The following is a 72,089-nucleotide window of genomic DNA, read 5'->3' on the forward strand; positions in this document are numbered from 1 at the left end:
CTGATACTAATGAGTCATTAGTGTTCTTAAAGCAAACCCAGTAATTGTCTAATAGTGACTTCTTCTCCGAAGGCCTGTGATCAGAGCTCATGCCTCCTCCTGACGCCCTATCTAAAGTCGTTTTCTGTAATTAGTGGGCTAAGTGTGACAAACAAGGAGCTTAACATTTGTGTGTTTTTACTTGCTGAGGATGCATTAAATTAATTGGGCACTGGGGTGGCGGCGAATACGACACACAGAAGTTACTTTTGTACAGTACAATTTTGGTTTAAATTCTGCTGAAGTTATTCATAAGGCAAGATTCTTGAGAAAAGAGTGGAAGTTTTCAACATCAAACAAAGATTTATGAGTATAATATTATGCAGCCGATGCTGTACATCTTGGAGTCTGGTTCTGACATGATTTCTCTCCACTGTGAACTGCTGGGTTTCTCCTCTCCCTCTATAATATTATAAAAGTCTCTGGAAAAGTGCCTGGAGATGTGGTGATTACAAATTTAATTTGATTTGATTTGATAAAATGGTTTTATCCTTAACAAAGTGTGTTCTCTTACCATATCTAATTTGGAATTGTGTTTGTTCAAAGTTTGGTTGCATGAAAAGACGCATTTATGAGGAATATTTGGCTAAAAAATGAATCGTCGAACAAGGGAAGAGATTAATTATGGTGGAACAGTGAAAGGATTTGTTTGTTTATACACAACATCATTAAACACCGCTCCCCAGCGTTGGCCGTCACGACTGGGACCTCATTTGAGGAACTCTCTCGGGTCGTTGTGTTCTCAGAGCACTGGAACTCCTCGAGGGGAGGCTGAAGGTCAAACGCAGTCACGGCCTTAACTCAAATTACATACATTTACTATATGACACAGTGAAAATATCAATGTTCATGGGGATAAAATGATGATGTGATGGCATTTATACGTCCAAGAAAGGTCAGACACAAGACATAATTCATGTCTATGTCTCTGTATTGCATGATGGTGGAGTAACAGTTTTATCCTGAATCTAAAACTTTTCTGTGTTAGTTTTATAGAGAGAACATTTGAAGACGCCTCTGCTAACATTGTCAATGATTCATGGTTGAGGGGGAAACTCCCCGAGCTACATTTCTCACATCCTGACATTGATTTATGATTATTTTCACTCCAAGGGCATCAGAAGTTAAACCACTAGAGTCTACAGTGAGCTGGTGACAAATGAAGATGTGGAACTTTACCTAGAGTCGCACAGAGTTCCTCAAATAAAGCAGCACTTGCTTTGGTAGCTTTGTGGTGATTGTAATGTGGTGCTGCTCAGAGGGAGACGATTATCATAGCATCAGCAAAAGACACAACAACAACAACAACACGGTTGGATAAAAACTGGGGCAAGTGATTCGATTGTGATGAAATCGAGCTTGACGTGCCCCAGGACACTCTGTTAGAGCAGTTGTTTGTAGAGACTTAGCCACAGGAGGACGGTAGTTTATGCAAAAATGTGCAAATTATGCACATTAACATCCCTTGTTGTGCATTAGTGCTGGATCCATGTGCAGAAAGTCAACTTGGCTCTGGATTGTACTCTGACAGCTTGTCAGAACAGATGTTTTTTCTCTCTGAGGTCTGATGTGATGACTGCTCAGACGATCGGCGGCTTGAAGGGCAGCATGAAATATTAAAAGTGCAGAGTCAGCAGTTTTGAATGAAAAACGCTGGCCCTCACAAACAAACATGCTCAGACTTCAAGACTTCACTGGCAGGTAATTAGCAGCCAGTGAAGTCTTGACGTTGGCGACGTGATTAATGTGATTTACAGTTAATGAGCACTTAGCAGTTGTAATTTAGATGAGTAATTGTTATTGGCCGTTTAAATGTTTCAGTAATAAAAAGGGAAAAAACGGTGAATTAAACTACATTTTTGGAGTTAAAGTCTAATTAAGTGAAGTCACGGTGGTGCCCTGTTCACTTAGGATGAGTCAGTTTTGTTTAGAGAAACGAGTTATATGAATATTGTGTTTTTATTGACTTTGTATAGTGACATGTAGATTATTATTATTATTCACATCATACACATTCTGCACGCCATAAATGCTTACAGCACCAATACAACTCCTGATTAATTTAATGATTCTTTCAGTTATTGATGGAGGGATTTGCACTTATACTGTACTTGTCCTTGATGGGGCATTTTAGCCAATAAAAACATAATTAAAAAAAACAAAAAAACTCCCAGCACTGAGTATCGAGTATCATGGGAAACATAATAATAAAACTTGAAGGTATAGCAATACTAATAAAGTCAGCAGCAAGTTTGCCTGAGTAGAGACAAAGGCAGCAGCTCCATCTTTAGGACGTACAAATGTACAAATGTGCCGACAGGAGGGGGGAAATAATTATGCAATACAACATAGATTTTTCTTGAAATCTAATAAAAGTGGATGGATGATGAGGGAAGACTACAACTGTCGACTTGAATCACAGCTTTGATTTAAGGGCACCCATCCAAGAAGTCTGTGAGGCAATATTTCACCTCTGATTGTTAGATTCTGATAACTGGTACGATACATATGCCTTTTTTATTTATTCTGCTGGATGTTACAAGGTCAGAGATGTGTTAGAATGTCAGAATAAGGGCTGACTCTTTCTTCTTAGAGCAGGTTGGTGGACTTCATTATAATTAATGAAGTATAGATCAGATAGAGCTGAGCAGCTCCTGATCAAATCCCCATGGCCTTTTTTGAGAAGAGGCCACACTTTTCAACTTAAGTGCTTTGGTTCCCATGATTTGTGATGCAGATAGACATATTGACTATGGCAGTGCAGGTCGAAGCATTCAATTGACCTCCTGTAAAGAAGTGAGATTCCTACTTTGCTGCGGTCAGGAGCTGTTTGGAGACTGAAGGAGCAGCAGTTTTCTGACCGTAACTATAGAGTGTGATAGTATTTTTGTTAATAGACTGGTGAACATGATGGAAGATGGTTTATTTTTGCTTTGTGGAATAAACGTTGGCTGCCAATTTTACGTCAGTCTCATCTTTTCCTTGTATATAATGAGTTAAGTGAAGTGAAGGAAAATTGTAGGTACTGTAAGGATGCATCAAATGATTCGGTATATGTGTGTTGTCTCCTCCGCTGACCCTTTTCCATCACATAAAGAGCTGCTGTCTCCTTCTATCCAAAACAATTTCAGTTTATGATGACTCAGACCTGCAATAAATGTCTAACCGCTGTGGCAGCATGGCCAAGATCTGTGTTTCAAAGGGAAGAATTTGAGAAAGAATTCACTCCATTCCACGTAGTTCTCTTCATATTGAGACGTAATCTTTGAACCTTCGACATACGTCGTTCTTCCCATCTCGACACTAAAGACAGATTTGGCGTTTAACTTCCTCTCGCCCCGAGAAACACCTGCCCTTTTCCTCTCCGCCAGACACTCTCTGTTTTCTTTAGACAGTTGGAGGGACACATCCAGAGATCGATAACCAGAAATCAGCAGACTGCAAACTCATCTCTACAAGTTACATCCTGAAAACGCAGCATCCCAGGACTCCAGGATTCCATCAACATTTATTTACATAAAGACATTTGTGACCACACCTGTGGTGACTTCATTGCAACACCAAGGTAACCGTCACTATTCAATCAGAGGTCGATGGACTGTGTGACATTATCTGCCAAGACGGCACATCACGGCGAGCGTGTCCTTGTGGAGGTGAAGATGGAAACCTTTTAAAAAGTGATTTTTAAAGCACAAATGGTCAAATATGATTGAATTCTTCACGAGCTGCAGCTGTTAAACATTAGACGTAATATTTTCCCATTGGTTTGATGGAATCCTTCTGGGATTTGGTTTCCCAGACGTTCATATATAGAGCAGGAGGATGAGTCATCGTTTTGAGTGAGGCAAGGACAGCGGGTGCCTGAACTAAAGAACTCTAATGAATCTTTTCTCTACTCCCCTTTTACTTTATCTTTCTCTTCTTTTTTGTGTGCCATCCTTCCATTTTGCCAGGCTCAGCTTAAACCCACTCCCTGATTCTTTACAAAGTCACTCAGCTGAATAAAGTCATTTACCTGGATGAAGAAGAGGGAGAGAGGCCAATTGAAAAAGGCAGAGAGGAAGTCTTTGACAAAAAAAGTGAAAACTAGGGAAAGCCTGAGTGCTTTGAAAGTCAAATTCACTCTTTTTGACCAACAACAGAACAGTGTCTTCTTTGTCACTTATTCACTTATTTATTTATTTGCATCCCAAAGTCAGTAGTTGAAGAGACACAGATGAGACGTCAAAGACAGGCTTGAGTGATATGGAACAACATTTACAACAAGTACAATTTTATCTGACCCAGGTCGAGCATCTTGCAAGTCGAATCTACCAAACAGAGAAAAATGTTGACATATTAGTGATATTTTCCGTCTTCATTTATATCGTAAAACTCCCTCCCTGTCATGCTCCGCCCTCCTCTCCTGTGCTCATCTCTGCATGCAATCAATTCACCTGCTGCCAGTCTAATCATCAAGCACCATCAAGCACCTACTTATTTCCCAGGTCTCCAGTCACTCTTCATCAGACTGTCACAGACCTCTGCGTGGTAAACGTAGCAGCTGTGAAGATATTGTAATTCTTAAGTGTTTAGTCACAAATTTGCAGCCCCTGTAAAGGCCCTTACCCAATGTTTAAAAGGTTCATTCTAAAACAAATTATCTTTATTTTAATGTGATTATACACTACTTCTTATAATCTCCGGCAGGCTGCACACAAAGAGGTGTAATGCTGCCCTCATTCCAAGTTTGAGGTTCTTAATCTGTAGTTCTGCAGCACAGTGACAGTCCTCAGTATCTAAATATCTTCTTACTTCTTCTAACTCTCTGGCAGTGAGGCAGTTGGTTCCCTCTCCTTCTAAGAATACTAACTTCGGGCAGGCTGCACACTGATAAGTGTACCGTTTAAGACATGATGTATTATTTGACATTCAAACTGTGCTCGTGATAAAGAGGGATATTTCACCCGTGATGTTTTTGTGGCTCTGCTGGAGTCTGTGTGCGTACACCTTTTAAGGCTAATAATTTACAGCGGAACAGCATAGTTTTGTTAATTCTTCACTGTGTACAATGTGTACATTTATCATACGTAAATATCAGTTTTCATTCAGTGACACATGATTAGGTTTTACTGATACACACACGATACATAAAGGGTTATGTATCTCCTATAAATCAATGTGTATATATCCCTGATGCATGTTATGTACAGAAGTTTAACCTTGTGTACATCAAGTCTACTACAGTATACTTTACAGTATTGTCTCACTGATTCTTGATAATGGCTTGTTGGTTGAATGGAAGCAAATCACAGATTAAGGTTAAAACCTGCTTCCACCACTGCTGGAAAGAAGACAGGCAAACAATGATTTTACTCTCTATTCTTTACCTTTCTTTTGAAGATATCACACACACACTTCCCACATTTGCCCTTTTCAGTTTCCATGTTTGACGTTGGATCCAGACATGTCTTGTGATCATAACTCAGATCACTTAGTTACTGTAACGCGATCAATGAGCTCTGGGCCAAAGAGAGACACTGTACTCGTGGGTCGATAATCAATCCCCAGGGTTTATTATCGTAATTATGGGCCTGATGAGATTTATACCGCTGGTCTCTGCTGCTCTTTTCCGGAGAGAGATTTATTTATTTATTTATTTACTGAGAATGCGATGATGTGACATCCTGGCGAAAACGCAGACACTAACAAATCCAACATGGAACCATTTCCTCTGGCACAGCACCGTTGTATGAAGTTAACATTCCCTGACAGTGAAGATGAAATGCACTTGTAAGTGAAGAACACTGCTAACTCAACACTTTTTTTTTATTCGTCATGACCTTTTATTAATGTTTTGATCGATGTCATGTCTACAACAATCACACGCATGGTCAGAGTTTGTCTCGTCCTCTTTTGTCCGCCTTTAGTGACAAAAAAAACTGTCTCTTTTCCAGGGATGAAAATCTGTGCTTTAAGACAATGTTGTTATTGTGACTGGAGGCTGATGATGTAATACATCGGTTTCCTCCTCACTTTGCCGTACCCACAAGATTATCGATAGAAAAAAAAACGTATTTTCCCTGAATGAAGCCTATTGTACTGTTTATATGGGCTGCAGTTTGTAATAATAATAATACCACTGATTTATTCCATTTTTTCTTTTCGAATACATATATACATGGACTTTATATTTGTCTCTTAATAAAGAAGATAAATAATACTAAGTTAAGCTGCTGCTGAGTTAACATGATGCATAGGATACTTAAATACATCTATGTACAATAAAATTAAAAAGAAGAAGAAACAGTAACACACAAATTAACTAAGTTTGGACAAAGGTGTAATATTTGACATAACTTTCGTTATAGAATGAACTTAATTGACTTGTGTGTTCCTGAAGTTCATCCAAACATTCAACAAGGACATACTGCTTAAAGGTTAATGTGTCCATTTGTACAAGATGAACACTTTATGGGCTCTTAACTGTCTTTGGCTCTTGTCCCAGAGAGAAAAAAAGAAAGAAAGAGAGATATGACACTTGCAGTTCATGGACCAGCTGCTCAAAATGAACTGGCTTTAAAAAAAACACTTAAAGACATCTTTGTCCACTGTGCAGTAACCCTAACCGGTTACTGCACATCAAACAGCCACATTGGCCAGTCTGGGGTCTGAGTCCTGCTCATAGCGGTAATGATACACCTCCATCTGGTCCCTGCACGCCTCTCTGATGTTGTTGAGCCACCGCTTGATGCCTCCCCGGTTGAGATAGAGCACCATCAGGAACACCACCCCGATCAGAGCCAGCACAATGCCGAGGAACACGTAAGACACCGCCTCCAGGTTCTCAGTGCCACACTCCACGTCCTCTCCTTGGAGCATCTCCACTGGAGTCCCCCTCTTGGCCTCAGGCTCGCTGCACAGGAGATGCATTGCATCTGGGCACTGGGTTGAGTTCTTCAACCAGTAGTACAGCGCGTCCAGTCCACAGCTGCACCGAAATGGGTTGAAGGACAAGTAGACCCTCAGGCGCTTCTGCTGGTACATATTTGTTATATTTTCCCTCCCTATGGTCTCTATGGAGTTATTTACCAGCACTAAGGCGTGGAGGTTATAGATATCTAACGCCATGAGGGGGATAGACATCAGTCTGTTTCCTGCCAACTCCAGTCTGTGCAGGTTGCTCAAACTTTGTATGCTGAGGGCTGCAGACAGCTGAGCTGTGGCCACAGGCAACACTGAGTCGTTGAGGTAAAGAGAGCGCAGCTCAGGTAATCCGTGGAAAGCTCTGGCTGAGATAGACTCCAGCTGATTGTGGCTCAGATCCAGCAAATGCAACCGGGGCAGCCCCAGGAACGCGTAAGGCTCAATGACCTGTATCCCGTTATAGGACAGCAAGAGTGTCGTTATTTCCAACTCCGTGCTGTTGTTCATGAACGCGCCGCGCTGTAAAGTTGAGATGTTTCTCCCCGTGATTACCATCGCGGTCGTCCACTCCGGTATGTCCCCCGGTACCTCGGTATCCTCCCCCTCGCGGCAGGTCACCGTCCCCGAGTCTCTGGCACAGATGCAGGACGACATGCAGACATCGTCCGTCCTAACAGGCGACAGCAGCAGACACGCCACTGCGGCGCAGTAACACAAACACCACCGGCTCCAAGTGACGAAGAACGCGCGCTCTGAATAGTTATTGGCACTGTGAAATATCCACATCTTCCTCCTCATTTTAGTCTCAGAGCATGTGCGCCCCGGAATCCCCTGACCACGCGTCTCTCGGGTTTGCAAAGTCAAAATCAAACCGGCATCGGTTACTTGGAACCATCAGAACGCACGGACGCACCGCGCGCTGTCATCACGGCGCTCTGCGTCTCCGTTTGGACACAAAAGGCGAGTTTCCCTTTTGGGGACGTTTACGCATCCGGACGGTTAGACAACAGCCGAGTGTGGCTGCGTGAAGAGCTGCTGACCCGCGCTCCAGGACCGTGGGTGGTATTTCTGACGCCTGTCTCTCTCTCCCTCTCTCTCCCCCTCTCTCTCGCTCACACACACACGCACAGAGAGAAAAAGAGAGAGCTGCAGCTCACGTAGCCAACTTTCAATTCACCCTAAATAATGAACATTTTATTATATGTTTTTTCACATATTTTCAAAGAAGAATGCATGTATAGTTCAGAGGTGTTGAGATAATGGTTCATCCATTTCCCCCCTATAGTTTGAACACAAATAACATAATTCATCTGACTAGAGTATGGGATAATTTAACTCCTGGAGAGCTGGGTGTTTCCATAATCGCAGCTTTAATTTGCAGCCTGAGATGTTTGCTGTAAATCATTCCTTGTAATTGCATGTGGGCATTGGAGTCTGTTAATGGGCGGCTTTGTTCAGCTCTTTCCAATTGATCCATTTCCCAGAGCACGAGTGTTTGCTTCATGTCCACACAGTTGGCCTCTTCCAACTCAAAGGTTTACACTGTGTTGTGGAGCAGGACTGCCACCATTTTGCCTCTTCTTAGCTTCAATAGTAAGCCAAAGAGGGCGAAGTGAATTAATTGTGCTGTCACGTTTTACAGCAGCAACCATCCAGAACATTTAGAAAATACAACAGAAATGGAGAAGTATGCGATCCTTTCTAGTACACAAAGGCCATTGCATAGTTCACTGATACAATTGGGAAAGGGAAGAAAGGGAAGTCCTCCCTTTATCATTAAATGTCACAGACATTTCTTATATCACTATTATCACGTCCCACAAATTGAAAAATTAAAAAGAAAGAAAGACTAGATTAAAATCTCTTTTACAAGTGAGACCTGGTCATCTGCGTGTCTTTATCTAACATCTAACACCATGAGGAACAGAAATATCTAAAGATGGGGATCAAGAAAGTCAGTTTGCAGGAGGTTCAGAACCGTGGACAGCTCCCAAATGAAACAGCAGCTCAAAGAGAGGATATTCGGCACCATGGAGAGCGCATACAAGAGTAAATGACCACAAACAACAGAGAAAGAAAGGAAAGGATCGCAGTGGCCATTCAATGAAACAATCTAAATCAAATTATTTTATTTATTTGAAGCAGCTACAGAAGAACTAGTAAGAGCAGCCACAACAATAAAATCTGTTAGATGTGCGAATGAAACCACAACAGCACTGGAGAGGCTGAGAAAAGGACTGGGAAATTTCTCTCAATTCATCCAATTAAAACCAGGATTATTTAATCTATTCATAACACCAAAGAAAATGTGTTGCAACATTCCATTATTGGAACTAAACCATGGCCAAGGACAAACAAAATGATGTATACTTTCAGCACAAGTGTGAATCATGCCTTTCTTTAATCGGATGATCTGAGAATCGATCTGTCTCTAGACAGCAAATAAGTATGTTTCCCCCAAAGGACAAACATTCCTTTTCAAGGACAATTGGAACTGTTTGAGATATTTAGGCCTATGGTGTTTTCGAAGAATCCGTCTTGGGCAGATGGACACAAAATGGCCCTGGTGGGAACATAAATATAGATATTGGGTGAGGGAGAGAATGAGAAAACTGAGACACGGGCGAAAACGAGGCAGAATGAGATAGAGAATGATGGAGAACAGCCTCACTTCTGGTGCTCCTGATAAGCAGCAAAGGGCCATAATAATGTCAAGCTGTTTCTCCTGCGACGGCATATGGGATAGTATTTCTTTTCCCCCCAAACAAACAAACAAGGACATCGACACAATCCTCCTCTCAGCAACTCTGCACCTCCTCCGCGGGCGTCTGCCCCGATCAAACGTGCACACGTCTGATTTAGTGGTGGAGGCTGCTCACAGGCCGTGGCAGGGATGATGTTATGGTGCCCTCCTCACGGCCTTCAACTTAACACTGAACCTCGTAATTGATTTACTTGAGGCTGCCCATCCCTATCTCCCGACTACAGGGTGTATTGTGTGTCTGTCTAAACCTGTGAGCGTGTGACCACACAATTTGCTAATAACCTTGATCGTAGGCTCTGTCGTTTATTTCTCACAGCTCTGGTGCACATGTTAAATTAGCAACGGCGTGCACTGTGCAGTGTGCGCTGTATGCGGTGTTGTATGTCCACTGCAATCTGCTCTTTCACATTTTTTTCTTTTTTCCCTGCTTCATCCTCGCTGCACCATCCATCACACATTAACCTTGTTTTTTTGTCATGTTTTCACCGTGGCTTAAGTCTCGTGAGACCAACTATTAACGGAAAACATGTGGTCCTTTATTAGTTTAGCAGCTCTCACAGCAACACAGCCTGCTCCATGCATCCCATAAGGCCCCTGTATACATAAGACTTCCTGTCATTGACTGACAACATAATGTCAAACATTATGAATATAGCCAATCTGGGATTTTACTTTATCGTTGGCCCAGCTGGCGCTCACGCTTGAATTAAGATATACGATGATTCAATGTGACTCATGTAAAGGACACATGCAGCACAAACGTCATACAAAGACTCCAGAAACAGAAACTTCAAGACATTAAAGTATCACATAGATCTCCCAGCAGCTCGGTGTTCCCTCTAACACAAAGATAATGTTAAAAATTAAACATGAACTGGTGTGTTCCAACCACAGGGTTGTGAGATGGGTTGCAGGTGTGCATGTTTGAGTGAAAGACGCGCGTGTGTGTGTGGATCCTGGAAGCTGATTGGTCCTGCACAGGAGGCTCCAGTACAAGAGGCCTGATCGTCCCACACTGAACCACTCACAGCGAGAACTGCCAGCAGACATTTTGAACTTGTTTTGAAATAAAACCTTTAATATTTTACTTGTTGCTGGTGGTTTCTTTTCGGAGTCTCCTTTTGTATTGTTGCGATCAGGCCTGGTTGTAACATAGTGTAACCAGGCAGTGCAATAGCAAAGCCCTTGCATTAAGTACATAGAAAGGGTTAACTTAAAGGACTATGGAAAAACATTTTATTTTATTTTAAAGCAATCTTACATTTAAAGATGCATACTTTTATGTAGTATATTAAATTTCTGTCATGTCACATTTTGAGTTATTATTGTTATCGGTAATTCCTTTTTCTCATATTCTTTCAAATTCATGTGGCATTCAGATTAAGTTGTGAGATTAGCAGTTGTTAAGGTTCAGGATCGACTTTAATAAAAGTGGAAATTTCTTTCTTCCTCCCGGACAGAGAGCAATAATTTATAAACATGAGCTGTGTTCACTGCTGCATGTACTATACTGTAGGAGTCATACACACACTTTTCTGTGGGATTGGTGTTTGGTGAATGTAAATCCACCCAAAACTCTTCCATAATCTGCCTCCTTGCACTGTGTTTGATCGTGGCCTTCACTTATGAAATGTTACTGAGGCGAGAAGATGAAGGACTCCACAAACTCTCTCACACACATACTGCGTCTAACACAATCGATCTAACTCAGAGAGCGTGCGGTGAGGCTCGCTGTGCTCGTACTCCGCTAGGAAATCAATCCATCCATCTTCTCTGCACACAAACTACTGCAAAAAGGCCATTGAAGAGAGCAACATGTCAAGTGCCATCACTCTTTCTATTTTGCCCTTCGTCTCATCCCAGATGCAGCTCGCACCTCCAGTTGTCTGCTGCAACTGTCTGTCTCTCCGCAGACCTGCTTCTTAAGCAGTACTCTGCCACTGGATGAATAAGAGATGAGGGAGGGTGAGGGGAGGAGAGGAGCGGAGGTGGAACGAGAAGTGAAGAGGTGCAGCTGCGTCCAGGCGGAGCCTTGTGGGGATCAGGGTGTAAATGGAGCTCGAGGAGCTGGTGTCACCTGTCCAGGGACCATTAATTAGTCATTTAGACTTGTAATGGAGTGAGCCACAGCCAGACAGACACAAAGCCAAGTCACTCAGTCACACGAGTTAGCTGTGGCTGCTGATCACTTTGTGTGCCCCGAGTGGGGGAAACTATAGAGTGAAGAGGGGAACCACTCAGTCCGTGTCACAACACAACTTCTATTCAGCAATTTTCTATTCAGCGACAGAGATGAAGGCTCTTGCAGAACAGTGTCAAATGAAGCTAATAGGACATGAAATGTTGTTTAAATCAACACTGAGTATCCTTATTATTCAACATATGTCAGCCATTTGTAAAGATCAACACCAGCCATAGAAAAAAACTCTTATTTTGTAGCATTTTCTTCAGTGAATGGAAAAATAAAACTCAAAAAGTAAGTTAAAGTCCACAGAAACAAACTAAATAGCCCAACCCAGGCTCCATAAGTTCACGTCTTTGACTTTGTCAGTTCGCCTAATACAGAAATGACTTATTTAAACAATATAATAGCTATGATATAATATTCTATTAACTATAGCCCTCCAACTACCCTTCATGTACTAAAAAGTTAATATTCCCTGTCAGGGTCACAGGTGAAGAATGTTTTCAAATCTTTGACGGCATTCATCCATCTCTTTTTTCACTCTGCTGCAGTCTTGACATGTACTCTTCTTCTTCTTCTTCTTCTGAGATATCAAATTCTCCTATGGGTAAACTATAGTCCTCGAAAGTCTTAGGTTTTGCAATCTCAGTGTAATATGATCAGGAAATCAATAGTTTTAGGCGACTGGTGGCGATCATATTCGCAGACTTTCCTCTCTAAATTGATATGAGGCGCACCGAATTTCATTGCATATTTATGCGATTCAGCTTCGGCCTCCACTTATTTGATTGGGCTTCAAAAGTTTGAAAGTTTTAAGTGTTTTACTGGGGTAAAACGAAGAAATCCATTTCACAGTCTGTGGATGTGGAAACTTAATCAGCCGAGTTAAAAAGTTCAGGATTTTTATGACATAAGATGTTGTTCCCCTAATACCCAAGATTTCTGTGTGGATGTGTTGTTTATGTGGTGACAGTTTAGTATCTGAGGACTTAAAGCTGATCATGGAAATCATTAGTGATAAACAGATATTAATTTTAAAGGCCAAGACGTACTTACACAGTTAGCATCGACTTCTCCATTAGCTACTTGGATTGGTCTCTTCTGGGACCATAAAATATGTTTCTAACGATCACGTAACATACAGACGATATGGATACTTGGCCTTCGAAGTCTCGATTTAGATAGAATTACGAAATGGTTGATATCTGATGTTCGGGGCGAATGCTGTCCGTCCTTCTGGCGGTCACTGCCTGTGATGATACCAAAGCCCCAGTGACAGTTAAGACGCTCCTGCTGGTGCAGAGAGTGAGTGACACCCTGGAAAGTGAACCAACTCCCTGAGTCAGGGCGAGACACCAGTACTGGTCCATTTTCTATAGAATGACACTATAGAAGCCACATTGCTTATATATTTTACTCACATTTCATTCATTTACATGTGCCCAATAATAAGCGACCAGGTAGATTTTAATTTTAAAGCTGCAGTGCACAGCTTTTGATGATTTCTGTTGTTGATGATGTCATTAGTTGGCCTTTTTCTTTGTAAACTTGCGAGAGTAAGAAGCATTTATTGTGTCAAACTGCTGTATGAGAATATTGCAATGTCGCTCTTGCCTCCATCTGTTTTGACATGAATCGAATCGCTTCCTGTGTGCAGCAACACATTCTAAACAGCTATGCTGACAAATACACAGAGAGAGAGACGTGTGGAGCTCATTTGACAGTGGTTTAAATGTAATGAACTTTAGTTTATATTACCAAATGTAGGCACTACAGAGTTAAGTTAAAGACTGAGGTCAGGATTAACATAGATCAGGGTCAGGATTGGCATTAGGTTCCAGAGTTTGCAGAGGTCATCAGATAATCAAGTGACAACGTTGTTGACATGTTGGCTACTTAATTGTTAAATACCTACCCTGATGTTTGCAACTAGAGTCAATTACAGTGAATAAAATGGGCAAGAACAGCTTTTATTTATTTATTTTTAAGATTAACTTCCTGACTCTGCTCTCTGTGGTAAAATGAAGCAGTGGCAGTGTTGTTCTGAAAGGCCCACAGTGGGAGACGGTATTGGTGTTTGGCAGGGTTAAGTGATCAGAGAGGCAGAACTCCCCTCCTCTCCATCCATCACCATCGATGACTGCTCGTCACCTCCACCCACAGCAGGGCCAAACTGCTGTTGATATGCTCTGCACACAGGACACAGTGACCAGAGCGAGTGCGGCGCTCTCACCTCTCATCTATTCAATAATGAATGCGGCTGCAGCAGCTGCTGTGAGACATGTGAGGCGAGATCTCCAGGACCGTGAGCGCTGAAAGATGATGATGAAGATGCCACGGGACACGTGTCGGAGATTAACTGAGTACATTTACCTAAGTACTGTACATACATATATTCTGGTGTATTCTGTGCTTCACTGGAGAATTTCCTTTGGCCTCTACTTTCCTCTACTCTACGATATGCTTTTACCCATATACATAATTGACCACATTTAACATAACTGTTTAACCCTTAGAAAAGAGAGCATTTCGGCTGCTTTTTTTCTCCATTACTATGTTTAAACATACAGTATATACACCTCACTATATCAATATACCGGAGCAAAAAGTACTCAAAATGTTTAAAATAGAATTTGTGAAATTTGGAAATGCGTCACAGTTCAAAGTTCATTTGGTCTTTTTTGTGACTTCTGCACAACTATTACTACTTTATATCACTACTAAAAAGAACACATTTTTTACACCCCCAGGATGTCCATATAAGGAGTGGTGTATTATTCCCACGGCAATTTACCATTGGTGCACCTGCAGCACAGATCCCTGCCTATAGCAGATTATTATCTTTATCACGTGACCTTGCCGGTGACCTTGGATGGGAAATACTAATTTAGCAATTGTAGATTAAGCTATATTCAACACCTTGATAATCATAAATTCAAGTTAAAGTACTTTGCTGACACTACTACTTGCAGTATTGGTTGATCGTTGTTTCTCCTCGTGTCCTTGAACACACCACCAAACCCTCACCTGCTCTGCAACTGATTCTTGAAACATTCATTTATTTCACGGGAAAGAAAGTTATGGGATGGCGTTACATTACAGGGATTGATATAACTGATGAATGAGAGAAGTGTGAGAGACCAAAGTCGTAAAAAGTCTTCTTCATCATCATCATCCGTCCCCATTTCAAGGCAGTGCTGAAAATACTCGTGCCATTATGGTTGAGAACAGAGTGGGACATTTGTGTGGATAGATGGATGAGGAGGATGAGGAGGAGATTATCTTACATTTATTATGGCGGAGCAAATTAAAAAAGGCGAGGTCATTATTTTTATCTGGAGCGAAGAGTGAGAGGAATCTATTCTTAGTTTGTGCCCCTTTGGCTCAGGATAGCTCGATTTTGCTCAGCTGTGGCTTCACCAAATATATAAACAACAATATTTCTTTGCCACTGAGTACACATTTATTAAATAGAGGAAGGCCTTTTCCTCTGTAGTTAACATGTTTACTTGCAGGAGGTGGAGAGGAACGCTTACACTGCAGAAAACAACCTGAGTAAATAAATAAAACAAATCCCCAAGGGCAACTTTCATCTCAATCTTCTTTATTTGGTGTCTTAGGTTGGAAGAAAGTCATCTGTTTATTGTTCCCTGGAGCGAGATGAATGATGCCAACAATATTCAGGTTTCATATCTGGGAACACCAAAACAAGTGAGACACGATCGTCGGGAGCTGGGCCAAATGTATTCCTCTGTGGAGTTCGGTTACGACACCGCTTATCCAATCCTGTCCGTGGTGAAGGATCTGACTCGGCAGGAAACTCTTCATGAGAGGGTTGATTTGGGTTTTTTATGATAGAAGTCTGTCGGCTTGTCAAAGAACCACAGATACTTCCTGTTTTGACTAAATGGTACCGATGTCAAACCTGTTGTTGTGCATCCAATATTTAGGATCATGAGGATGTAAAGAATAAGCTGAGATAACTTGTTTTTCAGTAAAGTGGCTCCTGAAAAACAGGAGAAAGGGAGGGACTATGCTTGAACCTGATGCTGTGGCTTGTAATAAATACAATTCTTTGTTCTAAACAAGTCTTGTGTCTTCCCGCACCATCATCTCACCACCGCATTGTTATTTAAAGAAGGAAGGCACGGTTTCATAAAATATCTGCACAAATCATCATCATTTGTCAAAGAATATTCCAGTCAAGCCAAAAAGTGGTGAACCAACGCAGCAGAGCTAAATAAAGTTTGGACTTGCCGGTCAAACCTTGACCCGTTTTTGAGCTGCTTAGTCATCATAGTGTGAGTGTGTTCCAGCAAGGTGAACACATTGTTTAAAGAGAGCGATTACTCTGTGATTGTGCCTGTTATTCTCACTCAAGCTCTTTCCCTTTCTTTCTAATAATGACTTGGATGTTGACAGCGTAGCCTTTAAGTGCAAGCGAAAAATAAGTCTATTTTTAGCGCCACTTTTAAACACCACTGAGTTTCAGTCTGCTTTAAATTCATCACCGTTATGAGTGACTTTGATTTACTGCCTTTCATTTCCATAATAGGTGGGAAATAACCTTGCCTGTGTAAGAGAATGATTATTTTTACATGAGCACTAACCGCATTATCATCATCCGCATCGTGTATCAGATGTCATCTCCTGTGCGAGGAAGGCGGGCTGAAAGACAGAGGAGCGTCGGAGGAGGCCGAGTCAAGCAACAAAATCCAGCAGATGCAGACACTGGAGAGTTTGAGGGGGGTCCGAGCTCTGACGGTGAGGAGTGAGGGTCTCATCGGGATGGGACGACGGCGGAAAGAGGGCATAGGATGAGTGCCTATGCAGGGGTCGACAGGAAGGTTAAGGCATGAGTGGTTTTTGAATTTAGAGAAAAATACACAATAAAGCATGACATAATACAAAAAGTGGACACTAACCTTGTAAATATCTTACATGATATGTGTGCACTTTCATCTGCTATTTATTGAATCATAAACACAATTTGATGTGTTTTATGGTGTGATACTCAAGTATATCATGTACTCAAAATGTATTACTACCTTTGCCACACCTTCTGACTGAAGGTCAGAGTTCATCGCCACGGTTACAGTGTTGTGTATAATTCATGCAGCGTTGTTTGTGCTGATGGCCCGGCAGCTTACAGGATACACTGAGTCAGGCGTCAGGAGAATCAGCTGCTGGTAACTCGGTCACTCTGTGCGACAGATATTGATGCAGGCCCTGTTACAGAATACCCACGCCACAGCTTTTTGTTTGCGGTCTGGTCCCGTTTTGATTGCATTATGTATAGCGAGAGAGACATCTGATAAGATTGACATCACAGCCAGTGGAAATGGCACTCAAATGGCAGCGCACAGTCCAAGCAGGAACCTGTGATCTGATACTGGAGCAGCAAGGATGCGCCTGTCAGGCTGTGTTTGTGTATTTTTCGTCCCTCTGGTTCTTCCCCCATTTTACTGTCTTATTGATTCCTCCTGAACATGGGATCACATTTTCAAGCCTCAGCTCCTGAATAATAAATGAAGGATGAACAAGCAAACAGTGACCTCAGGGGACGTGAAACAAGCAGATAATGCCCGGGATTTCCGTGTTGCTTATGTGACTGGCTCTACATTTCGGGTTGTTCACGACATTAGTGAAAGCTTATACAGCTTGCATATTTAATGTGAAAGTACAGTGCTTCAACATCGTACAAACTGTAAGGAAAGTGCCCTTGGAGTGGAATTACTTCAATTGATGTTCATTTGGTTTAAGCTGAAGCTGCAACAGATTGACAGTCCATCAGTTCGAGTAACACCTTTGTTTGAAAAGAAAGAAAGAAAGACGGAAAACATAACATTGATTCAAATAATAACAATCACTCCCTAATGTGGCCACTGTAAACAATTAGGTGCTGGTTGGTCGCAGGAAAGAAATTGGAAGATCAAAATTAAAAAAAACAATACTGCACACTGAAGTACCTTGAATGTATAAGATGCAGCAAAATACCTGCAAAATACAAATTATTTCACTTTTTAATCACTTTTCATTTTAATTACAATAATTACAGGTTGGTCAGTGATTCCAGAAAATACTGTATGTGTCTTACATGGTAGAAAGTGGAATATTTTGAGGTTGCAACATTCAACATTATTGACTGGATACTGTGTTTGGCATTATTCGTTGTTGCCTGGCGTTTTGAGGCAAACAGGGCATTAATAGGTGATGAAAATGGTTTCCTCGAAATGATTTTGCTATTCAAGAAATACATTTTTACCCAGTTTGACCTCTTGTTTACTTTCCCCACGTCTTTATAAGCTTAACATGTTTTGGACGTGTGGCAACCTTGTCACTGCGTTCATACTTGCACTACTCAGCTTCCTCCAAGTTTTTTTTGACCTTCTATACGTCCGGACCCCCTTCTGTCAGATTGGCCGCCCTCCAGATACTCGTGACGTCTAAAACTGGCAGATGCCGCGGGAGCTCCAGCTGCGATCGTGGTTTTATTGTCTTTGCTCAACACGAGCTTTTCCCCTCGTCTCTGAAAATTAATGAACATCAGCAGCAGAGCCGACAGCCACACTGACCTTTCATTGTTTATCTGTTAATGGGGCATATCAATTTTATTGCTCGTGCAGCAGTCACATAGCAACTACGTTATCATTGACAAACAAAATCTGAATCTTTGATACAGTGATTTATTAGATTTGGCCCCATAAACACTTTTGAAATAAGCATGGGATGAAAGAGCACTGAAGGTTCAAGAGTCACGGCTAAATCTTGCTTTTCTGCCGTCCAAGCATGAAATTGAATTTGTCTGTGGACAACGGCCGCCACCTAAAGGTCAGAGCACTCCTGTACATGTATGGAGTCGCTGAGGGCATCGGGAGATTGTGTGGATTAATTAACGTACACAAGTCTTCAAACGAAATGAGGAAAAAAAAAAAGTTGTGACAAAAGTACATACGTCTGCTTCACTTTTGTGCGGAGGTATACGTTTAATCTGGGAGCACCTGGTGGATAAGTTGCTTCACACTGCACGAACACCACTCGAGCATGAAATTGGAATTATTGACGGATAAGTTCCAACACCAAGAGGTCAGAGCGCTACCTGTACACCGGTGGCACTTTGGTAACTGTGCAGGTTTGCTAAAAAGTACTAATTTTACACATTTCATATAGTGACAAAAAATCAAAGAAAAAGTAGCACAGGAAAAGATTGTGGTACATGTATCATGAGTGGTACGTGAGCTTCCTCTGGTGGAGGAAAATCAGAAATACTGTTCTACTGTTTATACCGGGGTGTGTAATCGGAGCGGAGCTGAGGAATTGTGACTGGAGGACATAGAAAAATGAACAAAAATGAAATTATAATCTTAATCTAATTTCGATACACGTGTCTGACGTGTATGTGAGGATAAGAGAGCAGATTATTTTATTGGGAATAAATCTGCCTCCTGTGAAAAGTCTTTGCTCGGCCTGTTTACACCGCTGTATGTTACTTCGAGAGCTCAATATTTTCTCAGGTGGTACTTGGTATAAAAAAGATTTGACTATATAATCAAAATAATTCTTTTAGACTACCCTCAAAGACAGTCCTCCATGGCTTGCAGCTCTTGTAGTTCGAGGCAGTGCGGGCCACGGTGAAGGCAGAGGAGTCGTTTGACCTTGGGGATGATGGAGAGAACTGGGCCTCTGGCGCCACTGGGAGAAGGAGAGGAGGAAAAACACAGAGATGTCAATCAAAAACAATTAAATCACCGTGCATCTTTTCATCTCATTACAGGAAATGACTTGGACAGCTACACTGTGCCTACTCATTTCACATCAGACGCTGAGAAGCAGACTGTTCCCACCGTCTGCACAACCTACTCACCCATTGAAGTGTAGCTGAGCTAATTTGAAGAGCTGTTGACCCAGTTCAATACTGTCATCACCGTACTGGGAGCCAATAGATACGGCACTCCGCTCCAGATGCAAGGCAGCATTATTCCAGTCACCTACAGGTAAAAAAATACCAGTAAAACCACAATAAAATAAGGATTACGCATAATCTGAACATTATTTTACATCCTGAGTTTATTATGTAGCTGTTAGGACTCCTTTACATCACATACTGTGCTTTCCAATGATGCTTCTGCCAAAGCCACGATAGCAGATGGAGCTTCATCAGGTTGCCCTTAAACTTGTTCCTAAAAACCCTTTATTGTGTCATTTGTTGAAAACCCCTGCAGTAAATGAAGGTGTCTGGGGAAAAGAAAACATCTGGCGTCTGTAGCCCTTGCAAATATTGTAATTAATATGTTTTAGAGACCAACTATGGTCTATAATAATAATATATGTTTTACTGGTGCAGCTTTGGGAGCGGGTACAGGTTCAGTGTCTTGCTCAAGGACACTTCATCACACTTAAAAGTGTACCACAGTGCTCCCTGGTGGCAGCTTTCCAATAAGACATCTTTACTAATTCATTGAAAATACCAATTAGGGTAAAAGATATTAATGCATTATATAAAGAATATAGCCATGGATTCAGATTCACACCGCTGTGGCTATGATAAAAACATGTTAATATGAGGGCAGAGGAGCTTTTTCTCACCCATTGTGGCACATGCTCTGGCCATGGCATCAGCCAGTTCCCCCTGTAGAGGGTGCGTCTCTGCGAGGATTTGTCCAGCCTGAGACTGAACTTTATTCAACAGTCCAAGAGCCTCATCTGAGGGATGGCAGAGCAGCAGAGTAACATGAGGGTGTAACAAAGAACAAATGATGTGAACTGATGGTAATAATACATGAGTGCATACTTTTCCCTCACCTGGTTTGTCTCTCTCCATGAGGTCCACAGCTCTTTTCAGGGCGACCCTGATCTGCTGCAGCCTGAGGCTCACGTCAGATGAAGACATACGATGAGCACACGATGACTGTGAACATATAAATGCTGTTCCTTTGTCCACGCTGCTTTTCTGTAAATCGAAAATAAATATTCAGATTGGAAAAAGTCAATCAGAGTAAATATTGAGATATTTTAAGAAATTTCGACAATAGACACACGTTGAGAGATCCTTTGCACTTGCAACACAGGAGTCCAGATTTGCTTTGACTGACTCCACAACTCGACTGCTGCTCTCTGCCCTCTGCAGCTTCCTCCTGGGTCGCGGTGCAGGCTTTACACTGACACAGGAAGTAGTACTGTTCCAGCAGGAGATGCTGGCGCTCTTGGGTCACCATCCTACTGCTGTGAGGACCTGAAGGGAGGGTGATCATGGCAGCGTTAATTACATATGCAAGAAAAATTGTACACTGATGGTATAATTATGAATATTATTATTTTCATACCATAGCAGTGCAGGACCTCCTGTCCTGCAGTGATAGCGTTGGCTGCTCTGACAGTTACAGAGACTCCGGGGCTTGTGTTTCGGTGCTCATCTACACTTTCACCGAGGTGCTCGGATAGATCTGACCCAGAGGGTTCGACATTAGCTCCAGTGCTGAAGACGAGGCTGGTGTTAGGAGAGCAGGAGTGATTCAGGAGACTAAGAGTTGGGAATATTGCAGAGGCAACCCGGATTTCTCTGCTGGACTGGACTGGCGAGTTTGCTGGTCCTGTTTGAAGCAAAAAGATCAAACAGATGAGCTCGGAAATCTCCAGAAAAAATTTAGTTGATGACAAATATCAAGGGTTTGACAGAATAGAATCTGTTTTTGTGTTACCTGTATCTTTCAGCATGACAATAGCCTGGGTGTTACACCTAAGCTGCAGGACGTGCCTCAGAACTGCACTTCCCATCAGCCACAGCTCTGTGCTCTGATCTGTGCTGCCTCCCTCCTCATCTGGTGATTGGCTGTTTGCCGTTGAGGACGCACTGAGGTCCCAAGATAAAGGCCCTGCCTTGCTGAGCTTCAAGTAGAGTGTTGCTACGGTAACAGCACTGAGAAAACGCAGAGCGGGGCATTGATGATTCAGGTGGTGATGCAAGTGAAACACACTCATGTAAGAGTCGCCATAGTATGAAGTAGAAGGATCCAGTTGATTTGTATGACATGGATAGGTTTCACTTGGCTCATTTTTTGGCTCTGACTTTGTGTGCTTGTCTCCGATTGGTTCCCTGGCCATTTGGATGTTTTTTAACCCCGCCTTTAGTGCTACCCTCAGACCAAGCTGTGACATCACACCCAACACCAGCAAATCCGCTCCCAGTGGACATTCCCAGCGATGATGTTCTCTCCAGGCGTCCTGCTGACAGCTAGCAGAACAGTATCGACTGTAGCTGCAGCCGTCACACGGCACAGAACTCAGTGTTTCAGTCAAACACCTGTGGCAGCACCTGTGCTCTGTTCCAAATTCTCCGGTGTCCTGTTCTCCTCCCTTCCCTCCAACCTCCTCCATCCCTGGTATGAGGACACAGCTGTACGGCCTATCGCTCAGGATCACCTCCCCAGCTGCTATTCTCTGTGCCGCCAGCAGATGACGACCTTTCTCCAGGCTGAAGCTTACAGCAGCTTGAGGACAAATCCAACTTGTGAGATTGTCAACAGATGGTTTGCTTCTGCGTTGATCTTTACTATTTTTTAACGCCTGACCGTTAGGATCTCCTTTTCCCTGCTGTCCTCCAGAGAGGTGTTTGAGACACAGTGTGCGACGGTCTGTTAGTTTGTGACCAAGATGAGAGGGGTAGCCATTCTTTCTGGCTTTATCGATGTCATCAAGACATTCCTGAGGTAAACAGAAATACTGGAGTGTTAATAACAACAGAATCCAAGCGTGTGAGCAAAACATACAAGATGGCTGACTTTTACTAACTTAATCAAGTCAACATTTTACCTGCAACATGATCAGTAAAAGAATGTCAAACGGAAAACTGCTCTGAGACAATCAACATAACTGGTCTCAGCAGGTGTTTAAAAACTCAAATGACGACTTGAGGAAGAGTCGAGAGAAGCAGGAACCTGGGATCTTTTTACAATCCCAAACTGCCAGAGAATAACTGATAGTGTCTGCATGTTTCAGATTTCCCCGCCTCTGATTTCCTCTGTCGAGACATTGTGCACTAACAAGCACGTGATGGAGTGTGTCTGATGTGCGTTATTAGAGTGGAAGGAAACAATTTGTGAAACAAAGCTTGGGAAATTAAGCAATTACAAGACTGATAGGTTTGAATTACACGAGGAGACGAGCCCGTTTCCAGAATCTGGCAATTAAAGTCAACAAGTGAGTTAATTATTATCATTTGGCATCAGAGTGGGAATCATTCTCTCACCTGGTAGTGCTGCAGATGGTAGAGGGCAGCAGAGCGGTTGGCGTAACACAGAGACAGCTGCTCCGAACTTTGCGGAGCAAAACATATACCCTGTCACGACACGAGACAGAGAAGCATTGGTGTAAATGATGCTTTTGACTGTGGTGTCATTGTGGGGAAACTAAGACATCATGGCCAAAGTTCACACCCTCTGCTTCTTTTATTATTTTGACATTTACAACTCATTAAGACATACAGATGTATGTTTTTGACTGGTGTCACACACATCAAGGGAGGCTCCTTTCACCTGTGAGTAGTGCAAAGCAGCTGCAGTGTAGTCCCTGTTCTTGAAGCTGCAGTTACCCCTCTCTCTGCATTGGGCTGCTTGCCGTGTGTCCTTCTGTACTGGGTAACTTTCAGAAAGTGAATGTAGAAAATCCAGATCATCTTGGCTGTAGAGGAGACATAGGATCATTAAAATACACAGGAAGAACGTTTAATGAACAACAGCCCATTACATCAACTCATATAACATTAGTGGTAATAATGTACATATAGAATGTAATAAAACAGCTTAAAAACAAAAGCAACAGTCCAGTTTCCTAGATTGCGGATTGCGCTCTAAAACACTGGCAATAGTGAAATGTTGGTGGTGTTGGAAAAGAGTAATGTTCTCTTTAGAACACCTCCAGTTTGGACATGGATTTAGCGATTACAGCTACAACTCATTCATAGATTGATCATAACAAGGTTTCAATAGCTAACACTGATCAGAGTTAGCTAGCTACTCACGTAGTGAGATTCAAGGCACTTTTAAAAAGATCATCTATTTCAGTGAGGGATGTGAAATGCTCCTTAAACTCGGGGTTGAGTCCGGTCCATTTCTGTGAAACGTGTTCCTGCCACTGGACACTCGGGAGGTCCATGACGAAGCACAGGGAAGCCTCGAGTCTCGAGCAAGAAGGAGTTCACTGTTCCACGTATGGATGTATAATAACAACTGGGTAGAGCACCAGCTTCTTGGCTCCGTTCATTCCTATGCAGCTGCTAGCGCATAATGCCAAAAACGCATATGTGTTTCTGACTTCCTCGTTTATTTCCGGGTTGTGGGTACCCCGAGAGCATGCGCATGTGGTGCATGTTCCACGCTGTTTTGAATAGGTGACAACAACACTGTCAAGGTATTTGGCCTTATATAGAGTTTCCGGCATTGGCCTTCAAAATAAAAGCCGACATATTTATTTCCAGAAACTCGGCTTCTCTTGGGGATGTGAATTATGCCAATTTCTGGGTCTAATAATAGCCATTATCCATCTATCCATCCATTACCTACCGCTTTATCCTCCACTGGAGGGTAACGGGGGTTGCTGTGCTCATAGAATTTCATAGCTCACTTTATGTCTTTACTTTGAAGGGGTGAATGTGCTGTGTCCGGTGTAGCGACTGGCGCTGCACTTTGTGGTGGGCGTGGAAGTCTCGTTTGCCACGAATTTGTCGCGACATGTCCGGCTCTGCTCTGTTTTGGTCAACGGATTTAAAGAGCTCAAACTAAACGGCACATAGATTTTTATAAACTTCAGCTGGTTCATATGAGTATGGCGCTCACACACGGGGCGGTTGAAGTACGTACAAACCCTTCTGTGACTGTGTGTTTTTTCTTTCTATTGACACAATGATGTCGCCATGGTTATACTTATCAACGCTGTATTAATAGCTGCAGCATGCTAGCACGTTGTAAGCTAATGTGATTGAAAGCGTCAGTTGCACGCACATGTCCTTAAAAACATATCAATTGAGACTGTTCTCTGTATATTATTTGACTGAGTAATGAATGTTTTAATTGTTCATTCAAATGTCACCGAATAATGTTGTTACAGAGAGGCTTTGAAGACACTTTACAATTCCCTGACGTATAGAAGGGGACAATAACTTAAGAAACTGTGTTGTTGTTGTTGTTGTTGTTTAGGCCCTGGTGAAAGGCCTACCAGTACACAATCCCGTGCTGCAGCTGCTGGTGAGTAAATGCCACTTTTTTGATTTTATTGATTGAAATATTTCGCCACAGTATATCACATGCCACAGTAATTTAACATCTTGTTACATTAGAATAGCTTAGGTTACATTACAAACTTAAAAGACCCCTTTGATGTGCATTGTAAAATACATAAATCCAGTGAAAGTGGGAGAGTTTGGAATTCAGTTACACACATATTCCACAATTGAATTGCACTTTGTACTGACATTTTTTGTCAAGTCTAAAATGTCTCCCCTGGGAAGCAGTTCGGTGCAATGGCTGAGAGAGAGATCACTTATTTCAGTGGCATCTGAAATTGTAAACAATAGCTGTTTATGTTTTAAAAGCCTTTGTTCCCTCTTTGTTTGACAGCATATGGGTCAACTCACCAGTGTGTCAGGCATACCCAGGTACCGTCTTATGATGAGCGATGGTCAACACTCTTTTACCGGTGAGTATCAGAACGCGTGGTGAGTCTGGTGTGTTGGCAGCAGAATGAGGAAAATGTACAAGTACTAATGACCGATAAACATATTCCCAAAAGTACTTGAGTATATTCATTTTAATTTCTGTTGTGTATTAATGTGTTAGTAGGCATGTGTAGATGCGTACATGCAGCCTGTTGTGATTGACTCCTGATTTCCAATTTCCACTTGGGGACTAATACAGTGTTCTGATTCTGATATATAGCCTTCTTTCTGGACACCCAATTAAACCATCTGGCAGCAGAGAACCTCCTGATACCAAACTGTGTTTGTAGACTGACAAAGACCACACTTGAGACACTGAAAGGTGGCAGGTTTGTGTTTCCGATTTGTCTCCTACTCCCGCAACTGTATTAATGCTTTTACAAAATATTAAAAAAAAAATACTTTTTGTGTTTCAGGCGAGTGTTGGTTGTGATTGGTATGGAGATTCTACAGAAGGCTGAGGAAATTGGGGGGAAGATTGGAAATCCCACTCTATATAAAGCAGATGGTATGTGTTTTTTGTACAATGTACTGTTCATGCATGAAGCTGAAAATGCACATTACAAAAGTAGTGCTGTCAAAACAAGTTTGATTGATTCATTAAAAAAAGCATCAGGTAAAATCATTGGGGGTGTTTATTGTTAGTTAGTCTTAGTTAGTGTTTCAGAGATTACTAATTTTCACCACTGAGATCAGATGGAGTTATTATCTTTTTGTTAGCCCTATAACTTTGGTGGGTCCTGAAGCTCTTCTTTAATTTTCAGAAGAATCATCTACACCGAGTTTGGTCTCGAGCACTTCTGTCTCAGACGCCTCTTCACCAGCTGCAGTACCTGGACCCTCTCATACAAACAACAGTGAGTGTGTCATATTAAGTCTGAAATATGAAGTTTTCTTGTTCTTGGTCATTAATCTTACTAGAATCTTACTAGATAACAGTGTCACCAGTTGTTTATCAGTGTAACAGCAAAAGTAGATTGTTATGTTGTTGACTTCATGGTGGCTGTTTTTTCTGGAAAATCTGATGGTTCAGCACTATTATATTTGGTAGTGAGCAGTCATCAGCAGCGAGTTTAGCTTTGCAAAAATCTCCTATAGCAAACAAATTGGAGAAATGTTCCTTATCCCCAAGCACACATACTTATTGATTACCACTCTTACATTCTAGACATTGCAATAATATACAGCAATAAAACCTTTGAAGTCCACATACAGCAGTGCAGCATTTAGTTTTTGATAGTTTAGTTTTGATGGCCGTGCAAAACATACTTTATCATGTTGATCATTTGCATGCAACTGCATGCAAGGTAGAGATGTCATTGTAAAGACACCTGTCAAAAAAATGACAGCACTTGTCAAATAGATTAATATGGCTGAGCAGATTAAGTACCTCTCTACTATATAACATTGCTGTACTGATTTTTTTTATGGCTTTTAATCCATAGCAAGATCCAATCCGTATCCATCCATTGTCTACCGCTTTTTTATCGCAAGGTCAGTGGAGTCTAGCCCAGCTGACACAGGATAAAAGAAGGAGTACTTTATGGACAGATCGCCAGTCCATTACAGGGTTAGCACACAGAGAGAAACAACCAGTCACTCTTATATTCATACCTATGGGCAATTAAGAGTGCTCCTTTTAACCTCTACATGTTTTTGGACTGTGGGAGAAAACCACATGCAAACTCATGCAGAAAGGCCCTTGTTCCGACCGGGTCGTGAACACTGATCTTTTTGCTGCACTTAGCTACTACTACATGGCTTTAAATTTAAATAATTTGAAACACTCAAAGTTGACCAACAGAGGGAGCCATGCACCCTCTGTTTGAGTAGGTAGTGATTTTTTATTGTTCTCATCATTTTGCCCTCAGTTATATGGCTTATGGCTGCAGCCAGACCTATTGCTGAAATGTTTTGTCTGATTTACCACACGTAACACGTAAGGTTTTGTTCTTTTCATATGTGGCTCAAAGATTACAAGGAATGTTATTATAATGTATTGAATATATACTTTTTTTTAACCAATTGAATGTATTCAGTCACAAGAAATGCTAAGTTGATGTAGAACTTTATTTCCCTCAGTTCAGGCCTCTTTTTTCATAGCACATTCTGCAATTTTATCATATTCACTGCACAGCTTTTGAAGCGGGCAACTATCTTGTTGCCCACTGGCCATCGCAGCTGATGGAGACCATAACTCACACTTTCACAGTTTTACCACCAACAAGACTTTTATTCCAGAACACAACCCCCAAATAATCGTTGGTTTTCTGCCAAGCCTGACTGGTGCCATGAATCATGCCTAAAGTAGCCTGTGTTTTATTTCAGCCTCTTTTATTACCTCAGCCTTTGTTTCTTTCAGTTGTTTCATACCAGCAACTGCTCAAAGCATTGACATTGATTTTTGCTATGTGGTAGAAGCAAACTCAGTGGTCCTCTTCAGTGGAAGGTGTACACATGTAGGCGGATAATGAGTGCTTGGTATATAACTTGTGTGCATATGTAGGTGTATGTCCGTTTGTGTATGTGTTGTGTGGGCCGATAGCTCCTCCAATTCACGTTTTCATTAATATCGGACTGTTGTGGACTGAATCCCCATGTAGCAATGCACAGACAGAGTCAGGGTGGGGGACTCTGCAAAGATGAGACTCTGCATTAAATAGTTTATCAGCCTCTATCCACATTTGTATCCTTTGATCCATGGCAGAGATCCTGCCATGTACAGAAAACCCACTGCTCTGTTTTATTGTTTTGTTTTGTGCCATGGTCCTGCTTTCTCCTGTAGAGCTGAAATCTTATGCTCAAAAACTTGTGTTTTCTCCAACTGACTGCAGCTCAGTGTTTGATTATGTTCCAATATTTCTGAAAATCTGCATTTTCAGTAATTAGGTGAATTTGTGTTTATTTCCAAAATTGCTCAATACTGCACAATGTTGCACGTGAGCTGTGGCTGAAGGGATGAATAGGTACAGAGCTGTTATATTTTAAGCCATGAGTTCAAGCTTCCACGAGGCCTTAAGACTTTGAGAAACACACTGAATCTCCAGGAGCTTCCATTTGGCTAATGTGGCTCATCACTTCCTACGCTCGTGTCTCTTCCCTGTGTCTTGCCTCCTGCCAGTGGGTTTGACAGAGAGCCGAGATGAAAGGAATAAATGGAGGCAGGTGCAGTACGTTTGTAATGTTCAGGCTTATCAATAGTTCTTATTTTTACAACTGTCCATCCATTCATTTCTTCGTGTTCTCACCAGATTATCTGACCAATCACGACAAACTGTGGTTTACCTTTGACATTGGAAGAATGTAATCAAGAGAAGGTGTCCTTCAAGAGTCATCAGTGTGTAGAATTGCAAAGACTAGTGCAGCCCCACAACACCCAGAGCATTGGGGGTGATTCTCATTCCTCCCTGGGGCCCTGCCACTGCAGAGTTGTTTAACTACCTCAGCGACTTCAACCCCAGAGATAAGAGAATCCACCCTTTCAACCTCTTCCTCTGCTTCCTCTGCTTCCTCTATGGAACACATGGTGGTAGGAATGAGGAGATCCTTGGGGAGTATTCCTTCCAACATGTGACTGTTTCCCCAGTTTGAGGTCAGTGGCTCACCAGTCATACTGTAAACAAACAGTGTGAACAGGAAGGCGTTTCTCCGTCTTGAGTTGTTGAACAGTTTGCCGGCATGTCTTTGGCGCAGACTGAATGTCTTGCTCCATCGTCTCACCCAACTCAGTCTAAATGCTTTGAGCATTTAATATTGCTTTAGCTTTGTCAGTAACTCTACATTAAAGAAAACCCGTTAAAATTTGAGTCATAATAGTAATTATCAGAAAGAACACACAAAAGGAACAGTCTCTTTAAGAGTAGGAGTAAAGTCGGGGGTCATGGCACAGAGTTCTGTTTCTATTTAAATATTTGTCAGCAGCCATCACTTAAAATAGACTACCTTCAAACTGCAGATGATATTTAAATTCCGAGATTGCACCCACTGAAATGCAGTAAAAAAAAAACACATTCTTCAGTAACTGTTCTCTGTAGGTCTTTGTACTAACAGCCCTTTTCCTCTTCTGTCTCTCAAGAACACAAACGCATTTTTGTTCACTTTCTGTATTTACAGCTTTCTTCTTCTCTTGGATGTTTGTCTGACACTCTCTTAGTAAACATGCTTCACAAACAGGGATTGTTGATTATGTTGTTGGCATTCACATTAGTAGCTTGCACTGATCTTGAGCACAAAAAATGAAGATCCTTCAAACGGCTCTGTGTTTGTACGACTTTGAAGTTATTTGCCCCGTGCCTGTAGATACTGCAGCTGGTCATTTTGTTATTTTCCTAGAAAAAAAGTCATATTTCTTCAGCATATGGCTATTATGCATTAAGTTTCTTTCTTTCACTATGACTTAAATGAAGAAAGTTTGCTACTCTTGCTTCGCGAGCGTAGTATTTACAGTTGAAGTTCTGGTGTCATGGCCGCAAGGCTGATATTCAGATAATGAATCCTAATAATTTTGTTCATATGACTTCAAGACAAAGGTACAGCAATTATGGGATTTATGATTAATGTTTGGCAATCTCACTCGAGAGAAAACAGAATTCATTGGCACAACAGAGGTCTTCAGGGAGAGTTTAAATTTAACAGGTATTTTATATATTTGGCAGCAGCTCACTCGAGTCATCAACGGCACTATCATAACATTAACTTTGTGTGTTCAACGAGGTTTCTACCACCTAAGAGCAAATTTAAATTATCATTAAACGTTAAATTGTATCTTGTCATTTTATGCAATGTTCTCCTGTCATTCAAAGACATGCACAATGCAGTACTCAAAAATGCCAAGATGTATTTTTCCTCCGACAATAATCAATTTACATATTTTTGAGCACCATTAAAATTTGCTCTCTTGCTGATTTAACATTGCTTTTCTCTTTGTCCTTTGTTTCTGAGTAGGTCCCTCTCCTCGAGGCTTTGGGAGTGGATTTGGTGCGACAGCTTCGCCCATGAAGACTTCGCCCATGAAGACTTCACCCATGAAGACTTCGCCCATGAAGACTTCGCCCATGAAGTATTCACCCATGAAAGCTTCACCCATGAAAGCTTCTCCCATGAAGGCGTCACCCATGAAGGGTTCACCCATGAAATATTCACCCATGAAAAATTCACCCACGAAGACTGCTTCTGTGATTTCTATTGCTCAACTCAACCCTTACCAAAGCAAGTAAGTTGAAGTTGTTGTGTGTCCCCGTCTGCATGTGTCGTGTAACCTTAACTTCACTCCTGTGTATTGTCAACAAATTGTCAAGCACAGCCTTTGCCTGTGTACATTTATTGATGATATCATTTAATGTTGATTGTTTTCTTCTCCTCATTCTTCATCTAAACTATTTCCTCTCATGCTTCTATTTGTTTGCCATCTACCTGTTTACTATAATTTCTGAGAAACACTATGGGGCATGTTTGACAGTCTATATGCGTGTTTGTGTTGGCATCTGCAAACATTCACTTTTTCCCCCCTTCCTTCGTATTATTGTAAGTGGCTGTGTGGATGTGAGCGTGCGTGCGTGTCACCCCATTTGCATGGAAATGAAATGACCGATCTTGCCTCAGAAAGGGACACTTAAATGGCAGGTACTGCTGGGTCTCAATGATTTGCTGCTGAGGTTTTGATTCTGTTATTTGGCCCAGCAGGGATTTGACCAATCTCCCCTTTTTACCCGTTTCCTTCCCTCTCACTTTTTTTCTCTTTTTTTTTTACCTCCTCCAGGGTTCCACTTAACTGCAGTTTTTTCTTCTTGCTTCTTATCATTTCATTAGGCCTAAGTCTGTGTCTCTGACCTTTTGAGGTGGCTGTAAAAATACAAGAGCACAGTCTAGCAAGATGTAGTTTTTCAGATTACTGTAAAGGTTCGCTGTCAACTTGCCCTCTATATTTGGGCTCTGATAATGTGCCTTGTTTGAAATTACAAGCTGTAAAGATAACTGTGCCTGTAGGTGCTATAATAAACTGATGACTGCTCCAACTTTGATGTTGGGGGGTACTACAGTGAGTAAAACGGATGACTTCAGCGACTGTACTTCTGCCATGCGTGTTTGTGTCAACACTTTAACACACTGCATGTGCGTGTTTTCCTCGTGGATGCAGTGCATGTGCACATGCTTTCATTGAAAGTCCGCATGGCTTTCTCCTCCCATTCTGCTAGTGTTAAGTAATAGCATGTAGAACAGACTATAATTGGCTTTTGGCTGCCATAAACCTTGGTGGAGCAGTCTTATCCATACTGAGCAGGGAATGAGGTTCACTGTGGGCTGGCAGCTGCTCTCATGATAGGGGATTTAATTGCAGGAAAAGTTATGGTATGAATATCCTCCACTGCACAATTATCATCGCCGTCACAAAGCTTACTGCTGCATCAACTCGCTGTTGTAAAAACAGAATAGGAAGCACATTTTAAATGCATCCAGTCGTTGGAAGAAGTACAGTACCGACTAGTTAAATCTTTAAAAAATAAATCTTGTTTTTATTTTATAAACTTTCAGAAATATAATCATTTTATCTCCCAGGTAATTGTTGTTTTGCACAGTTGTGTTCCACATTGGAGTGGGGGGATGCTCATTAACTAAAGAGGGCTTTTTAAAGTTTCCCTGCAGCATTTATTTTGACCTTTAGAGAGCAGCTCCTGCTTTCCTTCCACATAACTGCGTTGGTTAAAGAAAACGTCTATAAAATTATGTCTAAACAAGGATATTCTCTACATGAGTGTTTGTAGGCATTTTCATAAAAGTATTCTGCTGGAAAAGGTGAACAATTAAAACGTCTACAGGGTTTCAATTATGTTGTTTGGAAAGCATTTGGACACGTTTTCTCTCAGCAAATGTGTTGCTTTTGAGGTGTTCAGATAAAATTAACTTAATACATTTTTGTTTTGTGTATATCGCTATAGCTGGACTATCAAAGCACGAGTTACCAACAAGTCCAACATCCGCACCTGGAGCAACTCCAAAGGAGATGGCAAACTTTTCTCCTTTGAGATAGTGGATGAGAGTGTGAGTACATGTGTATAGAGGTCTGAATATCTATCGTCATGTCACACTTGACCATGTTTAATTTGATGTATTTATGGAAATGTGTTTGATCAACAGGGAGAAATCAGGCTCACAGCCTTCAACAAGGAAGTGGACAAGTTTTTCACTTTATTGGAGCAAGGAAAGGTGAGCAAGTGCCCCTGACCTGTATACATCCACATGTTGGGTGATCTGAAAGTTCACACAAAATTATGTTTTGCACATTACCCAAGATGCAGATGCTGCGAGTTAATGTTTTCTTCTTTCTACCAATTATGTACTGTAATTAAGAACTCAAGTCATTAACTCAAACAAATCCCCAGTCACAGATATCCATGTTGTGTACACACTGTGCTCCAAACACCTGAATTACTTAGTCAGATTTGGTCTATAAAACCCTACCAAATCCTCCCATGCCTGCTGGACTTCTGGTCCCTGTGTGACTGCATCATGTGAGATATTAAAGGAAAGATTTGGGGCTTCATCTGGTTTCACACAATACTCACATTCGTAATCTGAGAGAATTAGTCACTGTAATCGTTCCTGCTCTTTTTATACTTGCCATTAAGTAACAGTTCATGACTACATCGTAAGAAGTAGCGTCATCACACCATGAAGGGAATAAGTAGCAGCCTTCAACTCTCACAATGTGCATGGACATGTACAGTGAATATTGCATTCAGGTTTACTTTAAAAGCACTAACCACTAATATGAATCTTGAATGCAGAATTTTTCAATAGGATCATCTTTCAGCAAGAGCACCCGTTAAGACCGTTATGTCTACAGCGTCTGCTTTGTGGTCCCTTTTTTAATAAATGCAGTGCCTACCAGCTCAAGCTGCTCTTGCATAACTGACGGTGACACTGACCTACGATCTTGCTTCAGGGCTGCTACCCAAAACTGAAGTCTGGACTGAAGTTAATGCAGTCTAAAAAGAATAATTCACAGTTTGAATCCCTTATTAATACTAGTAAGGACTCAAAGTTGTTCCTTTTTAGGTAGTTAAATAACACTGTTAATAGATCGAAGATGATGTTAAATGTAAGATGATGTAAATGCACGAAGAAACCGAGAGATACAACATATTTTTTCGTACGTATAGAGTTGCCACCAGTCAGCAGCAGTCTCAGAGCGATGCCCTCAGTGCATGCTCTTTGCATATTTTCCCATATTATTGATGCATTTGGAGCAGTTAGAACACATGCCGGTCCGCTTGCGCAACTCAATCTGGTCGGCAGAGCTTAATAACTCAATTAACCCTGGCCGTCATTTTGCTCGTCGCACAGACTTAGGTATCAGTTACTGGCAGTGACTCCCAACACAGCCCCAGATCCAATTTGTGCCCTCTGCTCTCCAAAGATAAATAAAGGGATGAATCTGTCTTCCCTCTGTGTTCTAAGCATTGACAGACTAGTGAGTGGGTGTGACCGGCTCCGAGTGGCCAGAATGCTTATCACGTTAGTTTCATGCTTCTGTCTTTTGTGTGGGATGAAAAAGAGAAGTCAAGGAAAGAGATCGGGTCACACAAACAAACTCGGAGGCTGAGAGATTGGATAATGTATTGAGCTGGAAAAGCAAATGAAGACATGTACTGTCTAGCAAACTTGCCCACAGCAGCTTCTTATTTTCTGGTGAATTAGAGAAGTGATGGGGCTGATATGAAGCCACATCTTAGTTGGACCTCAAGTGTTTTCCATTTCTATTAAGAGGTGTTTGTAGAAAAAGAAGAATTTCCTTGGCAGGATCAATAAAATATTTGTCAATTTTGAACAGTTGCCTCACATTTACAAGAAATATGCCACCGCTTGATTAAGTCTATTTTTATGAAGCACCATATTTATTTGTTCCTTGTAGGTGTACTACATCTCCAAAGCTACGGTGAAGATCGCCAACAAACAGTACAACAAACTGAAGAATGACTACGAGATCACTCTCCATGCGCATTCGTCCATTGTGTTGTGTGATGACAGTCGAGGTGTCCCCGCACTGCACTTTGACTTTGTGCCCATTGAGGAGCTGGAAAACAGAGACAAAGACACCATCCTTGGTAAGAGATGTAGCATTGAGATTCAATGAATTATTGTTTTTTTAATTGCAGCACAGGTACTGACTATGTGTCTGTTACTCATACAAAGAAAAACATGGAATTATCCCAGTTTTTTCTTACTTTATTCTGTCAACTTATCTACGATGTTTTACAAATTTCCTTCACCAGTTTCTTTTGTCAACCAACTGCTATTTTCATAAGATTTGACATTTGGCATCATTGTGCCCCTAAAATGATACCTGTAATTCACTGTAAAGCTACCTTCGCTGTCTAAATATGAGTAGTTGTCATTCTCAAAATATTACTTTCACCCCACATAGCTTGGAATTTGTCAGAAAAAGAAAAACATTTTTTTTGGTCTATTTAGAGGTGGGAGAATCTGAAACAATCAGAAGATATAAATAAAAGAGTCGTCATTGACGTCATCAGAGCTGCACTGAAATAAATCAGTGATTTTTGTGACAAAGTCAAAGACTAAAGCAAAGTGGGCCACGGAAATGATTCTGCTATTCGATAAGATAATATTACAGCTATGTGAATGATATAGAGGTTATATAGGATATACAATGATGGCCATGTAATAGTGAGCACATTGTCAAGTTTGGTGAACTCCATTAGAAAATGGTGCTTTTCTCAGTGAAAAGTGTTATATTATCTGTGAATGACTGGGACAACAGTAGGATGGCTAAAAACTACTTTGTCTTATACTAATATCAAAGCCTTGAGTATCCTTGATATGAATATCAGTCTTTTTATCTCTTTTAAATAAGTTCACTGATCCCACCTAGCCCTTGAGCCATTTCAAAAACATTATGCTCCAACAGAGTAACAAATATGTTCCTCACATAACAAGAGAAATAGATGTTTTTTTCTTTTTCAAGCTTAAAACAAATATCAAAGATTACGAGATAATTAGGGTTTAAAGATAACATTAGATTTGACTTTGTCAGATATCAGATCTAACAACATGGACCAATAGTGAGTATCAGATTGACTCATTCCAAGATGACATGATACTTGCTGGTACTGTCAGTTACCTGTGGATTATCACATGAACCATCTTTCAATTAAGTAAAACTAAGCAATTTAAGACCATAGATACAAAAGGGGGAAAAGAAAAATTACTATAAGATGGGCACCTGCCAGTCCCTCATGAACCCGAAGTGTGGAAGGATAAATTATGACAAGGTGAGAGGGAAGGTTAATTCCGGAAAAGAGGATAATGGGAATGATAATGGGAGTTATCACAATTACAGATAAAGATGCATGTCCCAGTTAGGTTCAAGCAAATTATCTGACTTTAATTTTTCATTGCTTTTGGTCCCTTTACTAAAACAGTAAAGGGACCAAACAGTAACAGTTTTTTTTTTTACACAAAATATTGTTTGAATGCAGAATTTCTACCCTTTGGACGTCTTTGGGTTGAAACAATTACTTCTGTTCTCACGACACCAATCAGCACAGGTCCATATGTTCCATCACTCGTCCAGATGTGATATTTGAACTGCACTGTAGTTAAGTGCTTTTACTGCATTGCGTCAGCAAAACACAACAGCAACAACTTGAAGGCATGCCGGGTTATTGATTCTTTAAAGTGTTTGACAAGAACTTAATGGTCGTAAAGAAAATAACCTAGTCCAACCTTCTGAGATTAGAGTATTGTTGGTTTATATTTGAGCAGTAATATTGCACAATTAAATTAGTGTAAGTGTTGGGTAGTACAAGCCAGCCCAGTTGCAAACTACACAGTTAAGGGATGCGCTCAGCAGTTTACCTGCAGGAGTGTGTTAACATTGGTCTCAGAAGGGCAGCAGTACAAGTCCTGTGCATCATCTGTTGTCTCACCCTCTCTCTCCACTTCCGCTCTCTCATTGCGCCTCTGTTAAATAGGGGATTATAACATGGTAATGAGAACTGTCAGCCTGTTTCTGTGGTGATAATGGAGTTCAGAGGTGGGTGACATCGTTTCAATCATAATGGAATTAAGCAGCGCTGAGAAAGCACCGACAAGAGTGCAAGGGAGGAACAGGGGGAGGGGGGTTGAGAGAAAGGTTAGTGGAGGTGGCAGACGGGAGGATTAAACTCAGAGAATCACTCGTTCCACAAGTCTGTTCTAGAATTCTGCCCAGTCATATTATTTAATGTGTGGGCAGTAGTCTTCGATGAGCAACAGGAAAGTGACTACCACAATAGTGAGGTTTCTGAGGTGCTTTTGTGTTTTTCCTCTAATGCTGTGTGTGAGTGATGTGTATTTTTGTGTTTGCCTTGTTTTCAGAAACCATCTAAACATCTAAAATCTGTTGTTGGTCCTTCGCAGATAACATTTATTTCCCCCTGTTAAGTTTTTATTTTTAGTCGAGGAGGACCACCTCAGTGATGGCTGAAGTGGTTCGGCCTTGAGCATGACTGAAGAACGAGTTTGTATGTTTGTGATTATTTGTGAATATGGGTCTGGATGTTAGCCAGCCTGTTATGACATTTGTCAGTCTGATGCGACTTGGCAATATCAGAGCAATGTCATCTCTGCTGGTTTAGATCTTTACTGCTTACAATGCAATAACAATTTACATAATGCAGTGAGTATCCAGAAGGCCCTTTTTTTACACTTTGTGCCAAGGCTGTTCACGTATTGCACCATTGCCTCCTTTTTCTCATGTCTCAGTCTCAGTTGCCATATTTGTCTGCCTATATCATCTATAGATGGAAATATAATGGTTCTCTCTGCCTATAGATATCATCGGCGTGTGTAAGAGTGCAGAGGATGTATCCCAAATCACCACTAAGACCAGCAGACAAGTTTCCAAGAGGGCCATCAGCCTGATAGACACAACTGAAAAAGTGGTGACAGTCACACTGTGGGGAGAGGAGGTAATAACTGTAATCCCCTGCCTCTCTCTGTCTCTCTCTCCTTCTCTCTTTTTGTTTTTCCAAGGATGATGTTTAATATTAAAACACATGGTGCCAACTCTAATTAATCATGTGTTTATGATGTTACGATGGTGTCCATGTGGATGTGTATCCCTGTGCTCTTGCATGCAGAGCATTTTTGACTGAGTTTCCTGGGCTGTAACATTTGGATTTTTCAAATCCGTTCATTTGACCTTCAGTCGTGTTTTGGATCTCGTTCCCTGGTTTGATACAGAAGACTAAATAACTCCTAAATGTTCATGAAATGGCACTATTTTTCCCTCTGAGGTCATTAAATGAGCAAGAGTTTAATCCCTCCTCATTGCCAAGATCCAAAAATGACTTTCAAATTTATTTGAAGTGAGTCCAATTATCAAAGCAAACTAAACTACATTATATTTTCTAGCCTGCAGACCCAGACTGAGCACACAATAACATAGCTAAATGGTAGATGGTCTGCTCATATTAATTACTTGTCAATATTAATGATCAATCAAAGCATTTTACTCTGCAAGTCACATTCACAGATACACACATTCATACAACACTTCCAAAATTTGGTGCTCTCTGTCTCACTCAAGAAAACCACAGACCTTCAGCTTAGTTGACGGCCCACTCTACCTCCTGAGCCACAGACATCCACTTCTATCTTCAGTTGCTCTCTTACAGTAACACTTGTTTTTGTTTTTTTTCTCAAGGCAGAGAAGTTTAATTGCACTAGGGAGCCTGTGGTTGCCATTAAAGGAGCTCGCTTGTCAGATTTTGGAGGCGTATCTCTCTCTACTTTGTTCAGCTCAACAGTCATGGTCAACCCAGACATACCAGAGGCTTTCGGATTAAGGGCCTGGTGAGTCACACACACGCACACATTGAATTGTATATAGTTCTTCAGCTGGCATGTACAGTGCACATACCATTTTGTGTTTTGTTTTTGTTTCTTTTGGCTTCTCACCCTCCAGGGTTCAAATGCTTTTTTTTACCCTCTTGCTGCTGTTTATGTAAAACAACTTAAATGCTAAACACAAACCACCACCACAAATTAATACACTTGAACGCAAAAGCCTTGATGAACACTTGCCAGGACCCTGGTAGCATGTGCCTCATCAGCCCCAGCAGGACTCGAGACAGGATGTAGACAGGATTGGATAAAGGGAATAACAGAACAGCAGAATGGGGATATTTCTGGATTCTAGCTCTGTGCGGGTACTGTACAGCGTGTACAGAGAGATGGGCATACATCGAGCTGCATCAAAATGGATTCTGGTAACTGTGAAGGGATTTTGAATTATGACTCATTCACTCATTAAGTTCCCATGTCTGGCCGCCGCTGAAATATAAATGGGGCTTTTTACACTGTGTGTACATATGTCTGTCCTGTGTATCACACTACTATTCTTATGTCAGAATTGCATCAAATAGCATGCTCACCACATCATTTATAATACAGCAAATGAAGGGGAAAGGGTTTTGGAACTTGCAATGTGAATAAATGACAATGATAGGAAAAATTGATAGGGAAAATGTGTTTTACAGTCCTTTTTAGCATGTAGATTTGCCCTCTACAAAGAGTGCAAATCAGTCTGGCCCCTGTGGTGATGTGTTTCTTTGTGAGTTTGTTTTGACTGGGCTGTTGCTAATTGAAGGAAAGTGATGAATTTGGATGATGCCTTGATTGGATTGTTCTGCTCACCGGGAATGTAGAGCAGGAGTCCCACTGATACATGAAGATGCTAAAGGGCATATTAAAGAGGTAGATCAATGAAAAGATGGAGTGGGTAGACAAGAACACGAATGGGTTAGTTTTGTTCCTCTTCTCGTCCCCCAGTGTACATGTCCTGAAATAAATTTGAAGACCGATTGATGTATGAACGCGTGTAGATAGCAGCCAGTATGTCAGATAAGAGATGACAGAATGCAGATGCAGTGGCTGGAAATCAGTTCAGTCACAGCTGAGGAGGGTTTCTTTAGATAGCAAAGCAAATACAGCGTTAACGACACAATGCTTCACTCAGAGGAGAAATCAAAGTGTGTTAATCCAATATTTTCACAAACACATACACACCTCCTTTTGCAAGCACTTTTTCCCCCCAGACTTGTTCACTTATGAAAAAGATTAATGGCATATTATCTCTAATACAGCACCTTGGTATACATGGTTCATTAGGTGAGCGTACCTTTTGTTGTAAAATGCGCTGCAACAGCCCATCCTTTCTTAATGTTTTCTTTCATTCTGTCTCCGTACACTCTAACGTACGACATATTTCACACAAAGTGCTGTACAATCACAAGCAAGGGAAAATATGTGTGTATGTTAAGCTGTACAAACACATTTGTTCATACCTTTATTATTATTATTTGTGCTCTGTGCATTTTATTGTCAAGGTACGACCAGAAAGGCTATGCTGTTGAGAGCCAGTCCCTGACATGCTCAGGGTCAGCGAGCAGTGGATCGAGGATAAACTGGAAAACACTGAGTGATGTAAAGAATGAACACATGGGACAAGACGAGAAGGTACAGTGAACACACAGACCCACTTACTTGCATGTATTCTATAAATATATGCGTATATGCAGTACATACATACAGCAGGGAAATTATCTTTTTTTTAAAAGGAGGTCAGTGTTAATAAGTGCACCTAAATACAAAAGTGACTTACAAGGACTGCTTCACCAAAACCTTAAAAAATATCAGCGATAAAATACCGAGCAAGGAAACAGATTGGTCCGTGAGTCAGTAAGTCCGTCTGTCATTCGTGCAGCTGGTTACTGTTTGAAAAGCAAAGAAAAGAAACCCGAACAGATGGCATAATGTCAACATAACTACTGCGCAACAGACAGTTTGATACCTCAGAATGTTTTCACGTTGTTAGAAAAGCAGGGTAAACACTGGGTTTTGGTGTCAGTCTGTCATCATCAAAGGTTTAAGTCACACAATAGCAAATCCATCACTTTGACGTTCTTTGACTTTGTCTGTTTCTTACTCTTTCTACCCCATTGCTGTGGCTTATGTTTTATATAACAGCACGTATTTGCCATATGAACTGCTCGTGGGATTGACCAATATTTTGAAAATCAGGGACACTAATTAACACTTCATGTGCCGTGTAGAGATCAGACTGGAAGTCTCTTATTAAAGTATCAAAGAAAATTGTATGTGTACAGACATGGATTTACCGATCTATAAAACAGAGTCGGGCTTCTGTTCACGGGCTGTATGTTCCAGTGACTTTGTAAACTCGAGTTTCGGTTTCTGTTGTTTTAGCCTGTGTGTGTGTGTTGGATAGCGATGCACATATATTTAGCAGCATTGAATGAAGTACCATATGTGACTGGGGTAGCATATGGAAGCTCTCAAGCCATTTCAAGGAGTTTCATGTGAGAAAATTAAATTTTTTTCCACTAAAAGCAGAGCCAAAGCCTGGCATGTGCCTTTCATAAAATGTTCTCTTTAATTAATTGGGTTTATTTCCGATTAGTCACCGTCATTCCACACAACAAGAAGTCCCGCATGTCTACCTTCTACATCAATGTCATTTATTAAAAATAAAAAAAAAGTTTCTATTTATGTTTGGGAGATGTTGAAGCCTATAGGGCATAACATTACCAGAGGGGAAGTAGCACAGTCTGAGAACATGGGAGAGAGAGAAGGTGTAGACAGGCCAAGCAGAGACACTTAAACTTCCTGTCACTTACAAAGCTGCAGTGAAAGATGGAAGGAAAAAAGACCTCAGGAAGAAAAGGGGGGGGAAAAGGGAGAGCGCGTGGTGATAAATACAGCCAAGTGAAAAAGGGATCTTAAGAAAAGGAATGCAAATAGGAACTGTTAACTGGCAGAATGGAGGAAAAGAGTTGAGAGGTTAGAGTGTGGATATAATTAAAGCTCAGATTTCTCCCATCACTTTTTCTCTGTTATATTCCCTTTGTTTTTCCCTCTTTTCTTTCTCTGCCTCGCATTCCCCCAACCATTTCTGTAATTGAAGGGCTCTAAGGTGGATGTCTATCACATACTCTGAGGCTCTGCTTTGGAAATCCAAATCGTTGGCTTATACTTTTATGCAATCTAATTTGTTACTCGTACCTTTTCTCCACCATGTGCCGCATGTGTGAGACACTGTGTGAGTGTGTGAGTCTACAAGTCATTCCTAATTAATGAAACGGTGTGTGTTTGGGTTTGAGGACAGGCATTAAAGTTGGCATGTGCAGCCACGTCAATTATGTGAAGTAGATTTTCACTTGGTTGCCTTTCCACATACAAATTTTAATTGCATTTAGGTGCCAGAAGGTGACACAGGGATTTTCTGTGATTAGGATGAAAGCAATTGTGTGTGTGTGTGTGTGGGGTGTGTAGTGTGCGTGTGTCTCTCTCTCTTTAGGAGAGTCTGCTCACATATTTTTTATGTCTGTGTGTCTTGAGAGCGTTATTGTGTATCTGTTTTTGTGTGCTGTGTTAGTCATGCTCTTCATCTCGGTTCTCCACAGTGTGCTTAAGGTTAAGACTTTGCCCTAAGGCTTCTGCATACACACTGGAATACAGAGGAAGAGGGAAGAAAAACACACTGAAGGGGAAGGGGGAGAGATGATTGCAAATGCAGGGGAATTTATTTAGAGTGGGCCCGATGTAATGGAAGCGGTGCGATCCAGATTGAGCTGACCTCCATCATCATATTCTCCGTAGCTTCTGCCAACATCATGAGTCGTGAACAAGCCCTGAATGAAAGCATCCTGTATTTTTCCAACTGCCATGTCCACCCTCCCACCACCTTCCCTCACCACTTGTCTTCCCACCTCTCTTGGCTTCCAGCGCTCTAATCTGCCCATGTCTACGAAATGTGATGCGGCAGGAACAACGGCAGAAACATGGGAGGGGTGTGCAGAGTAGGAGAGGGCTGTTGCTAAGGGGAAAATTCTCCTAATTAATAAAACCTTCTTACTAAGTGTTGTAAGGGTTCTCGCTATATGGTGTGGGGACTGGGGTGGACAGATTATGAGGCTGTGAGTCAGTAGAGAATCTGTCAGAAAGCTCTCAGTGTGACTGACAGTATTTGAAGAGGTCATGGGGATGCGTGATAACATCAACCATCTCATGAGAAATGTAGACTGCTCTGTTCAATGCTCTTACTGAACAGCTCACTCAGCTTTGTGTGAATTCTGCCAGTATCCTAACAAGAGTGTATGATAGACTTATCTAGGCCAACATTATAAATGAGTCATTTCTGGCTTGTACTTGTCATCGTAAAGCATTTCATTTCACATTTTAGCTGGAATGCCTTGTCTAAGGCATATGTTGTATATGGTGTGTGTTTGTTTTGCTGAAATTCATGCACGTCTATTTGCATGCAGACATGTAACCCCCCCCCCCACACACACACAGTCTCCTCCCAGTGAGGTCCACTGTTTGCATTCTTTATATTTATATTTATGGAAATTGAATGCTGTGCTTCTCAACAGGATGAGAGAATTTCTTTATTTCCCCCAGAGTTGGCATTTCTTTCCCTTTTCTGCTGTCGATTTTGCCAGTGTGAGTTCTGACGCCTAAGGTGCTAATATCGGTTTAAATTACAGCGTCGTTGCTGCATTTTAATTTGATTCCTTTTGAGGGTGTACTCTTTAATTTAAATTCATAACTGAAAGTTTTTGCTCATTATGTATGTATTGCAAACATTTAATTTTGGGTCTTTGTACATAAACTGGCATGTTAAACAGGTGTATGTTCGTGGGTTGGTACAGTATAAGCAGGAGTAAGAGAGTCATCTTTTCTCACATCTATTTTGCATAAAATTCTTGAACTCTCTGAACTGTTCCAAGATTGTTTGGAAGTGAAATTGAGATCAGTAAATGGTGCCCACCAACTCCCAACCGGACTGACTTTGTGACAACAATTGTGATGTCAAGGTTAACCACAGATTAATTCACTGTTTCTCTAACCTTCCTTACTCTAACCACTATCCTTTATTTTTAAACCCTTGAAGGGTTCCGTCCGCTTTATAATGAGCTCCTCCTTGTTTTATTTCTTAATATTTTCATGATATTTACTGCAGTTATGCTTTTATAATCTGCAGTTGTACCATGACAGGAAAGAGTTTGACACATTGTGTTTTCTTGTTTTGTGGACTATTGGGTATTCATTGTGTTTTTGTGGCCTGAGCCACCTGGCATCTTGCTCATCTACCAAGATGCAACCTCCTACATACCAAACACTTTGATGAGGTGTCTTTTTCCAGTCTCGTCATTGTTGTATTTAAAGATCGCAGCTTCAGATTGCTAAAAAGTTTGTTAGTCTGCGATGCTCTTTTTTTTCCCTGGCTGGTGCATAAAAACATACCTTTTTGAAGTCTAATAAATCACACTTTCCCTGGTAATATGAAGTGTACAAACATGTGGATGATGTTTTTTATCTGAAACTTTATTTATTTAGATGCTGCCATATTTGAGCAGATGTTCACAGATCCATTAAATATTTGCAAATTAAAAATGTGATTGAATCACTCTTGGAAAAGCTGTTTCAACTCAAGACTCTTAAAGAAAAAACAAGATATTTTAATGAAACAAGGCATCGCTCAGGCAGTCACAAGGACAAACACAATTATTTTCATGTTTTTAATCATCTGTTGGTGCAGGCAAGCACAGACTTACTCAAAGGGAAGAGCTACCAGTTAAATAGGGAAAGATAATTGAGTGTAATACACGTATTACAGTATTGTGTTTAAGGTTAATGTGCTAGTAATATTTTGTTCCTATATTTGTGTGTGTGTGTAGGTTTGATTTCTTTGAACTGCAAACCTTGATGTTGTGTGTTAAAATGACACCAGTTTGATTTGATCCAGCACTATTTATTGATCTTGCAAGCCTAACTCAATAATATATATATATATATATTTCCCCCCCCTCTCTATTCAGGCGGAGTATTTCAGCTGTGTGGCAACAGTTGTTTACACTCGCAAGGAGAATTGTTTGTACCAGGCTTGTCCATCTGCAGACTGCAAGAAGAAGGTTATAGACCAACTTAACGGGCAGTACCGATGCGAGAAGTGTAACAGAGAGTTTCCAAGCTTTAAATACAGACTCATACTTTCTGTAAGTGCACACAATGTACATCACTTGTGCCTGTTTGGCTCACATTTTCAGTGATAATGGCGTAGAGAAATATTGTTTTATTTCACTGTCTGTCTAAATTGCAGGCCAACTTGGCCGACTTCGGGGATAACCAGTGGGTGACGTGCTTCCAGGAGACGGCTGAGGTCCTGTTGGGCCACAGTGCGGAAACACTGGGACACTTAAGAAACACGGTATGCTTAAGTTTGTTTGTTTCCAACTGACCAGAAAATTGCCTGTCATGTTTTACTTAGTTCCTGTTTTCATGTGTGTGTGTGTCTTATTCAGGATGAGACGGCATTTGAGGAAGTCTTCCAGAAAGCCAACTTCACAACCCACATCTTTAAAAACAGAGTCAAGCTCGAAACATACAACGTAAGTAGCAATGAACGAGAGCTTAATGATACGATGCTTATCACATTCTGTTTTTGTAAAGTAGCACTCCTTCTTTCGGGTTTACTAGTTTGGGTGGGCGTCTGCATTGTTTACAAATTGAGTGTTTTGATCAGTATTAACACTCCCTGCAGTTCAGCTGCAACCTTCAGGACGTACTGGCGGCAGGCGAAGCTGTCAGGAATGTTTTTACAACATTATGTTGTCCCATGAGCTTGTTTGATTTAAAAACTTAATTTTAAACACAACAATTAAAAAATTTGACATCACCCAGAGCAAATACAGTCCAGGATTTTCATCAGCGTGACTTTTTGGTTGTCATCATCCAGTGAACTTTGGTCCCAAACGTGTAAAAGGCAAAAACAAGATGGGAAAAATACACGAATGTGAGATAATTTTAATTAGTATCACATTGACAAGAGTTGTTAAGTAGCCGGTGTAGTTTGGATGACAAAACAAATACGGCTGTGGATTAATTTCTCTTAATTAGCCACTAATTTGCATTTAGCTGTTGTCTGTCTAAGCCTAATTAACTTGATTATTCACAAACTAATTTGCTGCAGAGGAAACAGTCCAAAAGGAAGGAATAACTGAGATGCTGAATGGTCTTGTGTCCTGACCGCAGGAAAACCTGCAGGGAAAGCAATGCAAAGTTCATGAGACATTACTCGTGAATGCAAAACCTTTTCATTAGAGTCAATAAAAGTCAAGCAAAATATTGCCGTTCAGGCATTTATTATTTCCCTTTTGATGCTGTTTAAATTACAAAGAATTATCTTCACATGTGAAATAAAAAGAGCTTGAGTGTCCTTTCATAGCAAATGGCGGCATTCCACTCCTACAGACCATCAACAACAAGCCAGAAGCCGCACGAGCATATGCCCAAGGCTGCATTTTTCATTACAGCGAGCAATACTGAACAAACAATATACTGATGTGTTTTTTTTGTTGTTTCTTTCTTGTTTTTGTTGTTGTTTTATTATAGTCTCATCAGTCGTGCGGTTTAAAATGCGGTTTGTCCGTAGGGCAGCATTACATGAGTGTCATTTAAAAGAAGTCGTTGGGAGCCTGAATGGTCTTGGTAAATTTTCCTCTGAAGAAAATTTTTTAAATGGCAAATTCCGTAGCAGCGTGGAACATAACGTGTGTAAAGATCGACCATCAATGTAATACACAGGCCTCACCTGGTAAATGATGGAAATAAAATATAGAAACATTCCAGCGGTGTTACAGCTGTATTGTTATAGTGTTTTTCTCTTGTTTAAAGCAAACGTTCAGGCTGTTGCCCCTGGGTAAATTACAGATTTTGTATATTTCGGGAGTTAAAAGAAGTAAATACACCTGCAGCTTGAAAACATTAAAGTAAGCCTTTTATCAAATGTGAAAAAAACTGTTTTAATATAATAACTTTGTCATGTGCATCACTGGCTTTAATTAACTCTGATATGTGTATGGTAGATCAAGATGTGTCATGTAGAGATGTCACTTTCAGAGACTAAGTTCCTACTCGTATATTTTGGCAACACTCAACCATGGACTCCTTTTAAACAACACGCAGAATTCCCACTGTCTGAGATTTCATGAAGAAATGGCAGTTGAGGGGAATAGAGAAAATGACATCTAACCTCACTGAGAAACTCATTTCATCACAAATCACTATGTAGTTTTGCAATTGTTCTAACTATTGCTTCATTCGTGCTATGTTGATCTTGTGCTTCCTCCTTGCTTCCACTAGTCTATTAATATATTATTTGTCCATTTTCTCTTATATTATTTTTTCCAGATATACCAAATAATCAGAATCATATTTACATATCCTACTTTTGTAAGTCTGTTTCAACTGTTTGAGTCATCCTGCTTTTCGTTTTACCAAATTTGCATTGAGCAATGATGCTTGTTCAAAGATTCAAAAAAATAAAATAATAAAGGCTGTTGTCATGGCCTTGAGTGTTGAGCTGATCTCTTTAGTAGGTCAGTGATTTACATTCTACACGGTTGAAAAAGGGCCACTCAATATTCAGGACGAATCCTTCCCTTCATGTTTTTATAGGAAACATTATTATTATGTAGAATTTAACATCACACTGATTTCACTGTGTTTGGGAAGACTAATGAAATTGTGTGATTTATAAGTGAAAAAGGCCTTGATCTAAACCAGAGAACGTTGATTATTTCGCTAATTTTCACACTTAATGTTGCATTTCATGTGCCTGATTTCTGCGTCTAGAAGTTGGATCACAGTTAATGTCAATGGACACTGTGATGCACTGTGTTGTGAATGAGGAGAAAAGACTCAGAGGGGTTAAATTCTGTTACAAATCAACATGAACTAAGTCACCATGCACATGCAGTATGGCAGCATTAACAGCGATGCAATGGGGTGGTTTAAATTTCTTAATTAAACACATTTTGCAAAGGGAAATGTTACATAGAGACAAAAATCCAGCTGTGTATGTGGAAAACATAGCTGCTTGTGTTCTGCAAGTTCTGTCTCTTTGTCTGAAGTGAATTGATTTTACCTCAGTGAACAGATTAGTGCAGGGGGGCTGGTTTTTCCGAGCTCGTGTGAGCAGGCTATTGAGTGGCACACAATGACACTTAATACACCCACTTTATTTAATCAACAAACCGCACTCTTAGCAGAGTTCATCAACATCACATTCAGGTGTTTTTCTCTGTCCCTCAGCTTGTGGAAAAGGTCAGAGGAAATGAGGTGTATGATACACACTCCAACGTTTCAAAAACGCTGCCTATCAAATCATTTACATAACCTGTGCAGCATTGTGTATTCAGACCAGATTTCTTATCCTTTTGTCGCCGTGATTAGTTTTTACAGTGTGTCATTGTGCAGCCTCGCAGTGACACGCTGATGTTTTACAGGTAAAATAAAGTAGTGTTATCACGCCTGGGGTTACTCGCATAAAATACCACAGCCCAGAGAAATATTTGTCACTCTTGAGATAGTGTTTACCACTTTGATAAATAAATCAGTGCACAGCAATATAACGTGTATAGTGCTTGCTATTTTTCAGAATCGTGACTTCTTTGGGGCTGACACCTGTGTGACACAGAAGTGGCAGAGTTGAGCATGCCAACTCTTTTTTGTGTAGTTATTCCTTTCCACCGTCTTTACAACATCTTCCTCCTCCGGCACGTGACATAATTTCTTCTTCATGGCTGGTTGCTGGAGTTGCCCATGCTTATATTATTATAAATGGCTTTTTCTAAGGCCACGAAAATCATACAATAATTATTACACAGCGATTGTACAATATAGACCCATAAATACTACAAACTGTAACTTTAACCCCATGTTGCTTCACCGTATGAATGATAGACAATGTGCTGAAAAAAACTGTTGTGTAAAGCAGGTTTGAGTGGTCATCGAGACTAGAAAAGAGCTAGAGAGAGAGTAACTTGTTCAGTTACAAATATGCTGCAGTTGATGTCGATCATGATCATTAAAGTCTTGTTGTTGATTTTTCACAAGTCACGTTTTTCCGTCAGTTTCTGTACCGTTCCTTCTTTGATTCATGACATGGGAATTATATTGATACTTGTATGGAACGAAGGAAAGTGTTGTTGTCCGGGGTTGCAGATGATGCTGTCAGAGGCATCATCTTTATCCTCATCTGACCTTACAGTTGAAAGGCTCTTGTAAGCCGTTCACAACTTAAATTTGACTGTGATATTTTGCTTCCATGAGGTTAAGTCTCATCTTAGACAGCTGAGCTCCTGCACATATGTGGACAGGTGTCTGTCTGTCAAACAGCATGAGAAACAGAATGAATTCCTGGCAGATTTTCCTTTTCCTGTCAAAAAAAGTACAGGAACAAACAGTAAAACTGTTATTATCAGAGTGCTTTACTACGTTACCACAAACACTGGCCAGCAGTATGACATAGAAGCTGAGGCTATGGTTGTAGATATAGCTGTAATTCTCATTCACGTCCCATCACTGTGAACCTCTATTTACAGCCTCATTATCCAAATGCCTCCTCGGGGATTCTCTTCTTTTATGTAATTTTACTGTTCACTGTTGTAAAATTGTGTTTCTCGGTGTAGTTTCTCATTAATTCTCTGAGGTTGTGGCATCAGTGGAAAGTGTGTGTGTGTGCGTGCCTGGTTTTTAGCTTCAAGGTATTTGTGTACATGTTCTGTGAGTGCACCGGCATCTAGAGGTTGTGTTTAATTCTTCAGGGAAGAACCTCACCTCACCCTGTTATCTGAAACTGACTTGGAGAATAGGGGTGAATGTCAGGCCAGTGAATAATGTTTTCCTGATGTGTTGTGGTGTTGAATATCAGTCTATGCATGTTAAATTAACAATCCCTCAGCCAGGAGTCGCTCCTCTTGGAAAACTTTTTGATTTAAACAAGTTTTACACCTTTTGTCAAGTGGGGCCTTTGTCTTGACAGCCACCTGCATTGTTTTATTTGTCTGGGATCCTGTGGTAGATGCAAATTGAAAATGCTAACATATGAAATAATGGGAGAGTGTGAAGTCTTTGTTGCTGTTGGTGCAGGCTGAATTTCTAAACTGATTAATGAATGGTTGCACACTCATTGCATGAAAATTAGTTTTGGGCTTCGCATCTTAATCAGACGCCACTGTAATATTTTTGTTGCTGCCGATGACGACGATGAGATTCTACAAATAAGTATAGCTTTTGTCTGAAATTGCACTGATTTGCATCGCATTTGCGTGCTCGTTGAAAACCTTAATTTTAATGTGGCATTTAGAGCTGCAACTAACCATCATTTTTCATTTTAAAATGTCAGAAAACATTAAAAAATGTTGATCAGTGTTTGTCAAACCTGTAAATGATGATGTTCTCAAATGTCTTGTTTTGTCCACAAATCAAAATGATTCAGTTTTTAATGATTTCTTTGTTATGTGGAGCAAATAAACCAGAACATATTCACATTTAAGAAGCTGCAACAATCAGAAATCTTGTTTTAATCATGAATTAATCTGCAAAACAAAAGAAATGCTGCATCTGGTCGATGTATTGTTGTGCAATAGTGCTTTCAGTGATGCTGTCAATCATATCATGTGTGTTTGACCTGGCTTCTTTATCCTTGGTATAAGCACATCTATCTATAGCGGTCTATCCATCAGTCTGTGTGTCTAAAACAAGGCAAAGACTTGTCTATGATAGTGTGATGGGCAAGTGACTGATCAATTCAATAAGTTAGTTCAGAAGTATTTTCTAGTTTTCATTTTTGCGAAGAATTAATCGAATGGACTGCTTGTCTTCCCTCCTTAGGATGAGAGTCGAGTGAAGGTAACTGTGATGGAAATCCAACCGCTCGACCACAGGGAATACAGCCGGGCACTCCTCGGCAACATCCGCAAATTGGCCAGCTCGACTTAGTCCCAGCGATCCAATCAGCTCCCTGGTAATTGACCACGTCTTCAGCTGACCTCTTGTTTGTTTGGTCCACCACTTTCCCACCAGTGAGATAATGGCGTGTCTGACAGAGGCAGCAGGAGGGCATCCAGAGGTTCATCTGATTAACAGGCGGCCAAAACCAAAGACTGTCATCTCGTTGTTCTCTTCCTCGTAAAAGAGCAGTTGTGAAATACTGGAAAAACAAGGGGGGGGATAAATGTGACCCTTAAATTCAGAGAAAGACATTTATAGTTTGTAGAAGTGTGTTTTAGATCGTTAATTTAAAGTGTTTATGCAGCTCGGGTGGAAGATAGTATAGAATAGTTGGGTTTTAATTGTTTTTACTTTTAGAAATGAAGGTGTGGCAAAAGCGTTCTTTAAAATATCTGTGGTGTGTACTGCCTTAACCTATTTTTAAGTTTAAAAGTTTAAGTTTAAAAGAAGTGATGCGTCATCCCCAACCTTAAGTTATTGTTCGACCCCTAACCACAATTCATATCGTAGCCCAATAATAACCACTTCCTCAGAGATGTGTCGTAAGGACCGGGTTTTAGTCTCTGCCAAATAGATCCAACAACGACAAGAACACACACTCTCGCATATACAGAGATCCACTTTGTCTGTACATGACAAAACCTAACTTGCAGTATTCAAGTCTGCATTGGAACATGCAGGCACACAGTCAGGTAGTGGTTTAGGAAGCGCTTGATTTGCTTGGTGTTCCTCTGTTATAGCACAGATTAAAATACGATTGTGCCAGACCTAAATGTGTGTTCAGGTTTATTTTGAGAAGCAGAATCCATTAACACTTCTTGCCGTTTTCAGCCGTGGGATCATTGGAGTTGCTGTCTTTTTTCACAGGGGATGTGACACCATAAAATGCATAAATTAAAATTAAATAAACTTTAAGAGGGGTTTGCCTTGGAAGTTATGGAAAATCTGATCAATTGACTGGTCCATTAGCTTGAATAGATGATTTAAAGAGTGTTTGGGCTCATGTGAGTACACTTGTCAACAAAATATACTGTATAACATGAGTCATGTCATTTTTAGATCATATATCTTTAACCAGACATGATTTCTCTGCTCCCAGTTAGCTGTTCTCCGCCTTCACGTCGAAACGCCTGTATCAGAAATTCCGGGCAGCCTCGTGTTCGCCGTGTCTTCACACATGCAGACGCTGGAAAGCAAGGACAGTGCTTTAGTGGCATGCTGCTCCAGTAAGGTGTGGCTCAAGGGCATGACACTGATTTATGCTGGCAGCAGGCCGCCTTGCTTCCCTCACTCCGAGCACCATCAGTACCATCTCCTGCCTGCTGCCTGTCGCACAGTGCACAGAGGTTCGGGGAGATTAAACACACACACACACACACACACACACACACAAGCTCATCGTTTCATCCCTGTGTCACCTTTCCCTCAGGATTTTCCATTATCTCTGTCTTCCCTTTTTTCTCCCCCCCCTTCGATTGTCAAGAGTGTTTAGAGGCTTTAGCCTCTATAAACACAATCTGTTTCCAGACAGCGTTTTAATCACAAAGCCAAAGTATGGAAGGTCAGTAATTATTAGGTGTCGCTGACAAACGCACACACAACGAGGACCACGTTAACCTTTTAAAAACAACCACGTTTTGAGCTTTACGTCGCCCTGTAACCTTGCCGGGTCAAATATCAAACCAGGATGTTAATAATTTGTGAGGAAAAGCAGATGAAGTGAGCGTAACTTCCCCGCTCTGCTCTGTAAATCTACACGCGAGCAAATGCATGAGATCAGAAAGTAATTTCCGACTTAAAGCCTTGCTGGTGATTGAGACTTAAGATGGAGACACGTCAATCTGCATCCTGAGCCAACCCCAAGGCAGTGAAGTACTGAAGAGGACATCCTTCAGAGAATATGAAGTTCTGAGCAGCAGTGAATGGTGAGTAAGGTTGTCATGTCTTCATTTCGATGACCGGTGAGTTCCACGGAAAGTATGTGTGATGCAACAAGGACAGCTCATGGAAATAACCTGAGGTTATAATGAAGGTTGCCATCCTGTGTGTCAGCAGTCTTATCTGAAAACACACTTGAGCTCAGCTAACCTCTTCTTTATGTATGTGTGCAACAAGAAAACTGGAGAGACACTTTCTGAGAAACAGTGTTTCCAGGTACTGAGGCTGTGCCTACGTGCTGTCGTGTTATATACTCCTCACCCTTATATAGGCATAACCTGATCCTTCAGGGACCGTTTTAAGACATTTAATTTAGCATGTTTTGTGGCTAAAGTATGTAATACTCACAGTTAATTGTGTTTTAGATTTAAAACAAGGATTATTACACCATGAGACACCGTAAAAATTCAAACTACTGTACTCGATGTACGTATCCAGGGTTGTGCTATTGTTCACTGATAAGGGAAGGTGACACTGGACTTGACAGTTCAACCTAAATTTGTTTTCTGGACGTATTCCAATGAAGTTATTGAGAAATAATGACGCTGCATGGTCATTATAGGATTACTAGAACAACAAGTCTTAATGGTGGCCTCAGACTTTTCGCACAGTGCTGTAGAACAATCAACAAAAATCCGACAATTACTGTAAATTGCAGCCTTTGGGATTTGCTAATTGCATTGTTTCAAACTGCGATTTTGATTTGAAAATGGCTAACTGTTTGGGCCTCTGCTCACCAGTGGTCTCTTTTGATCTCGCTTGCTTTTAATCTGTCTCATCTAATCTCATTTCATCTCATCTCGTCGCCTTCCACTTATCTGGGTCCAGGTTGCAGTTGCAACAGCAGCAGTCTCAGAAGAAGAAGAAGAAGCCCAGACTCTCCTCTTCCAGCTTCTCTGGAAAAGATCCCAAAGCTTTCTCAAGGCGGCTGAGAGATGTAATCTCTCCAGTGAGTCCTGGGTCTGCCTCGGGGTCTCCTCCAAAATGGACATGCCCGGCACACCTCCCCAGGGAGTCGTCGGGGAGGCATATATAATATTTATATGCTCATCATAGGTGGCTTTTGCTTGTGCTGGACATGAACGAGCTGATCAGGGATCGGTAGATAAATGCTACACCATGTTGTGTCCATAACTTGTAACTTCAAAAAGAACTTGAATGTCATTTCAATGCAACTTCATCTGCCGTTGTCATAGGGACAGACACAGCAGAGGCGACATCCACCACCGACACGTGGGAGACGCGAATGTATCGACACGTGGGAGACATGGCTGCTTGTAGCCATCTGTCACACGTTTCTGTCACACTGACACGCACGTGATGCCTCTGACATGATACGGACGTTAAAGCAAGTAAGTGTTGAAGTGTAAATATGAAACTTTACACTGTAGTGATTCTGCTATAGTGGAGAAAGTGTATGATGCTACAGAAGATAATAATATTGTGACTTTATTCTTGTGAAGCGATATGACGCTGTTTAATTCTCATTATAATTACCTTTCTTGCATTTGCATTGCTAAAAAATAAAGGAACACTATGCAGGCTAAACTGTACGCAGGCAATTAGCGGTGATTTTGCCGCTCTCGTTCTCAGCAAGAGATTTGGATTTTGGAGTGGCCGTGTATCAATTCCTCTCCCCAGGAGTTTTTCATAATGTTTTTTTTGCACATGAGTCGAAAGCAATCATCATTAGAGATATTACTCTACGGGTTTTCCTACACACCAGTGAAGTTTGGCACTGAGTGCTGAAGTGCACTGCTGGTCCATGGCTGTAAGGGAATTAATTTAACATGGTAAAAACATTACCGCAGTGTACTGAGCCACCGCCAGTGCAAACATAGCGACTTTAAAAAATGCATTATGAAGTAATCGTTTGATTTTTTAAAATATTCTAACCCAGAATAACTCGAAAAAACAATACTGACACATGATCTCTTTTTTTTATAATGATGCGGTGATTAATTTAGCACAATGCTGCTCAGTGAGTTTCAGAGTGACATGATAACTCATTTGGCATCGTGTTTCTGTCCAACTGGCAAAAGTAAATCCAGCTCTATTTTATTGTGTGTGTGTTTTTTGTCTCCACCATCTGCTGAGGGACATTTCTGGCACAACAAACTCTTAACTAGTTCACAGTGGGTTTTAGAGTTCTTTTTTTCAGTCTGTGGCTGAAAACGAGTGAACCGCTTCAGTGAAGTTGCAGATCTGATGGATAAACAATCAGCCGAAATTGGGATTAAGCAGCATAAAGCCTCATCTAGAGGCCATTGATTTTTGTATTGTCATTAATTACGTTGTTATAAAATGGAGTTTTATTCCAACAACTGACTGAAGCAAAGACAAAACGAAGTTGAGGGTGTTACTTGTTCGTCTTAACCTAAAGAACTCCACATAATCTCGCTCTCATCTCTTCTTATATTTTGCCACTTTATCTGAAAAGACTCAAACAAGCGTGCAAACACTACAGTGCTCCAGGGGCGTCAGATTTGAGAGTTTGTGAATTCCGTCTGCACGCAGCATCCCCATCGTCTATTCTACATGTTCTTGCCGCTTTGATGTGCATCACTTACAAATTCCTCTTTAATCCGTCCACATGCATCCACTGGTGGTAAGAAGACGACATTTTGTGTTTTCCCTAAAGCTCAGTAAAGACTCTGCTGATTGGTTAACTGATCTCATCTCTGCTTGGAAAGGACAATTTTTGACTGACTGGTTTATCAAAGTCACTACAATCTCACAAGGGGTGTTTCTTAGGATGGAACAGCGGCTAGCGCTGTTGCCTCACAGCAAGAAGGTTAGCGGGTCTAATCCATGTGTGGAAGTGGACTGGCGATCTGTCCAGGATGTGACCCCCACCTATCACCGGCTGTGATTGGCATAGGGTGATAGGTGGCAGAAGAAGGACAGATGGATGACTGTAGGTGAGTGTGAAAAGGTTATTTGTCTGTGTGTTGTCCCTGCTTTATCCACATGTGCACATGCATGTGCATCAGAGTTTTGTTCTCTGTGACTTTGTAGCTGCAGATCACTCTAAACCCTGTTAACTTTCTCTTGTAGTATGTCTTTCTATTTTTTCCTCTTTTTTTTTGATAAGCCTGCTGCTTCTTGTTTACTTATAATCTTTACATAAATTATCCAGTTTGCCTTGAACGCCCCATTCTCTCCATTAATCTCCTCATTTGTCTTTGCCGCCGTCTTCCCTTCTACCTGCTGCATCTGTTACCTTTTCATACCATTTCCACAGCATCGTCCTGATCATTTCTGTCTGAGCTGCTTATCGATTTCTTTTTTTTCCCACTCCGTGCTGCTTCTCATCTTCCTCTGACTTAGTTTTTTATCATTATTATTATTCCTCCTCCTACCCACCACCAGTTAAACAAACCATCCTTGTGCCCTCTCTCTCTCTCTCTCTTTCTCTCTCTCCTTCATAAACAGATTTGGCCTGAGGGGATTGATGTACATTTTTTTTCCCACTGCTCCACTTGAACAGCTAGAGGCCACGCTGAAAACAAGGATAGAATGCACACAGTGTAAAACCTGTGTCTGCATTTATACACGACAACTCCTCTGAGATGGAAGGAGTTTAAATTGCCCACCGTGAGCCAATTTATAAACCTGCAAACAACACACGTCGAGGCACGTAATGGAACATTATTTAAATGGATGTTGCAATGATGGGATGTGATGTGAGAAATAAATTGACATTTGCATGTATGTATGGCCTCTAAATGATTCCATCCCTCTTAGGAATGTAACCTGGAGGTTACCTGGCTTCAGAAGATGGCACCTTGATCTTGTAAGTATTGCAACACATCAATAATGTGTTTCACAAAAGATCCAAAATCAAGATATTCTTAAAACAGTCAAAAAAAATCTGAAAACCTGACAAAAACATCTGGATTTAGAGAATAAATAAATGAATAGACTGATTAATAATCATCTTTTTTAAGAGTTATTGTTCACACGTTAATCAATCTGTTTAGTCCATAGTCTTCATTTTAGGTTTCACTCAACTTGTGTCAGCTGTAGTATAATGTGAATATGAAAAGAGCCTTTTAGTGTCAAACTTAGGTGGAAAACATGTTTTTGAGAGGATTTGGGGGCTTTTAACTGGAAACTTTATCAATCATAATTATGTTTTGTTTTAAACAATCCGGACAGCTTCTCAAAGCGCATTAACAACAGGATATAAAACGGACGGCAGAGCCGAGACTATTAAATATCCCATAAAAACTAAGAATCGTTCCTCAAAAACAACACAAAACAAGACCTGTGTTTATGTTCGAGTGTCACAGCCCTGCAGCATTTTGTCGTGTTTGTGATTCCTTTTCTTTGGTTCAACAAGGGGCGAGTGTTGTAAGCTTTTCCTCATTTGAAAGAAGCTGGAGTGGAGGGTTGGAACAACAAATTTGTTTCACTTTTCCAAACAGACAGTGTGATTTATTTTAACCACAGAGCCCTGTGTCCTACAAAATAAACTACAATAAATATTTTAGCAGGAAATGAGGTGTTTGCGTACAGAATTACGGTTTATTTGAGGTTAATTGGAAATGCATTTATTGTGAAAAGCATTGTAAAATATCCACTTCGAAACTGCATTTGCAAATCATGTTTTCACCGAGATTACATCTGTTTCAAACATGATGTGTTTAAAGGCTGCACAACAAAACAATATTGCGTCTATGAGGCCACCTGCTGTGTTTTAATGATGTGACACAGTGAGTTTTATATGGAGGGGATGTTTCTTAATCATAGCATAACAGGAAATAGGTTATTGTCACCTTCATTTCAATCAAAATTGCAAAAAAAAGAAGCTGTAACAACTGCAATCATATGCACTTAGCTGCAGACAAGTTATTCAAACATACAGTGTTATTTTGAAATATCTATGAGACTTAGTTCCCCCTATAACCTAAACGGAGTTATTTTTATCCCAAATCACAAACATTAATATTGGCTGAACCTTAAGTAAGAGAAGGGAACTTGTTGCAAGAGATATGTGAATATGTGAAGAGTGAAGAGTCAGAGGAGCTTCATCCATGGCAGCCGATCAACTTTCAGATGTTACATAGCTGGGAGCACGTGGCACGGTTGAAATGCATTTTAGAAGCAGGGTAAACAAGGGCTGATGATGAGAAATGTATTATGATAAAATGGCAGAGGCTCACGCCACTCATCGTCAATCAAATTGTGCTTCATTTTTTTGTTGTTGAAGGGTTTGTCTGTGTATTTTGCAGCACAGGATGTGCTACAGCTGTAAGCAGCTGACATTTAAGCCATGAAAGAATAATGGTATTTTGTAACAGTGCAGCATGACCCAAAAAGGATTTTATTAAAAGCATGAAAAGAAGGTTGTCTTAGATAAAACATAAATGCATTGTATTGGGACTTCATTCACTCATTCATTCCAAAAAAAATATAAAAAATACACGGTGCTTATCATAATCCAGGAAGCCATTAAGTTTGCTACGAAACATATTTTAACAATAAAGTTGACAGGTTGTACTTGCGCTGAAGAGAGCAATTGCAATACCCAGAGCAGGAGACTCATAAAAAGCGAATGAGGGAAAAGTAAGATCATCCATCCAGTGTTCAGATACTTGCAGGTTTTTCATTTATTATTTTTTTCCTCCCTGCAGTTTGTCATTTATGTTATTGTATACATTGGGGAAAAACAGAGTAACACAAGCAAAGCAAAGCAGAACAGCAGGCTGCTGTGCCTCAGTAGACCTGTGGTGTGTGAGTGGAATATAACGGTAAAACTCATCGTCTGAGTTGCACTGCCTCTCATGATTGCTCCAGCTTTTTTTTTTGTCTACCTGTCCTCAGTCGAGGTACAATCAAGTTCATGGTATTTTCACAAAGTGTAAGCGTGGGGAAAAACAACCTGTGTGCAGCCAAACTAAATGTCACTTCTCTGGCACAGAATAGGCCACATGCTGTCTTCTCTTTTGAAGGATGTTGAACACATTTTAGAGAAGGGTGAGGCTTTTGATTCAGAGGAAGGTGATTGTATAACATGCTGCAGCCAAGCTATGCTCAATGAATGTGTACAGTCATGCACGGCCTGAATCTCCATCTACATCTATAAATGCAAGAAAGGGCTGTCTGACTGTTAATTACATTACTGTCCAGCAGGTCCTTGACAGTGACTTTGACGTTGTTTGTATACAAGATGCAAGAGATATTTCGAGAAATGTGACAGATATGTAACCCCAGTTAATTGAAAAAAATGTGCTCTGTCTGGGTTTTGGTTGAGGCCACACGGTTGGTGTAGTGGTTTGTGCTCTTGCTTTGCAGCAAGAAGACCTCGGTTCAAGACCCGGGTGGAACAAGGGCCGTTCTCCGGCTTCCTCCCGCTGTCCAAAAACATGCAATATAGGGATTAGGTAAGTTGGACACTCTGAATTGATCATAGGTGGTAGAAAATGGATGGATGAGTTTTGTTGGCTCACCATTTGTTACACCCTTCAGCCTTTTGTTGGTATTGGCTCCTTCAGCCGTCAGTCTGCAGCCAATTTCCAGCCAATCAGCTGCTGTACCTGTTCCTCACCTTGACCCAATCATCTGCTCCTCCTTCCTGGTTTACACACTGAGCTCAACACTGCAAAAGGACTCCCAACAATCTTCTGCACTGACTGAGTCTGGTTTTCTGGAAACCACTGAGTGATTCTGGACGTCTGGTCAATCCTAGCAGTTGGTGAGTGTCATTTCAACACATTTGGCTGCAGCGTTGCTCCTGCTTTCGAAAAAGTTAATCAGCTATGCAAATAAGCCACAGCCAAACAAGCCTGCTGCTGCTGCTGCTGCTGCTGGATGCTGCTGCTGCTGCTGCTGCTGCCACTTGCTCCCCTCATCCTCATTATCAAACTCTTTCCAAACCTACTTCACACTCGTACCACACTGAATCCTCTGGACAATACTGCGGATTTGAAACTATTAACCAGGCAGACTTGTGAACTTTACGTATGGGGAGAGCTCAATTGGATGGCAAGCTAAAGGGAAAGAGGGAATTTACTCTCCATTGAATTCAGGCCAGGCCACACTCTTCTTTTACAGTCAGAAGACCATGGTCCGTGGAGTAGATTTGGCAAATTGGATTTGTATTAATATACTGAGTGTGAGTTGTGGTTTTGTGATGGACTGGCGACCTGTCTGGTTGTACCCCTCCTTTAACCTTATGTCAGCTGGCATTGGCACCAGCGCCCCCCTGTGACCCTCATGTGGAGGATAAAGAGGTTACCAATAATACATTTATTTTGTGTTGCGTGATTGAAGTCAAAGATCGAGTCAAACTACCCTTCGCCTTAAGCCAAATTCTCTTTATATGCAAACACGTTTAGTTTTTATTAAAAATCTTCATATTCTCATAGTGATTATGGTTTTATTTAAAAACTTTAATTAATTCTTAGTGTTTTTAAACCCCCCTTTGCTGCACTTATTCAGTAGTTTTACATTTCTGCAGTTAGTCCATGTGATGCCATTTCTAACTGCACCAGCGCCGTCTCCAGGATGAGTCAATGGATAACTCTCGTGTGCCTTTATCTTCATAACCTCTAATCTGATCACAGGCAGAACAGGATATGATAACTCCCCCTGGTTTGTTTAGCTTATCTGCAGGATTAGATACACCTGCTGGGATGGCTCGACTTATTCTGTTTTCCATAGGAGAGTGGCTTTCATAACAGACAATAAGTCTGCGCGGGGCAGAATAATATTTGGCTAATTATACTTTGTTGACTCAACGTGATTTAATCTACAACTCATTAAATCTGAATTATTTTTAAAAAACTTTTTTTCTTTCTTATATTTGTTGTATTCGACAAAGGCTTAAGTGACTTTGGATGATGTTAAAAATAGTGTTGCATGCCAGATTATTTACATTTATGGATCATTTCAGCTTTGTTTTGGTTTAATGGCGTCATTTTCAGCTGTTTTCACGAAACAACACAGAAAAAAAGTGTGTGGCACTGGGCCGAGTTAGGGCTTTTTCAACCTTGTTGCTGCTCATTGCAGATAAAATTTAAGGAGGTTCTCACAGAATTTCTCCTAATGTGGACCAAACATAATCAGCTGTACCTTGGCGAGCCCCCACTCAACTCAGGCCTCCAGGCAATTGTTTGCTTTGTTAACCCTGTTGCACAGGACCACACATTTCAGGTGAAACAGTATGAAAACCGCCTCTCGTTTAACAGTGCAACAGTAAAATGATATTGAACTCGATGATGGTGAAGTAATGTGGGCTGATATAGTCTGTAATATTGAAAATATAGAGTGCAAACACATAATCGCTGAGTGCTACATTTGTTTTCCCCTCATAAAGAGCGGTTCGTAAGCGAGGATGTTCGTCTTTAATAAAAAAAAAAAGAAAAAGAGGAACAATGGTGATTGTGTGTTGAACAAACAGATCATTTTCTTCATGCTAGCATATGCTTTGTAATGATTTGTTCTGGGGAGCGGAATTATCCCACCGTGGAATCAGACTCAGCAGATGTGGTGATGTTTTCTCTCTTGTGCGGTGTTTGTTCCTCTCCGTGACTCCAGCTGAGAGCTAAGTGGAGACACAGCTAATTACCCAGTTTAAACCACAAACGTAATTACACCCCTATGGGAAGTAACACATTGAGTGTGCAGTACGTACCGAATGTGAGGAAGTGGGATGGAGGTATGTGTGTGTGTGTGGGGTGGGGTGGGGGGGGGCTCTTTCCTGTGTGTGTTTATTTATAACGGATTCATCAGTGATATTGGGGAGGCTCTCATCGCTTCTCACCGTTCAAACAGGATTAATAGAAAATAAGAGATGTGTCTGCTGAGCGTTCAATACCTGGTGTCTGACTGAGAACAGACGTGGCTAATCACGGATGCACTACATGTCTGAGGCTCTGTGATTTACCCAGATTATCTGTGCAGGAGGTACAGAAAGAGAGCGAGAGAGAGAGCAACAGAACTTTACAGAGCACATTCATAGATGCAGAACCTCAGGAGTTGGTGAAGAATTCCCTGCGTTAAATTAAGGACGAGGCTTATATTAAATGGGGAACTGGAGAGTAAAGGCAGTCAGAGTAGAGTTAATGTGTAAATGTGATTTATTCCTCCTCCTGCGATGGTATCGACTTAATCAAAGAAGTTCTTGTGTGTAACTTTTTTTAAACATAAATGAACGTCCGTTACTTTGAAACCATTGCCAAATGAGTTCGCACAATGCTGATTATCCACTCTGCACAACTCTCGATATGGCAGTGTTTTGTTTTCATGTGGTGACACCGAGAGATGCGTTTTACATCACGACTGATAGAGGGAAAGCTGGACCTGAGTTAAGCCTGTCCCACACTTGAGGATTTTCAAATCTGACCACAGACGCAACGAAATTTGTAAACGATTTTAAATGTTTTAATTCTGAGAAAGCTGAGATCATGAAGCAGTTACCGCACACTCATATTGCTGCTGTAAATCAGAAATCAGGAGTACTCTGATTATGTTGAAATCATGCCTGTTAACCCCTCACACTCCAGGATAATTTGGCCAGATAATCTGTTCAAATCAGCCTAAAATCGGAAGGCACCCATGGATTTCAGAAGGGTCAGATCAGTACAGAACATAGTGGTGCAGGCATTAGGTGAAACAATTCCTGAAAGCGAACTATAGGTTAAAGAATTGGCCTCACTTCTGTGTAACATGACATGAAAACGTATGTTGAAAGTTGGAATATGGAGTAATTCGTTCACAAAGTGCTGCAGGGCTAACCCGAGGTGTGGCGTAAACCTGGGTTGTTAGTGCTTTAGCTGAGAGAATGCTACGCACTGCAGCTTTAAGTTTAAAGGGCAACTACGCCTCAAAAGTATTGACTGATGCTATCTTGGAAAATCAGAAAATACCTCAAGAATATAGGGGGGGAAGCAAAGACCATGTGCACTCCCACTCACTCACTCACTCACTCACTGACTCACACTGCTCCTCTAAACCCACATAATATGTTATATTATAGCATGTGAGCATATACATACATACATGCAGCATGCGCTCATGAATAATGCCCTCAATATGTTAACATTAATTCAGCCCTATTGACATGGTTTTCATTTAGTCACTTTTTTACAGGAGGAGCCCACAGGAAGTAAAGAGGATTCACAGAACAGCACAGGCTGCTGCCTCAGTCCCAATTAAAAACACATCACCTTTCTGGTGTAAAGTCTTTGTGCTTGACAGTGCTAAAGTACACTAACTCGCACTATCGCATTTCTCACACCCGGCACAGCAGTTAGAGAGAGAAGGAGAGAGGGAAAAGACCAATGGGACATGACCTGTCAGGAAACAGATGTCTTCTCCGTGCTTCTCCTCTTTGTCCTTTACAAACTGATGTTTGCCCCCGTCCACCCTGACTGCCCCAATATTGTCAAAAAAGAAGCGAAAGAAAGCAGCTTGAGTTGGAGCACACACTCGGTGTCATTTCTGTTTTAAAGGGGCCAAGCTGAGGTTCTGAAGACATTTTTCAGCACTAATGGGGCTGTCCACAATGTTTTGACCAACATTTGTATCTCACGCTCACATACAAGGATTCACGTGCATGTGACAGGGTATATTCTCACACCTTAATGACATAAAAACACATTTATACAGCCATGTATATTGAGAATTGGTGCCATTGAAGGAGGTGAGAAACTGAATACGGTAAAATATGACTACTGTCACAAGTAGGAACCTAAAGCAAGTGGAATGTAAAGAAAACAACTCCATATTTACTTGTGCGTATATAATTAGCCTACACAATCATTTTCCAATGACATATTATCATATAAAATTAGTATTCCTCTCTATACTTAACCCTTAAACACCGAAGCTTCTAAATGTTTACTGGACTGTTTTTGTTTATTGTAATGATAAAAGGACCAGAAAATGTCTTGTAAGTTAAAGGTGCCATATGTAAGAATGTGGCCAAAAACGGTTACTACATTCAAATTCAAAATACCGAGTATCTTTTAGGTTTCGTTGTCTGATGTAACTGGCAACCCGTGGTTGCTCGGCAGCTGAGACTCTACTGACTGCAATGATTGGTAGACGGCAGTAGGTGGCGCCACATGCCAAAACATGATTTCAAAACATAAACACGATTTGCAGTCTGCAAAATATTTATTTTAATGCAAATATTTTGGCTGTACTGTTGTTGTTGGTGAGTTCAGTTTGTTATATGAATATTATTCTCTGTGACATATTAGGAGGATTTTAAGGCCAGTTGCTTTAGATTTATTACATAATGCACCTTTAAGTACTTTTGCCCATTTTTCTGAAATAAATTTCAATCTCTGGCAGTTATTTACAAATTACTGCATAGGGCTAGGGTTAAAATGGTGTATGTACAATTAAAAATGAAGAAAAACAAAAAGGTTTATTTAGAAAAACACTGTAGTACATGAACAACCAGGACAAAAAAATGAAAAGGATGTACAGGCGTTATTCCCTCTCTGACGACAAAGACTCTGATTCACCTGCTTCCTACGACAGTGCGAGTGAAATTACCATAATAACCACATGTTGGCTTTTAAGTGCACTTTAAGTGTCGTCGCTGTTAAAGGGTTAATATGCAACATAGACTAACGTATAAATATAATTTAAATGCCTTAAGTCTTTGTGTAACCACATGCAAGCCCATGACAATAGAGAGCTATTGAAAATGACAGCGTTTGTGTCTCATGTACAGTTTGCGTTGTGTAAACAGGACGAACAAAAGTGCACTTAAACGCAGTTGTTTGCCGTTAAATCAATCGGTTTGAACACACTCTGTTCATTTTGCCCAGTGTTAGCATAAACATGCTGTGGGACTGTGATATTGCCTCAAAGAAAAACATATTTAGTGATTATGAGCTTTTCACACTGCATTATACACGGCGCCTAAGGCAAGCATGGAAATCACATAATACCCACACGCTTTACACATCCTCTACTTATGTATGTCCATGCCCTATCTCGCTCTCAATAGGTGGTCAGGATAAACATCTGGCGCTCTGTCTCTGCAGCTGTGCTGTCAACTCCCCTCCGGCTCAGCATAAGTTGACAGTTGACACACATGTGACAGTGCTGAAACTTGAATTCATCAAAACCCAAAGATTCTCATTCATTGTTTAATGACATAAAGGCAACACAATGTATATAATTTATATCGTTCCATTAATATATAGCCTTTGAAAAAGTACCTCCCACTCTGCTCATTCTGTCTTTAGTCTAATTAGAGTCACTCTCTCCTCACTTCTTTGCTTTCCCATTTATTCTGCACCTTTCGCTAACGAGCTGGGCTTAATCAGGCGTTCCATTTCACTTAGAAATTAATGAAATGTCGAGATCACTGAAGAGGAGTTTTCATTATAAAAAAAAAATATGAAAGATTTCGTCTTTCTTGATCCGTCTGTCGTTTTTTTTCTTCTTTTTTTTTTTTTTTTTTAAATATCCCCTTTGTGGCCATTTCGAGAGAGCGTTACCTTAACACAAAGAAATCACCGACGTGACGAACAGCTTGGACATAATTGGAGGTTATCGTAGTGTGAAAGGCAAACTCAAAGAGGTGTTTCACAGTGGAATAATAACATATTTCATTACAAATACTCTCGCAGTGAGCCTGTTCGGGGGGAATAGTGACTTATTGTGTGTGGGTATACTGTGTGGGACATTGTTCACCGGCGATCATTGTTCTTTCCTCCAATTCCCCCGGCTTTGTAATTCTCAGCATGAGAGTGGAGGAGAATATTATCGGTGATGTGTGCGGCGTTCAGGAGCAGACTCATGCGGTGACAAATACTAAGGTGATAATAATTGCTCAATGGACCTGCTAAATTATAGTCTAATTTATGGTTTTGGTTTTTTCCCACCATCCCCCCCCCCCAATGCAGTGACTCAGATGGCACCACATGTTGTGAGTCGGCAGGTGGAATCAGTGACACACCTTATGCTCGGTGTGTCAGACAGCAGACCATCGGATATAACTGCAATAAAATTGATTTAGAATTGAATTGACCTGCTCTTGTATGGCAGACATCTGTCAGCCATTACATTATAATGACCTACTTAGAGAATATGATACAGCCCCAATTTGTACATATAAATCCATCATGGTTGGATCCCAGCTAAACAGCTAAATTTGACTCTTGTGCCATTTTGGTTATGACATTTTGATATTTTTGGATAGTCCACTGATACTTGGAGCAGGTGATACTAAAATCACTCCTGTGACTCAGTGTCTTGACTGGAGTCCCACTCTCATTTATCTTGTTTTCGTCTCCTCTCAAGCACGCACACGCTCACTACCTGGCAGGCATTTCCCACGATGTCGATGGTGCGATCAGCTGTTCGTCAGCTGGCCTTATCTCTCTCTCTCTCTCCTGATAATGCTGAAGAAACACCGCCTCATTAGCCCATCGTTTTTGTTTTCGTCTTTAAATATGTTGCCTTGCTTCTGTCGTGCTGCTGTCACGTGTGCAGCCTCCACCTTCCCATCACTGCAAAGTCTTTGCAGGCTCTTTGCATCTTCTGACTTCACAGCAAACTGAAATTTATTACGTAGGTATGCGTTTGAAAAAGTATAGATGTTCCTTTCTCGAGGGTTTAATTTAACCGAAATTGAAACCAGTAGCGTAACGGTCAGCTCTTGTGGAAACGTTTTGTAAGGCTGTGTTAGATTTTCCAACAGTTTTTTACAGAGGCTATAAGAATGTGCAATATAGATGTGTCTTATATCCTTCTTTTTTCATCACAACAGAGGCTATCTGATGAAATTTTTTTAGTTTTGACCAACTATATAAACACACCGGCGCAAAAAGTGCTCAAAATGTCATACATCACAGTTCACTTGGCTCGTTTTTAGAAAAATTTTGTGACTTCTGCACAATTATTGCTATTTGATATCACTACAAAAATGCAAATTTGACGCAACAACACATGAGATGACGAAAAAACACTTTTTTTAAATGTGACCTATAAACACACATACCCCAGGATGTCCATATAAGGACTTGTCTATTATTATTTCTCCCACGGCAAATTAAAATGGGTGCACCTGTGGTATGTCCGTTTCTCTTCTATTTTTTTTCCACATCTATAACCTTAGTCGAGAAAACATCATCTATATTTACCCCGTGACCTTCCACCAGCATATTCACTTCCATTGACTGACTAGATTGCTCATCCTCATATATTCAAGGCTTTTAAAGATAGCTCATGAAAGGCCAAACATATACGTACAAAAATATGTTTTTCCTTTTATTCATTCTTATTCTACATTGTCTCTAACTCGCACACTCTGATCATTTTCTTACAGGTGTCAAAGTGACACCCTGGCTTTCAGCAGAGGAGGTGTGATCGTCCAGTGATCGTCCCATTGTCCAGAGCGCTGTCCTTGTCCAGGCCCAGCAGTAGGTAATTGGCTGACAGTGTGGAAAGTTTTGTCACTTCACTGAATTAATCTGGGACACAAGTCTCTTTTTTTCCTCAGCTGACATTATGTTACATCATCTTGTCTGTTTTTTGGGTTTTTTTGTGCAACAACACCTCCTTGGCACATAACTCAGTGTACTGTACAGAGATGCTGATCTCGCACCCTGCTGTTCATTCTTTGATAACTGCAGTTTGTACAATTATGCATTTATTATTATTCCAGTCAAAGTCACGTTATGCTTTGCTTTGCGCGTTTGTAATTATTATTATTATTATCCAAATATAGAAATTAATTTAGCCTGTGCAGGGAAAATGAAAGCGGCAGAATGAGCAGCTGCGAGAGAGGTGGTTATCGGTTGTCACTCACCATTATCATTTTACACACAACAATGTGTCGAGGACAAAATGTGATACGGTTGGATTACGTTTAAAAAATGAAAACAAACCCTGACACATGCGACATTAGGAGATTAACTGCGGAGTAAGACGTTTATTTATTTATTGTTGGAGAATAATAAACCCTTTGAGATGAGTATGCAATATAAATGAATATAACCTATCCAGTCTTAGCACGGCGTAACACATTTTACGTTTAGTCAGAGAAGACAGAAAAAGCCGACCTATGTTCATCACGAATGAACAATTCCTTGATTTTAAGACTTTGTGGCACTTTTCCACTAAACGGTCCCAGCACGCCTCGCCTCGGCACGGCACGGCACAGTTTGACTACTCAGTTTGGTATAGTTTTCCATTACTATAGCACTGTAGTAATGGCAGTGCTATAGCACTCAATGTCGGCTGAGTCATCATAGCACTGCTGCAGCAGTTGTTTTCGCTGTAACTGAATCATTAGAATCAGTTGATTTATAATGATTTGTTCACAGAATCGTTAAGTACTTCCTGCATGACCGGAGCACAGATTCTGTCTGACACAGTCACTGAACCCCGCTGCTCGCAATTTTAGACCTTGCTTTGCTAAATGGTGGAGATTAATGCACTTCAGGATTTATGAGTGTTTTTAACTGATCTACAGATAAAAACACTCAATGCCGACACTCTGCCAATCAGTGACCAACGCTCTGTCGACGCCACACAGAGTAGGATAGTGGAAAAGCGGCGTTAGTTTTGGACAATGTACAGCAGGTGAATCAGTACACACAGTACTATAGGTAATAATAATAATAATGCAATATTGTTTGAAGGCGCCTTTCAAGACACTCAAGGTCGCCGCAATGTACAACTGCCGCAGTTTCTGCATTGATATCTATCACAGTCAGTGGATGAGCCAATTCTGCTAAATCTGGACACAATAGTGTGTGTTCAACTTTAGTCGTTAACTCAAACTAGTCTTAAGGTGTTGAATGTTTTATCTTTGTCATGTGTAGGTGTTTTTCATCTGTGACTTATCTTGTGTGAATCAAAGCAATGACTCTGATTAACAATTGAGATAATTCACAGTGATCATTTAGAGATGAATCCGACTCGCTTGCGTCAAACAATCGGCACCCATTTCATTTGTGGATGCTCTTAAACATCATAGATGGGAGGTTACATGAACCGTCAGGCAGAACTAGGACACAAATATAATGTAGGTTAGCATTTATAGAGGAGTTATGTCTGTATGTTTGTATAACTGATAGAACAATCCATATGTTTGTGTATGCGTGTGCTTGTATTTGTTATCTCCTCCTAAGTTAAGGTTGGGGTTAGGCATTAACTGTTTTGTTTTAGGCTGTCCAGATGACTCCTGAGTCCTGAGAAGAATACCTGTGCAAACCTGTGTGTGTGTGTGTGTGTGTGTGTGTGTGTGTGTGTGTGTGTGTGTGTGTGTGTGTGTGTGTGTGTGTGTGTGTGTGTGTGTGTGTGTGTGTGTGTGTGTGTGTGTGTGTGTGTGTGTGTGTGTGTGTGTGTGTGTGTGTGTGTGTGTGTGTGTGTGTGTGTGTGTGTGTGTGTGTGTGTGTGTGTGTGTGTGTGTGTGTGTGTGTGTGTGTGTGTGTGTGTGTGTGTGTGTGTGTGTGTGTGTGTGTGTGTGTGTGTGTGTGTGTGTGTGTGTGTGTGTGTGTGTGTGTGTGTGTGTGTGTGTGTGAGAGAGAGAGAGTAAGAGGGAGAACATGGGCAAAAGTTTCCCTGCCTGTGGAGTAAGTTAGCTGTCATCAGTAAATAGCTGCCTGTGTGGTACTGGGCCACTGGGCAGGCAGAAATAATGAGGACTGAAGATGGAGCCAGATGGACCATCACTTCACACAGCATGCTTCATCTGGACTTTATAATGACAACGTTTTGTTGTTGTTGTGGAAGCAAAACTGAGGTCTGGGGTCAGTTTTCTGTCAGTTGACTCCACTGCCAAATATAGAGGAATCTTTATTGGTGTTGAAAACGCTGATGTGAGAAGAAATAAACAAAACGCTGCAAGAGGATAATGGCAAACAATTCATACGCTTCAGTCTGAAGACTTATTAGATCAGCAATATTCATAAACCGATGCTGCAGTCGGTGATTACATAAAGCTAATACATTAGCAGCATAATGGAAATGGGCTGTGGATTATGATTGTTGTCAGCCCTGCGAGCTGGAAAACATCATTTTGAAAATGATTGTAATTCCACTGGAAGAGGTTGTGTAACTGATCATAACTTTGCTGGACTTTTTTTTGTCTGCAGTTGACGCTAAGTGAACATCTTCACGCACCAGCATGCATACTTTGTTCGACGTTTGTGGGTGTTTTTGTGTTTAGTGAAGCCTGGGCGGTTTGGATGGTTTGAGTACAAGCGTGGCCAGCTGCATTTGTCTGCTGTGAAACCCCCTCAGTCTAAAGAAATCTGGTATCGCCACAGCACATTGTCTGAGCCTGAGTCATCCTACAGTGTGTTTGCATGCGTGTGTGACTGTGTGACTGTGTGACTTCAGCCTGAACTCATTGTGATTTGAAGGCGAAATATGGAGCAAAAATGTGCTGCATTTTCTCTCTCTTTTAAAATTTGAAACAGTCACTTAGCATGAAGTGATTTGTGAAGAAGTGGGACATGTTTTCTGCGTGCGGTAATAAGTTGCCTACAGTGAAGCTAAGTATTACATCAGGCTTAGGTAATGCAGCAGACACACACACAGAAACTGGATAAAAAATGGTGTTATCCATAGTCATTAGGTTGGAACCATTAATCCAACACTTGACACAGCAGTTTCTACGTTTGTGTGAAAATAATAAGATGATAAAAACACACAGTTGCACTTTCTATCACAGTAGAGTAACAACATATGAGGTAACATTACAGTAATATCAATCATTTCCAAAGTAATATCCTGCTTAGTAATGCGAATTACTGTAGACTACCATCATGCATTTTACTTGCTTGTTAATAGTCCGATTTTAGTCAGACTAATGTTTGACTAATGTTTGTTTACATGATAGTCAGATTTCCAACCAAGTCCGACTAAGTCTTATCCAGGTATGTTAGTCCGACTAAGACTGGCTCAATGTTAGTCTGACTAACATTGAGCCGGTCTTAGTCGGACTAACATACCTGGATAATCATAGTCTGATTACTCCTGCATGTATACTCTTAGTTGAACTTTAGTCAGACTTAGCGTTCTGCACATGCACCCAAATTTCCTCCCCGGTCTTTGACCCGGAAGTAGAAGGACAGGAAACTTATTAAATACACACTAGCTTATTTAGAGATACATCGCCACCTACAGAGGCGGAGACGTATACACGGCCTCCAAATTGATTTTATCCTATGCATGTTTACTTGAACTCTACAAGTTGCCGGATTTCCTGTCTTAGTGGGACTAAGCTCAATTAAACTGTGTAAAACCTTTACATGAAAATGTATAAAAACATGTTATACTGTACTGTTAAGTGTTACCAAACACACTGCTCACACCCCATATTTTATAGAGTCAATTTGCAAGTTAAAATGAAACGCAGTGTACCTGCAGGCAGCAAAATGATATAGCGCCGATAAACACAGTAATATAAGCATTGTTAATTCTAAATCTGTGACTCTAAAATCCAAGGGCACACAAAGCTAAGTGAGCAAAATGTGCAGCCCAGCAGCGTTCTCAACATCTGTGCTCATTCCCGCTGAGGTGATAAATCAAGGGAGCTTTCGAGTCGCATGTACGCACACACACACATAAGAAGACAAGTTAAAGCTCAAGAAGGATGACAAATCTCCCTGGTTTGTTGCCTGTTCTTAATTCTTCTGTCTGCACATTTTAATTTAGTCCAAAATCAAAAAATCCTCCTCCTCCTACATCTGTGTTTCGATCTTGTTGTGGAACAGCCTACTTTAACTGAGGGGAACATCAGTTATACATAAAGTTCATCTAGTGATGAACAGTGTTAGTTGGATTTATATTTATCTTTTTTTGCAAACACAATACTATGTAGCCCCAGACATGAAATTATTAAATACTCAATGTAGGCCATGAAATAAGTTTAACTGTGCGAATATCAACAAAGCAAAATGGAGCACACCCTAGTTTGAAACTGTGACACTAAAGTTCGAAAGATAGTTTGATCTTCAGGGAAGTATTGTTGAAACGCATGCATGACATTTTTTGAAGCTGGAAGAGCAGGCTAAACGTGCAGTCGTTACCATGTACAGTACCACTGCGGCATTTATGGAACAGAAGAGACGTCTCTTTTTGATAAAAAATGAGAAAGAAGGGAAAAAGTTTCACCAGAGTGCCAGAGAACGGAAGAGGTGATTTACTCGACAAGGACAGAGGAATTGATGGATCTCGGAAAGCCGCTGTAGGAGAAAGGATGGGAGGAATCCACACAGAGGGATGAAGGAGGGACTGACAGGGTTGACATGGATGGGTGTTGCATCTCCCCCCCCTCCTTTTCATTTGGACTTACAGTGATGAGAGTGTCAGCAGTGAAGACAGTTATCTAAGAGACACAGGAGGAGGTAGAGAAACAGTGGGAGAAGACGAAGGAATGAGGAAAACGAGAGGGTTTTTGGTACGAAAAGAGGGGGAAAAAAACAACTGTGGGAATGAGGTAAGAGAGTGAGGGTGGGAGAAAAAGACAGGAACAGTAGGAGGTGCAGACACTTAGAAAGTGAATCCAGCATCTGGCAGGAAAGGATGAGCGGAGGGGGTGAGACTGAGATGTGAGACTTAAGGAGAGGTGACAGAGTGAGAGTGGATGAATGAGACAAAGGGAGACAGAATGATGGAGAATGAGATGGTTTGATGGAGGAGGGAGGGAGGGGGAGGCAACAGCAGCAAAATGA

At 40.9% G+C, this 72,089-nt stretch overlaps 3 protein-coding genes across 3 annotated transcripts; 1 reads left to right on the forward strand and 2 right to left on the reverse strand.

The window, feature by feature from the left end:
• Nucleotides 1–6,660: 6,660 nt before the first annotated feature.
• Nucleotides 6,661–7,743, reverse strand: tpbgl (trophoblast glycoprotein like; the record flags this gene model as incomplete). Its single annotated transcript, XM_083910500.1, has 1 exon — nucleotides 6,661–7,743. One exon carries the CDS (start codon nucleotides 7,741–7,743, stop codon nucleotides 6,661–6,663), a length of 1,083 nt encoding a protein of 360 aa, XP_083766626.1.
• Nucleotides 7,744–19,468: 11,725 nt separating this feature from the next.
• smyd4 (SET and MYND domain containing 4) lies at nucleotides 19,469–24,044 on the reverse strand (the record flags this gene model as incomplete). The annotated part of the gene is made up of 10 exons (XM_083910520.1): nucleotides 19,469–19,586; nucleotides 19,759–19,882; nucleotides 20,481–20,597; nucleotides 20,697–20,844; nucleotides 20,933–21,126; nucleotides 21,218–21,484; nucleotides 21,593–22,595; nucleotides 23,140–23,229; nucleotides 23,426–23,570; nucleotides 23,911–24,044. The coding sequence occupies 10 exons, from the start codon at nucleotides 24,042–24,044 to the stop codon at nucleotides 19,469–19,471; spliced, it is 2,340 nt and encodes a 779-aa protein (XP_083766646.1).
• Nucleotides 24,045–24,620: 576 nt separating this feature from the next.
• LOC310924152 (replication protein A 70 kDa DNA-binding subunit-like) lies at nucleotides 24,621–51,254 on the forward strand. The gene is made up of 17 exons (XM_083885798.1): nucleotides 24,621–24,740; nucleotides 25,085–25,132; nucleotides 25,505–25,583; nucleotides 25,823–25,931; nucleotides 26,019–26,110; nucleotides 26,367–26,459; nucleotides 30,547–30,814; nucleotides 32,538–32,640; nucleotides 32,737–32,805; nucleotides 34,514–34,706; nucleotides 37,438–37,574; nucleotides 38,312–38,460; nucleotides 39,996–40,125; nucleotides 44,511–44,687; nucleotides 44,792–44,899; nucleotides 44,994–45,080; nucleotides 50,368–51,254. The coding sequence occupies exons 1-17, from the start codon at nucleotides 24,708–24,710 to the stop codon at nucleotides 50,473–50,475; spliced, it is 1,983 nt and encodes a 660-aa protein (XP_083741924.1). The 5' UTR covers nucleotides 24,621–24,707; the 3' UTR covers nucleotides 50,476–51,254.
• The last annotated feature ends 20,835 nt before the right edge of the window (nucleotides 51,255–72,089 follow it).

The sequence above is a fragment of the Microchirus variegatus genome (genome assembly GCF_963457635.1).
Source record: "Microchirus variegatus genome assembly, chromosome: 2".
Taxonomy (NCBI): Eukaryota; Metazoa; Chordata; class Actinopteri; order Pleuronectiformes; family Soleidae; genus Microchirus; species Microchirus variegatus.

Excerpts from the sequence above, each read along its gene's own strand:
- LOC310924152 (XM_083885798.1), top strand. The coding sequence starts at position 24,708 with ATGAGTATGGCGCTCACACACGGGGCGGTTGAA. Across the intron at positions 32,641-32,736 it reads TTGAGATAGTGGATGAGAGT|GGAGAAATCAGGCTCACAGC; the intron begins GTGAGTACATGT and ends TTTGATCAACAG. Across the intron at positions 44,688-44,791 it reads AATACAGACTCATACTTTCT|GCCAACTTGGCCGACTTCGG; the intron begins GTAAGTGCACAC and ends TCTAAATTGCAG.